Genomic DNA, 50627 nt, shown 5'->3' on the forward strand with positions numbered 1-50627 from the left:
CTGCATATTAGAACTACATTATAAATAAGACTATTATTAATGGTAAAATTCCACCACCACAATAGTAGTTCAGTAGCTCAAGAGCAATAGCACAATCTAGCGTTAACGATTTATGCATATTTGATATCGTTTATGGTTAACAGAGAGGAAACATGATACGACAAGACGTTTTGAATGGAATCTGCTCTGTTTTTTATGAAAAAACTAGCTAGTTAGTATAGTGAACGGCTTGTTGTCATGTTTATGATTCGAGAGTTTTTTCTGATTATTTTCAGGTGGCCGTTCCTATTACTAGACAGGAGGATCTCCCTAACAGTCTTCACGTAGTGTTGCAAAACGACAATATTGTATAGATGTTACATGGATGAGAACAAGTGTAAAACTGCATGTTAATGAAAAGAACTGCATAGTATAACTCCTATGAATACTTGTACGTTATAATAAGCCAAGGTATACTAGCATAGTCTTCTTTTATTAGACTTAAGCCTACATATTTGCTATATGAAAGTATTATTTTTTTTTAAATTTTTACTTAATAAGGTATAGCTACATAAATATAATGAGAGAGATTTGCGTATTGTAACGAGTTGTCATTGGGATATTTATTTGATACCACATAATTAAAGATTTGATATATAATTCCTTATTTTCCCACTGATTTGGATACGCCACCTGGAGGCCACTTATACTACTGTCTACGCGATACGTAACACATAATGCTTTGTTCAATTGAGATAGTCTACTATTATTTTTTGGTTTGACACCAAACGTTGCTTCATTATGATGCATTATTCTCACTGTATCTAGGTCAAGAAGTAACATTAATAAGGAAATAAACAATCTGTATAGAACCAGCGACCTGTATAAATGTGTAATGTAACCACTTGTCCAATGAACGATACATCTATCGCTGTATGTGACTCAGGAAGTGACGTAAATTAAATATAATAAAAAATCTATGTATAATTAGAGACACATTCTGTCCATCCCACCCTCGTTCTCTGTATTTTGAATTAAAAGTTAATGCAATAATACAAACAATTTCTGAATACTGTTAATTAAAAAATGAAATTTTCTTTTTAAGGTCATAGGATTAAGTTAGCTTTTTGTCTTTTTTTAAATTAAGATTAAGATGAATCGAGAGATGTCTACTAAACCATATCTCGAACCTCAAGGGGTCTTCAGTACACTGCACTCTTTGAAAGCTCATAGAAAGCCTACTGTTGTACCTTTAATTGTATTAGTTGTGTATCTAGTATAATCAAAGTCATTACCCAGATATTGCTTCACCTAGAGGTAAGCAACTTCTGGGTAACGTCTGGTAATATAAGTCCTAGACTCTGTAAAGCCCCTAGGACCGTTTTAGCCTCTAGAACGGCTTATATCTTGATTAACCCCGTATAAAGCAGATCGCTATAGATTATATAATAGGCTCGAATATCTGTATGTGATACAATCAGATCTCTCTAGCTTCCAATCAGACCTCTTAGGGCGTTTCTCTGGCTGGGAGAAGTTGTGACGTATGAAAGCTACCTGTCTCTACAACTTTCGGTCCCTGGGGTGTCCTATCTTTGGACTTATTCGGTATCCAAAGACTTTAATTTTTTAGAGATTTTTATGTATTTTAGCTTCAGACCGTGTTAAATCTCCAACCTCTGTAATAATACACTAACTGTGAAGATCTCAAGAAGTGTTTGGTAACATTGTGCCTTTGAGAATCTTCGGTTGATGGAAACTTACGACTACTAAGAGTTTGAATTTCAAAGCTCCTAGTTTTGGGCTATCCAGTCTCCTAGAGCAAGCTTCAATCTATGGGTGTTCAGTGAGAGCTCCAGGCCTTTTAAAGCGTCTTTAAGTGTAGAAAATTCGACTTCTAGAAATTTCCAAAAGCCTAGGCAAATTATGAAGAAATATTTTTGGTTCTGGAACTCCACCACCCTTGATTCTATACACCTCAAAAATAAATTTGCTTAAATAAAGTCTATGTCTGTGTTCGTTACAATCCGTGTAGGAAAATGCGTAATGATAATGATCATAATCAGATAACTGTATACAGAGACAGTGCCATGCATAGGTTACAAATATTTGTTATTGCAATATTCAAGCAACATATTACTATCTGTTTAATATAGGAGACATATATTCCTATAAATTGTGTAATAAGAAGAGTAATAAATTGCATTTAAATAAAATGTTGTCTATGTTTTATGTTTGAAATTTTTTAAAGACGGAAAACGAACATAAATATTTACAAAAAAAAATACGATCAAAATCTAATTACATCGGTATTAACCAGTACATAACTTCGCATAATAAATGAGTACTAAGTTTATACAGTATGCAAACTATATAATGTAATCAATAAGTTTAAAATAAAAAAAATATACATTTTAATTAAACTTAAAATGGTTATTTATATATTGTATTTAACTCACTAATACGCTTAGTTTGTAAAACTTTATAATGAGCTAATGTTAAGTCATTAATTTTACGACTACGTAGATTTAGAATGTTGTCAATGCATTTAAAATAAAATATAGTCATGGAATATTAATTGTGTTCCATTCCATAAGCCAACATAGTATTAGATTTAATTTATTGGAATTTTCTAGATTAGTAAATTTCATTACGAAATGTTATGAATGTTTTGTGATGTGTAGATGTATTAGCAAGTTATAGATGTATCTTCTACATATATACAAATATTGTATAATTTCATTCAATATTTTTCCATCCTGTATAAAACTATTTGTATGTTTGAAGTTTTCTTTCCTTAAACTTTTAGGTAATTTTTCAATAGATGACGCCATGAATCTGAAACGTATCTACAAACGAAAACTTAATGAACTTTTTTGGCTTATCATTGTCAAACTCAAATCCACATCCAGAATAATTAACTGAATAATTTATGTCTTGCTCGTCATTGTTTGCGATCAAATCAACATTTCCATATTGTTTAGTCAATTATTTTATGTGTACATAAAAGAATTGGTTAAACATACACACACACACACACACACACACACACACACACACACACACACACACACACACACACACACACACACACACACACACACACACACACACACACACACACACACACACACACACACACACACAATTTATATATATATATATATATATATATATATAAAAGGCACTACTAAATACATTTATATATATATATATATATATATATATATATATATATATATATATATATATATATATATATATAAAAGGCACTACTGTATTGAATTATGAAACAAAGCAATAAATGTATTATGATTTATATTGTATTTTTACATCCCTGTGATTATTGTTTATTTTATTATGCAATAGAGTTACTGTCCGACCGTATTTTGGCAGTTTTTACATGATAATTGGTAAATGACGTTGCTGGATTCACAAATTGTCGTACTAGTATATGAAAAAATTGGTAAATTAACAATGAACCAGAATCAATACGCAATTCAATTTTTAATTATAAGACAAACCAATGCGACATATGCACACTGTAACTATCTGAGGATAGAGGACAGCCTATGGATATGCAATGTCATTATCTGGCATATGAATGAGGCCTGTCTGAGCATAAAACTCAACAATGAAGCAAAATACCGGAAATAAATCTTTTCTGACATAACTAATAATACCAAATTATATGCAGTAAATTATTCTGTAGGATCAATGAGACGAGTATCGGCATATCTGACAATTGAAGCGATCAGAAAAGGGTAAAGCTTACCGTACGAAACCAATGACTGGGATAAGTTAGAAACATCATCTGTTCAATCAATATGACATGTCCCTCCATACCTCTGTAAGGAAGGAAAATAAATATGGAAGAGATATTTAATACGTGACCAATGAAAAGAAACGATATGTAATCAAATCATATGTTAGATCAATGAGACGCGTCTCGACATATTTGTTTAATGGGGCGATGCAAAATGGAGGAAAACGTTACATACAGAACCATTGACTGACACAGACTTCCAATCTTAATTTGTTAAATCAACGTGATATTTCCTCTGTATCCGTGTAAGGAAGCGATATAAATGTATACAAACATAGTGTAACACAATTACAACACCAAAACATTAAAAACGAATTGGCTGCAGTTAGAACATAAATCGAGTGAAAGTAATGTCAAACCTTATTCAAGGAGGATAACAGAAACTCTTAAAATGACCAAGAACGACAATAACTTAAAAAAAATATAGCGTGTAGTGGTCAAGCCTGCAACCGGTGATAAAGAAGCCATATTGATCACTGTTGCTTTTATATATATATATATATATATATATATATATATATATATATATATATATATATATTTCTTGTGTGCGTGTGTATGGGGCTGAACTCCTCCTAAATGGGTGGACCGATTTTAATTAAACGTTTTGTGTGTCGTCAGGTGTCTTCATATATATATGCGTGTGCGTGCGTGCGTGCGCGCGCGCGCGCGCGCGTGTGTGTGTAAATAATGCATGTCTTAGGAATTCCTGAATCTAGATTTCAAGGTAGAACAGAACAATACCCGTTAACAGTTATGCATAGAACAATGTGAAATAGATATCAATTGCAAGTCAAGTCAAATCCATAAGGGTTCACAGGCATCAGGCAGGGAAGTATTGTGGAATGCTCAACGAGAGCTGCAAGTGTCAGAAGAGATGAATATCGACACTAAATCCTGTGTTACAGATTTCAATGATGCAGGATACAATTTCAATGATTTAGTAATTTCATAGAAAGGATCCATTAGTTTAATGTTCAATATCAGTGTTTATTTATTCTCCTCTATTTTCCAAATGCGCTAGTCTTCTATAAAACTTATACATCCACTTTATGTCATTAAACCAATCAAATCAGGCTTTATACATAGCTATCTGTTTTAGGATCGGGACTATTAAAAATAAATACTAATTGTAATAAATTTGCACATAATAGCAGTATAATAGGAAATTATCAGACCCGTTCAAAAATGTTTGTCATTATTCTTTTTCTTTATTTTGCTACCATTAGCATAATAGATTATGATTTGCAACAACACTTCTGTTTTGTGGGTTATGCTATGTCATTGAAATTGTACACTGAAATTTTCAGTTTTATTTTGCTAGTATTAATATAAGAGATTATTTTTGTACAGGGTTCATCGAAAAAACGATTTTTGGTATATGGGAGCACAATTTAAACTTGAATATTTTATTTTATTTGTATTACATAATCTCAATATAATAATACTACCAAGTTTAAATATCAACCAGCCTCGTTGTCTCTTGCCACTCCCGAGGTATTAAGATGAAGCAGTCGGTATTTAGCTGAGTTAATGGTTTAAACATTTTCTGGTAAGATAAAGATAAAATAATATATTGATCATCCACGAGGCCTTTAATAGCAGGGCATACGTGGTTGTTTTCAGTGCGCGGCCGGGTTTTAAGAGCGAGGCGAAACCGACGTCGGAAATAAGTGCCTAAAGAGACTTTTGTTCCGTGTGTTGAACAACGGTTTTTTGGTATACGGGAAGCAACATTAAAAGTTTTTGGTGTTATTACATTTTAATAACATCATAGCTCAACATAGCGATACTGCCACGTTTACATACAAAACAGCTTTTTCCAAAAAGTGTTCTTCCATCTAATCCTACTGAAAAATAACAAATTGAATTTTGCGCCATATGGTTTCTTAGATCTCTGTTATACGGCAATAAAAAAAAGCCCTTTCCTACCAAAGTGTGTAAAAACAGCTGCTGTTTTTGCAGTATGATAAAAAGAAGTATTTAGGCCTAATATTATAACCTGATTAAGAGAAACATGATTGTGAATAAAAGAATAAATCCTGGAATATGTTATTTTAAGAATGTGAAATTATTATATATTATATTTTGAAAAATCTAAAAAATGTATATACCATATTCGTAAACCATTTTCTTGATTTATTAAATTATATTGGAAATCAAAAAAGTCATTTCCCTGAGTTGAGAATAATTTTTAAACATGTCATTTCCGACGCCGTTACAAGCCGAAAATCTTAAGCCGTTTAAATTTTGGCCTCTATTCAAACTTACTCTGGTAAATTACCATATTTACCGAGGAGTTACCAAAGCAATTTTTATTTCTTTTTGTCTTTAGGGAAATTATAAAATTGAAACTAAACAATTGACCCAATCAAAAAACTAATTGCGCTTCCTGGGCGAGACTAAACATTTCAGTAAATCTCTTTGACTACAAGAAAGTATTATTGTTTACTTATTAGATTAGCCAGTAAATCAGAATCTTATTTCCTGATCTTCCTTGAGTATTTGAGTCAAAGTCAAAATACGATTTCAGCATATTATTCGGGCTATTATTAGCCTGAGACGTCTCGTAGAATTATGCATAAAACATAAGTAATCTTTATGAATAATAATATATAATACTTAAAAAAATCAATCGTTCACTTATTCATAATATTACAAAATAACAAAAATATAATGGATATAAAGAATATAGATCCTTTAAATGTAATGTAAATATAAAATTCCTAGAATAATGAGATTTATTATTTGTAATTCTAAAAAAAAGGGTTTTCCAAGTGTCTTACGTGTTATTTTAACTATATGCAAAAATCACATTACATTATTTAGTATTGATTTAAAACAATTTTTACATAAAAATACAACAATGTTTTAGATACAAATTTTTAATATTTTCATGGAGTTACAAATATGCCTATACAACGCATGCCTAATTCTTACAATACAATATTATCATGAGAACACCAAAGTGAAAGTTATCTCAAAATAATGAAAAATGTTTGGTCGAATACATTATTTTCTCATTTGTACAAGGGACCAAAAGGTTCTTTCTGTGGAAACGTAAAGACCAAAGCCAGATTCAGAGTGTCACTATAAAAGTTGATCTCTGAAATGTCAAATTTATTACTTTCCACAACGACTGTGACTTTCATTTACAGAAGAGCTTCTTGTAAGACACGACTTTACTCCTACTCATAGTTCTTGAGATTGTAATACATTATTTAATTATTTACAAAAAGTTTAGATTTTACGTTTAATATTAAGAAAACAACTTTTTCTTCTTTTGGGGGTAATTATTTCAGCAGCCCTCTTTGGACTTGCAGAAAGCCTGCTAAAAGGTTAGAAATACTCGTCCGCATCTGTCTGTACCTTAGCTAGAAATAAGAATGTTTCATGGATATAAGCTCAACAAATCAAACTTAATAAAGCTACACCACGTTATTTTTTCAAATATTTATTTATTTAGGAGTATTGTAGGCAATTCAGTTATGGCAATTAGTATAAATCATTAATTACGTTAAACATTAGGTTTTTATACCATAAATAGAGATTCATAAACATTTTACAGTGGAACTCTAAAGGTATATAAACTCAAAATGTTGTGAATATCCATTGCATTTATGCAGTTTATTTAATCACATGACCATACTTTCAGGCTTTCACATAGGTTAAAGAGTAGGGAGGAAGAAATGTCACTTCCCCATTCTTAGTGGCATACGACAAAGCGCTGTAGGTATGTTTGATGTGAAAGAATAAGGTAAAGTTGTTAAGGGAACCGGCTTGCCTTCATCAAATGAAATCCTGTTATTTGGGACATAGTTAGTTAAATTAAAAACTAAAATCATCATGATAAGTTTAATATAGTCAGCTGTGTCTGACAGACGTCACAGAGAGCCGGCTCAGGTGTTTTTATAATTTTGAACTCTGGACTGTGGATGATAATAATGTTTTCATTATGTTATCACCGGCCACACTACTTGAAACAGTGGTCGGTTAATTCCCAAGTATTGTACCTTGTAATATTTGTAGATATTGTTTGGTGGAATAAATCATTTATTCATATATGTACAGTAAAAAAATTTTTATTTAAATAAAACAAAAATATTTAAGTTTAATATATTTACATGGATTTAAAAATTTGTTTTACGTGTGCAAGCCAGTGAAATTATTAAAAAATCAGACAACACAAAGTATAAAGGTAAATATTATATTTATAATTCGTATCATAGAATAGTAAAGCTATCAAGGAAATGAAAAACCTAACATTTAGTTTTTAATGAAAAGACTTTGTTAAATGTATAATCATGAATTATTTTGGTCTTAATCAGGCATTTTTTATAATTAGTCTTTATTTAAATTTATATTAAAATCTTTAGTTTAAGTTTTAAAAATAGTTGCAAGTAATATCATTCCTCTTTACAACGTTACAATGTTAATCAAGTGTAGTTTGAGAGTTGTCTTTTTGATTCTTTTTAATCTCTGTAATCTTCAATTTTCTCCTTTTTCATTCTCTATTACGTATTTAGAGTTTTAAAAACGTGTCATTGTGATAAAATAGGCTTGGTAAGTAAAAGAGTGCTCCACGGTTTGACCAGTACAGCTTCAAAGGAATTACTATTTATTAATTATTACCTGAAGACGTTCGCCCATTTACTTGTTTTTGATATTTCCCCTTTATTTAAACGTAGATACCCTAATGTGATCGAGAAAGTTTAAAATCACAAGTAGCTTCAAAATAGCCTTATTAATCTTTATAAAGTAACCAGTATAATATTAAGTGCTCTTTTATTTTATAATTCTTTTTAATACGGCCACTACTACAAATAACGAACAAAAGGAAAATTGGAAAAGATATGATAATAATAGAAAAGTCAAGGCATTATGAGAGGATGAAGGTGTTCAATAGCGACCTGTTTTAATTTACTCCACTTCTAAACATGGAATAATTAGATGGAAAATCCGATCCTCCTAAGCTTCTTCAACTCTTATTTTTCTACCTTCACAGTTCACATAGCTGCCACAGATAACTCAGATGGTGGCTGCAAAGTATGAGATTTAAATCCTTTTTACTCAGCTCTTTGTCGCGATCAAATTCCGTGCTAAATGATCAAGTGATCGTGAAAGACGAAAAGTGATTCGCTTCTAAACTTATTCGGAACGCCAAAATGTGGTAAGTACCAAGCCCTATGTAAGTACCTTTGTTTTATATCTAGTTTACCGTTGTTATAGTGTGGAAAAGGCCAGTAGCCGCATCTTTAAACGGTTTCACCCATCTTGTTCTAATCATGATCTCTTTGCGCTGAACAGTGCAACAAAGATGGGGCAGAAGAAATGATTTTCAAAGGATTCAGAGGAAAATTATGGTGAAGATACTAGAGAATATTCCCACACACACCATTTTTAGCCCCGACTCGAACTTCTCAGAGAAGGTCTACATGATAGTTGAATCCTCCTCCAGAAGTAGAAATGTGGGAACATGGCAACCCACGCCTAAAGGTGAGCGTGGGAGACCAAATATTGCGTTGTGCCAGACTACAGGCAAAAGACTCTGCATATCAACATCGAGCTTTATATGAACCACAGTTTCTTGGAAAGCTTGAGGATATTTTTACGAAAAAATTGGACCTGTTACTTTTCCATTCTCTGCAAATACGGTAACATCATGAAGTTATGCTAATGTGGTCGGATGAGCTGTCAAGTAAAAGAGAAATTTACAAAATTAACAGGTCGTTTTACAGTAATTTATGAAGTTCTCTTTTTTAACCACTCTAGGGTAACATTCGACCTATTCATTCGGTTCATCTATGTTACAGTAACGTGTAAAGATGTATTTCAATGATATTGGTAAGTGGAAAGAAAAACAATTACACAATATTAATTAAATGCAGTTTGAAAATGCAATCTTCATTAAGTGAACTAGTACTTAACCTCTTACTTCTATATAAAAAACATAATAAAGTGAAATCATAGTTGTAAGCTAGTTTTATTAAATGAGTTTGCTAAGTGGAATGTAGTTTCATAAGGTGTAATTATAGAACATTAATTTTATTTCAATAATAATTTCTCTTGGATAAATTCAATTTCTTACTTCCTTACCGTTTATTGTATAACATGTAGACAAAATAAATGTGATCAAATAATATTTTTATGTGGAAAAGAGATTAATAAGTTAGATACAGCCTCAAAGTGTTCTGTCTGGTTCTCTTCATTAAGTAGTCTTAGTACTTGAAAAGCTTTGTCAATTCAGTAAGTTATTTTCTTCGAATAATTATGCTCTTACCTAATATACCATCAGGTTAGTACAGAGGTGATGTCAGATTTTTAAGCAATGGCAGAGGGACTGTTTATATAGAAATTTGGTAAGTTTATTTGGATTGTACTACCTTGAACTATCATATAATACGAAACATCACTTATAACAACTAATAGGTACCTTTTAGGTAACAATAAACTGAAAAGAATCTTAAAATTTGGTTTCCCTTTACAAACAAAACTATAGAAAAGACGACGCGTTCCTTTTCTTACAGGAATATCATACAGGAGGGTCGTATCAATGTTTATTTCTACCAAAAGAATGAAAGGAATCCTCTGTCAGGCCCAACGAGAGAAAACGACAAAGGCTCCAATCTCTACCATCACCAAATACAGTAATGTTATTGGCCTCGCTTTTATTCCTTTGAATCTCCAGTATTTATTAACTTGTACCCGATTTAAATGAATTCCCACATATTTACCAGTATTAGCTCCTGCTATTATATTCTCGTTGTTGTTTTATATGTATATGTATGTAGTACGTAGTAATATATATATATATATATATATATATATATATATATATATATATATATATATATTACTACGTACTACGGGTAGCACATTCACCCGGCAAGTGAGAGATCCGGGTTCGACTCCCGGCGGAGCAACTACTTTTTGTGATTCAATGTTTATTGAAATTAAATAAGGCTATTGCAATTTATACAGTTTAATGTAAATAAAAGTCGTTTGACAGGTATTTGGTCTTCCGATCATATGTTAGTTTGCTTATTTAAACGCATATGTGACAGGTACGTCCAAATACAAAAATAATTGAATCGGAAAAAGTAAGCGCTCTGTGGTGTAATGGTAGCACATTCACCCGGCAAGTGAGAGATCCGGGTTCGACTCCCGGCGGAGCAACTACTTTTTGTGATTCAATGTTTATTGAAATTAAATAAGGCTATTGCAATTTATACAGTTTAATGTAAATAAAAGTCGTTTGACAGGTATTTGGTCTTCCGATCGTATGTTAGTTTGCTTATTTAAACGCATATGTGACAAGGTACGGCCAAATACAAAAATAATTGAATCGGAAAAAGTAAGCGCTCTGTGGTGTAATGGTAGCACATTTACCCGGCAAGTGAGAGATCCGGGTTCGACTCCCGGCGGAGCAACTACTTTTTGTGATTCAATGTTTATTGAAATTAAATAAGGCTATTGCAATTTATACAGTTTAATGTAAATAAAAGTCGTTTGACAGGTATTTGGTCTTCCGATCATATGTTAGTTTGCTTATTTAAACGCATATGTGACAGGTACTACGGCCAAATACAAAAATAATTGAATCGGAAAAAGTAAGCGCTCTGTGGTGTAATGGTAGCACATTCACCCGGCAAGTGAGAGATCCGGATTCGACTCCCGGCGGAGCAACTACTTTTTGTGATTCAATGTTTATTGAAATTAAATAAGGCTTTTGCAATTTATACAGTTTAATGTAAATAAAAGTCGTTTGACAGGTATTAGGTCTTCCGATCATATGTTAGTTTGCTTATTTTAAACGCATATGTGACAGGTACGGCCAAATACAAAAATAATTGAATCGGAAAAATGAAGCGCTCTGTGGTGTAATGGTAGCACATTCACCCGGCAAGTGAGAGATCCGGGTTCGACTCCCGGCGGAGCAACTACTTTTTGTGATTCAATGTTTATTGAAATTAAATAAGGCTATTGCAATTTATACAGTTTAATGTAAATAAAAGTCGTTTGACAGATATTTGGTCTTCCGATCATATGTTAGTTTGCTTATTTAAACGCATATGTGACAGGTACGGCCAAATACAAAAATAATTGAATCGGAAAAAGTAAGCGCTCTGTGGTGTAATGGTAGCACATTCACCCGGCAAGTGAGAGATCCGGGTTCGACTCCCGGCGGAGCAACTACTTTTTGTGATTCAATGTTTATTGAAATTAAATAAGGCTATTGCAATTTATACAGTTTAATGTAAATAAAAGTCGTTTGACAGGTATATGGTCTTCCGATCATATGTTAGTTTGCTTATTTAAACGCATATGTGACAAGGTACGGGCAAATACAAAAATAATTGAATCGGAAAAAGTAAGCGCTCTGTGGTGTAATGGTAGCACATTCACCCGGCAAGTGAGAGATCCGGGTTCGACTCGATATTAAATACATCAGATTCAATACATTAAGTCTTAATATTTGAAAATTTTGATACATTTATATATCTCAAGAAATGATACATTTACGATTGGAATACGTTTACGCGATTTGGAAAACTCATCAAGATTACCTTTTTAGATTATTGTAATTTGTAGACTGACCTTGAAGTATGCAGTTATTATCATTGTTTCCTATTAGTCTCATTGTAAAAAAGATATTAATACAAACACATAATAATGTCTTTTATTCAGCAAACGTATTCCAATGATAAATGTTTAGCAAACCAATTTACCAAATCAAGAGCCAGTTTTTTTAAACAATTAAAAAACACACACATATACATAAAACAACAATGCATGGATTATTATAGTTCTATATTTCATATTTTGCCAGAATTGGAATCAATTCACGTTCTACAGAGCAGATTCTTCTTATAGTGGATTACCCACAACCCCACGCCTTTACGGTCTACATTTATCTTTACTCTGTTGTCTTACATCACAGTACTCATTCTTCTCAGACACATGCATACATTTACGTTGTATTATACTATATATGTTATAGCTTGCATGTGTTATAATTTGCATATACCCAATAAACTGGTCTACAATTAATTTATAACCCAATTTTATATCGTCGAGTTTTCTCGATATTTGAATATTACAATGGTAGATGATTGTGATTGAATATTGATGATACCATAGATATTATACACATTAGATATTGGTTGCTTATCCCTACTCATTTATGTTGTATTAGACAAAACTGCTTTGGTTCAAAGATAGAATTTCCGAATAGAACGAGAGTATGCATTGAGTTTTTATATGAATATAACTAACATTGTTTGCTTCGTTCAGAACCTATCAAGGAGAGACTGGCACAGGAAGGGTGTAGTTTGGTACACAATTATCAGAAGAGCGGAAGACCAATTGTATCTGACGTTCTGGAAGACATAGAAAATACGTTCCTTAATGATCGCAGATTGGCTTTGGATGAACTTTGTGGGATATTTCCGCAAATATCCGGATCTCTGCTACACGAAACAAGCACAGAAACCCTTGGATATCGAATAACTGTATGCGGCGTGGATTCTAAAACTGCTGAAATACGAACAAGAGTTCAATAGAGTGATGAAGAAACGCTACGAACTCCATGAAGATACATTTCTACGCTCCATCACTTGGAATTGTGAAGTTTTTATCTCAATATAAACCTCAACCCGAGTTTTCCTTTTCAAACGCGCGTATTTTAAACTTGAAAAATCTCCCGGTGGATTGAAATTTTTCAAGATGATAACTGTTGCATCGGCAGTTCTCTGCGTTCTGACCTGGAACCAATCTCATTGCGGAGGAGAGAAACCAGGCTGCATGGTAGTGTAGACATGTAGACAAAAATCCTAATGGCCCTGAAATCCTGAGTACACTTAATTTCTGGATATGCCCTGTATATAGATTGTCGTATCATTAATCGTTTGTGACCTACTAGAAAGTTACTGACAGAGTAGGAATGAGGAATTTGCGACTTAAATCTAAAGGGTAAATTTACTATGTCTGAATTAATATTATAGTCTGTTAATAAATATAGGCTCACTGGAAGAATGGAAACCGCATTTACATAAACATTATACATCCCAATTTATAAATTGCATTGCTATAAAGATAGTATAATCTTAAATGTGAAAGTTAAAGACGATGCAGATAATATAAGAAAAGATTTTTAAAATGCTCACTGAAAAGCTAAATTCCCACAGTGAAATTTACAGAATATAATATTTAAAATTTAAGACTGGAATCCAAAGCCAAAAAGTCATGTAAGGGTGAATAAATGATTCATGTTCCAATACTTTTCTATAAATAACACGTTAAAAAGTGTATAAGTTGAACACATACAAATTAATGAGTAGCCTAAATAGTTGGGCTTTTACTATTATTAATTTAAGTATAAAAGGTTAATCAGTTAGTATTCTTTTGAGTTTGAAACAAATTCAACGGGAAATATTTACACTGATTCTTGAACGAATCTTGAAAAATTCAAGTAATAGAAGAATCGAAGAGTGAAAGAGTTCAATAATCCTGGCATTATGGATGATCACGTGGATCAAATTCCGATATATGTATCAGATTTGTGAGGTAATAATGTGACTGACCATAAATTGGTTTATTGTAAGCAAGAGCAAAGAATAGAAAAGCACAAATGAAAACTATTACACACGGCCTTTTCAAACTTAAATCAGGTGATAGTATTGTTGTGGGATTTGGTTCCGAAATAAAATAAAATATATTGAGATTTATCATGAACAATAGAAAATAAATCACGAGAAATGAATGTCATCTTGGAAATGATGCCGTGGAAGACATAAAACAGCGATGAATGAAAGAGTACAAAGCACTTTGGCGGCGATGATCTGCTTATAGAAATAATAAGGCAGTCGGTTCTTATGTAATCAAGCAATTATCAATCTTGCGAATCCATCTCTGGAAATGGAGTATTCCTTTACAAAAGGAAGACCAGTATTGATTGTCCTCTACCGAATATCACAATTTTGTGGGAATTACATTTCTTTAAAGTTGATAATTTATCAGTGAGTTACAGTGAGGTTATGTTCTCTTTTATTTCTTTATTTTATCAAGGAGTCTTTCACTGAATCGAACTTACAATTTCATAGAAGTCCATAAATTGACGCATACTATTCAAACTTACTTTCACAATTTAACTGATAACGTTTACGATAACTCTATGGTTAAACAAGGCAGCAGTTCACCACAACGGTGTCACGTCACAGGCTTCCCTGAGTTTGTACGCACACTTTCAATTATATAGCGCATTTGATTCTGGAGTTATAGATAGACAGAGAAGTTTTTTGGTGAAAATTCAACCATGCAATTCATTACAATACCTGTAACTGAATATTTCGAGATAGACCTAATAAAAACTGTCAAGAACAATCGCACATTCAACTACTGCACACTTTAAGCATTTAAGGGCACTATTTAAAAATATTTCTTACTTTTGGCGTAGCTACTTTTGAGCTGCGAGTAGCTTTTCAAAAGTAAATAAGTGTAAGACGAACTTATATTTGTAATAGGAACATTGCTGTTTGAATATATAGTAGATAATTGAAAACTTTAAAAATGAAACAAAAGCATTATTTCATATAATCTAAAAAACCTCAGCTCTTCTACATCTCATTATTATACCACCAAGCTCTTGTATTAAGATTATATGCAGAATGTCGTACGAAGATGTTCAAACGTTAGATTTTATATTTCTTGCCCATTTATGCACCGAACATTTTCAAACTCTATACAAGATATATAGTAGATTGAAAAAAAACTCAATCATTTTATACTACTGCACATCACATCTCAGCCCATATATCGTTGTCATGCCACCGAGCTATTGTATTACGAGTATATAGAGGTTGGATAAGATGAAGGTAGTCAGACTCTAGTCTTGATTAAACACTTTACATTCATGTCGGGAATGAGTGAGGGTCGGTTCATCTCTACATTTTATGGTTGGCGTGAGTTGTGCATATATTTGATACACGGAGAGGTTAATTTTTTTAATGAGTTCAGTATCTAATATGGTTAATATGGTGTTAATATGGTACGGTTACAGATTTATATTAACGTTTTCAAGACAATTATCTGTATCTAATAACTACAAAAGATATAAATTATACTTATAACAGTATGTACCTGTTGTAAATACCGTTTAAAAAATTGTAGACGACAACGTGTTTTGGTAATAGCTTTTGCACTATTCACAGGTATTGTAACAAAAATATTCCAATATAAATAATATAACAACCACATTTGCTTATATGTTTCATAATTAGCCTAGTACACTAAAATGACCTGTGTAATCAGAAAACTACAAACACTAAATGGTTAAATTTTTACCCAGGTACATATTCATAAACTTTGTAAAAGTTATCAAGAGCCCAGGAACGATATTAAATTAAAAATGAAATTTCTCTACATCAAAGAAGTTACCATGATCGTCCATGACACTTTCTCAGAATTAACATCATTAGAATTTCGTAAAATCCCTAAAATGGAAAAATAGCTATAAAATTGCATATAGTTTTAAAACAGGTATGATACGATTTGTAATATTTCATTGTATTTTACTTCTAGTTTAAAGTTTTTATGTCATATTAGCGTCTGTGTTATTGTCCTGATAAAGAAAAATACAATAAATAATATTAATGATAATGATCTAAATTTAATGATCCCATAAAAAACGGTGACGAATTAGCTCAACTAAGCACTCCATGTATCAAATAATATACACATAACCCACGCCAGCCGTAAAGTATACAGTTGAACCAACCCCCAGTCATTGCCGTCATGAATGTAAAATGCTTAGTCAACTGAAAACTGTCCTTCATTTTATATACCTTTTATGTAATAAAAAAGATCGGTGAAATAACGGTGAGCAGAAATGTTAAAATATGGCTTTTTAACCTTATATGTTATACACTAAATTTTTATATTCTTCCACATATGTGTCTGTTTTAAACCTCTCCTTGGCTTATTACTTGTACACCTTTCTAATACTATAAATATATTTATGCACCTATACATGTAATACAGTTTATAAGCCAACTTTAAAATAACATAAAACAGTATTTTGAAAGGATAATATATTGTTATGTAGATTTTGTATATTACTTTGAAAGTAAACCTGAAATACATGTTCTGTAGCAATGTAATGCTTGTTTGTTCTGTACTTATTGTTTCTAGCTTGTTTGTGCTAGACTTACCGTTACTTCCTGTTTATTTTAATATGAACGTATATGTACCAATCCATTTATGGAACATGTTTTACACAATATACAGTATTCAAAGAAAAAACAAAACACATAGGGTGTGGAGATTGCATATATTCCAATACTATAGACACAAGTGTATAAATTTGGATGTTTTATCCCCCCCTCCTCTTATGTTTATTGATATATAGAAGAAAATGTTGTAAGTTTATCACATACAACCTGGTCTGCACTGAAATTACTATATCTAAGAAGCCTACTATCTCATCAGGGACAGCAAAACCGATTTAGGTTCCTACGCCACTTCATTCATCCTCTTTAAATTAAGAAGAATAAAAAACCCAATAATACAAAACCCAAGTGTATCATGCACTATAATTCATTTACATAATAATTCGGACCAAGGAAAAGTTAATAAAAAGATAAGCCGTTAAAGAAACACACAATACTCAAATAATTTTTAATTTATATTACAAGGTTTTTCGAAATCCATTACAAATTTGATATTATTGTAGAATTGTGAGGTTTTTTTACAGCATATAGGACTTATAAAAAAATACCACTCTGAATGTCATTGTTGTTGGGACAAAAAAATCTTTGTGTAGTTTACCATCTGGGAGTACACCACATATGGGAGTATCCAATTAGCTTAATGGGCATACAATTTTTAACATAACCGTTTCCAGCAGTGTTTGAAGGAAAGCTAAAATGTTATTTAACCCTGAAATGATCTTATGACCCAAAATCCAAATTCTGCCACTTAAGTGATGCAGGTTTATTTATGAATAATTTATAACTTAACTGAAAAAATAATAACTTAGTTAAAAAAAAAGGTTTGTACTATTTAACTTTATTAGATTTATAACCAGCCATATTTTTTATTCCACGAAGGCAAAATAGGTATTTAAGGACAATAAAGATAACCGCCTTGTACCTGGGTTAAAGGCAGTGGGAGGCGCACATTAGCATTGTCCCAGTGTTGGTTATATTTGCGTAATAGAGTCGTGATTTGCAATTCCTATGCCTTATTTCCATATATTTTACAATAAATCCATTATGAAATACTTCATTGTAAGGAAATAAAATTAACATTGATTAAAGTGTCAATTACCAATAATTTATTATTGATGTAATATCTTCTCAAACTGTTTAACTTTTTATGTGGAAATCAGCAAAACATTTTCAATGTGTTCGTTAGTATCTATTTGTATATAGCGCTTGGTTGCAAAATGTTTTGAAGTTTTTAATAAAACATCCTGAAAGGATAACCAAATTTTAAACGATATCGGTAAGTGTTATAACAACTAAAACAAACTCGTTCGAGGACTTCTTTTGTCCTGTCAACCATTTGTCCCCTTCTTCAGGTGGATTTATGGATACGGTAAGGTTAATCACCCAAAAGACTTAACCGGCAAAAACGACAATGCAATTAGTATACCATTGTCAAAGTTGATAGTAAAGAAAGTCAATAATATAAATCTGTATTAATAGATTTAGCATCAAATTAAGAATAAGCACGGCATAGCACTAATATGCCACTACAACGAATAATGCACGTACATAAGATATTTTTACACTGGAAAGAATGTTCATTAACATTTTTGTCAATATCTCGACAACCCGGCTATGTGGCAGACCTCATACAATGCCTCTATTAAACAATCCAAAAACGTCGATCTTCAATTAAACACTACACGCATTTAAGACATTTTAAATTTGATTCTTTAAAGTTTAACTAAATATGTTATGTTTTAGCTATAATGATAAAAACATTGTGAATATGTCTGTCCACTGCCCAAGAAGATGTGCGGTGATTATTGTATAAATAAATTTAAAAAAGGATGCTTCCCCTTTAATATAACTTCCTGCGAATGCATCAGACAATTTACTATCAAGTAACAAAGATTTTATAGTTTATAGTTAGTCATGTTAGTAGCTGAGAATGTGCCTGTGAGACACCTATAGTTTTAGTTACAGGCGCAAGCTAAGGTTTACACAAATACTGGCAACATTGGAAAATAACATGTAACTGTGATGTTAAGAAGTATTAACATACTAAACATATGAGTAATGGTTAGTATTTTAATAGATATATAGGTTAGTATTGTATTCTAAGTTGCATTAAATGTTTGCCTTTTAAAACAATTCTTTATATTGTTCCATATTTTTAATTAATAGCCAGTTCAAAATCTAATCTCAAAAATGCTGCTCTGCATTTTGAGATTTAAAATCCAGTGATGGAAGCAACCGACTGAAAAAACTGATTTATTTAATAAACGGAAAAATAAATTCAATTAGTTATAGGTTTTTGCATCGGTTGAATTCGTTATCTAGTTGTTTTGCTCAAGTGTCGTAGTTTAAATCGAATCATCTAGTTTTGTCCTCAGTTTTCTCATTCTGTGATTAATGTAGTGAATATAATCTAAATTATGTTGGTGTTTACTAAAACTACTATAGCATTTTCAAGCTATCATATCGCTCCATAAATTCTTTTCATGAAATTAATGATATTTCCTAATATGCTGCCATTTTTCGCACTTTGTATTTTATATAGTTATTGATTAATTATATCAAAGAATGTGAAGACTCGTTATTAAAGATATTTTATATTTATTAGAGTATTTTTTTATTATGATCATATTTAGTTTAGTTATGTGAAAGAAGTTGTTTTATTTAATAATATTCAGTGTTGTATTCATGTAAATTCCATTAAATATTTTAACACTTGTAGCGTTTTTAAAGCTACATTGGTTTATTTTTTTAATTAGAAATGAAATTAAATAAAAATTTTGGGATCGAAATATTGGGATTTAATTTTAGATTAGATTGTGAAAAGTCAGGGTAAAAACGAACATGTAATCCTTTGGCAAGTTAGTACTGGTAGTTTTAAATTGTTAGGAAGGCAGGTTGACTGCCTTGAATTGATTAGAACTTGTCTTGTTGCGAGTATTGTTCTCCTGGTTTGATACAGCTGGACCAATGAGAGAACACCGCGGATGTCCTGCAAAGTTGATTGGAAAGGGAAGTATTTAATCGGCCGCTCATAATTTTCGCCCTTTTTTTGTTTATTTTCGTGATTAAGTTGATTACAGTGCGCCTTAATTCTTAAATTTTTTTCCGCGAGCGATTTTGAGGTAAGCACCAAATTTATTGTACGTTTTATTGAAATAGTCTTCCTTATCTGATATTAAATTAATTTTGTTGTCTTTTTTATAGGAAAAAATTAAATTCATAGAAACTACAGAGCAATCTGAATAACTTATTCTCGAGGAACAATAGAGCATAATAGAATCATACAAGTTACATTTGGTTCATGCTTGCAAGAAAAGTGAATTAAAATTGAACTTCGTTAATAACTTTAATTGAGATTTGGAAAAGTAGTAATTTATTAATATTTAACTGGAACTGTTTTATTGTGAATTATTAATTGGAAATTAATTGAACATTAATAATTGTTTGAGAGAGTTGTAATCTGAATTGCAGAGCCTTAAAAGTTAAGGTTTAACTAGTGTAAAGACAAGTTTAAATTTTTATTTTTTGAATTAATTTTGAGTGAACTTAGAAGTGAACATTTTTATTTTAGTTATTTCCAAGTGGTATTAGATTTTTATTTAAAAAATCTATTATTTTATTTTAGAAGAGAGCTCTGATTTTTAGTTTGATATAGGTATTTGATTAATATTTTTTATTTCTTGCCAAAGGAACTTTTAAATTTACTAAACGGTTTGTCAATTCTTTGTGGAAAATAGAGTCATGAAAATTCTGAAACTTTGAACTTATTAATTTGCCAGTTTAAAATAAATCCATTATTTTTATTTAGAACTGTGATTTTTATTTTAGACAAACCAGATAATATTTAATAGTTAACCAATTTGGTAATAAATTGTATTGAATATTCACTAGGAGCTTACTAATCAAAAAATATTTTATATCGTCTTGGATGTCTCATTGATAATTTAAATATTAACACTCTGGAATATTAATATCAACAATCCAAGTCGTAATAACACTGTTTCATTTTGTAAATTATATTGGGTTGCCGCTTAGTATTGTTGTGTATATAATCAGTATATACGGTATCTGGGAGTAACATACGACATGTAGCAGGTTTTGAATCAGTTGTTTCATTCAAAAAACGATAGGATATAACAAGAACCCATTGAAAAGGCGGATGTAAAAGTCCGATCACTAATAAAACTTCCTATCACTGTAAATATTCCTAGGATGTAGTGTTCTCTAACCGTGCAGTTTACCCTGTACAGAATAGTAAAGTACTGGGTAGTGTTCACATTCAGCACACAAAACACCGGCACCACAATAAAGTGCTCGCTACTCAGACAAGTAATGCGGTTGTTGTAAATCTTGCCCACCACAACACAGAAACTCTCCAGTATGAGTTGTGTACAGCAGCGGCTTCTTGTGTGTTTCTCGTCCATTGTGCATAGTGAGGTTAGGGTTCATGTTGACCGGTTTGATTCACAAAAGTCCGTCTATGATGTGGCTTCAATAAAGGGCTATTAACAACTGATAAAGCGTTTAATCCTTTATCCTAAATCCTACAAGTGTTAAAAACCAACAATAGGCCATTCATACACAAGGAGTAACTAAATTTTAGTACTCGTATTAATGCGTTTTCCTCCAATAACATTTTACATTGTAAAAAGTGTTTTTTAATAAATATACAGTTGAAGAGATTATAACTGTTAACAAACTTCATACATACGTATATAATATTAGCATACCTAAATAATCCAAATTTTAATTATAGTGTTGTACTTAATTTTTAAGCATTCTAGTACGTCAAATAACGATTAACGATTGCACGTTTTGGCATATATTTATGAAGTGAATATACTTTTTTTCATAGTCTAGGATCCAAGACATATTACTATTAATTACTACTTTATTGCTCACAGCCTACGTAGATTTTGGTGAATTCAACAGAACAATTTCCGCAAAGAAGAAATCTACCTTCAGCCATGATAGTTGTGAAGAAATTTGAAATGGGAGTATATCGAAAGGTTAATAATATCAAATAATAATAGTTTCCTAGATAATACTTTAAGGATAGTTACTTAGATGGTACTTAATTCTCACTTTAAACTAAGCGTTAAGTAGAGTAAAACTTTAGACGTAAGTAAAAGTTAAAATCAGTGTCAGACAACCTTATATACAGCCACTATTTATCTAAAAATTACGAATTCTATTCACTTTACTTTATTGGCTGACATTGATAAAGCTACTATTCTATTTGACAGTTGGTTTAAGTGTCAAACTAAAAGTTTTGAGAACAAGCCATCATAAAACTTTTTGGCTGACGATTGAGTTTTTCTTAGGGCATATTCCTTATTCATTTCTAAAAAATTAATGTTCTAAAAAATGCAAGTTTAAACTCAGTTTCTATAACTACCAACCCTATAGTTCCGATCCATAAATATGAACCATACGACACAACAGTACTTTTTGTAATAAATGTATATTTTTCCTTGCTGGGGGAGATCTGACGTTTGTCTTTCATTAAAACATCTCTGTTAGGTCGTGTATAATATTGTAATGAAACACATACATGTATTTACTTGCATACATTATTCAAGATCTTTGTATAACTGTATTTTTGGTTACAGTTTTTATATCATTATTTCGTTCAAAATGACAGAGAATCTTACATGTGACTACGTTTGTAATTGTCTTTTGTTTCCTTGAGAATTCAAAAAAACAGATTTAATAATGTTTATTTTGAGTCTTTCTTTAACATATTATGTTTGTACACTTTAGACTATTAATAACATATTACATTGATATTGCTTCTCAAATGAGATGATACCAGGTAGTAAACTCTATACAAATTATTGTAATATTATATAAAACAAATAAACAGACACATAATAATATAGCTACACATACATAAGCAATTATTTAGATTATCTAGGTGAGTTTTATAGTAGTCCAGAACAAAATATTAGTATTCACCGATCTAATTCAATCAACACAATTAGTGACTAGTAAATACAGGTTATTTACTTGTCAACTAATTGGTTGCCAAGAGTTTCTGCATATTTTTATTTAATAACAAGTGAAATTTGGGCAAAGTGTAAAACGACCGAATAATCAATTAATGCAATTAAGACTACGCTGTAGGACAAAGTTGTTGGTAAAACTTTTAGTTAGTTTATCCGATTAGATAATGTCACGTTTTCTTCCTTCTCATATTATCAGAACTAAATTCATCGTAAGTCAAAGTATCACTGTATTCGAAAATAATTTTAAAAATATTAGTGCATTGTTTGTTAATATCAATAATATTAGTTAACATATATGAAATTACAGAAACGCACTTCACATGGTTACATTTGAATAAAGTTTAAATATATCAGAAGGTACAGTTAAAAGTGAGATGAAATCCCCTATTTAAAGATGAACGGTCACTTGTAAGGGTAACGAGAGTCAGGTTTGCGAGGATGTTCCAGGGGAAGAGAGGTGGCCACTTATAATAATTTTCTTTTATGTTAAAGTTTGATGTTTCGTAGTGTTAAAAAAAATTAAATGATGATCGTTGAAACAAAGGGCTTTTAGTGGTACCTAATGCATCCCGCACATCATTGAAATACCTTAACTGTTTGTTCTACGTGTTGGAAAACTAAGAAATTATCCAGTTAACATTCGATAGCAGAGAATTTCTAGATGCAACATGTCTCTTGTTATTTCTAAATGGTAAGAAATCACGTAGAATACTTAACCAGCACCAGCATGTCTTCTTCAATGTCTTTTGATACCAGTACCCAGTAATACTATCAAACTATATTTATTTATAATTTTAATTGTCAGCTGATATATACTATTTTCATTCTTTTATTTCATAAACGCACAACAAAGAAAACATTGAATAGTGCTTTGAACTTAAAGGAATTAATAAAGTTCTCCCTTATCATGAAGAAAACTTAAATATATTAAAATAACAAATTTAGAACAAGCCCATACATTAATTCTTATAACATTGACATTTTTACTTATAAATGCTAAACTTGTAACGTTTGCACAGGGTTTTAATTTATTTCTAGCAGTTCTGAATATTAATAATAAAGTAACAAAGAGGAAAAAGCTTAATGGGATTTTATTAGTTTTCCACCGTTACATTTCCTTTATTATAAGATCGGTGTCGTAACCATCATCTATCTTTATCATCATCTCGTTCATACAATGCCGAAATTTTGCTTACACAGTTAAATTCTTGGAATATTTGTCTTCGCCATCGGCTTTCATTTGAGAGATGTTAAAACGAGGCAGATTCGATCTAACAATTCTAATGACTTATGGTAGGGCTCCAGAGCTAAGCCAAAGTATCTGAAGAATATATTGAGCAAGTAATGTTTCGACATGGTGTGAAACGGACAAATAGTACCAGGTAGTATCTCTGATACCTTACCCTGAGTATTCTCCAGTAGAGCGCTGCATGAATAACATTCTTTTGGGACGTATTAAAAAAATATTTCTCTCTTCATTTCGTAACAATATTTAGTGTAAATAGATTTTTTGATGTAGATTTTACGAAAGGTTGAGGTAGTTACAGCCTACCATCAATTGTAAACACACGTTGCTTATATTTACTTAGATAAGGTGGTACATCTCGTTACAGTCTGATTTATTTTATCAGTAAAGTTTGTAGGCAATCTCGTATTAGTAACATTCAGTTGAAAGAGTAAACAGTGATGCAATATTTTGTTCGTGCAGGAACTATAACTTCAATTTGCTTCAGGACAGTACAGAATATGCAGTGGAATATACGAATAAGCCAAAAACAATGGTACATGGTGCAGCTAAATGCAAAAAACGTCAAAAAGCAGTTACTTTAAACATTTCAAATCCTTATCTTGAGAAGTTTCCTGTTTGGCCTGATTTTAAAATGGTCAAAAATTGCTCCTTAAAATATTTAACCCTTATGAGTAACCATCAAATGATTATTGTTCCTTTTTCGTTTTCAGGAAAGTGACTTTGAAGGATTTGACTATAAAAGTAAAAAAATACCCAACCAAAAATTAGTAGCACCACCTTGAACAAATAGACGAAAGAATTCTTCAGCTCCAAACGCTACATTTTAGGATCAATAATAATAGGTGTGAAATAGAATTGTAATACGCTAGATATGAAAAAAACGAAGATGATTAGTTATTGTGATTCAAGCCATTATCCTTAGGATAGCTTGACTTTCCTTGTTCTCTTTTAATACTGAAATTACTGATCTTTCATCTTCTATCAGCATAGTGAGAGAACTGGTTAAGCGAAATTCTCATTTTTGTACTTCGCTACCATATATACTAGCATGGCTGTAAGTGCTGCACAAAAAACAATTATATAGAAGTGCGAGAGTTTATCTTTCTATAAAGAAAATAATTTTGCTTTTCCAATAGCAAAAGGTACTTCTAAATATAAGCATTTAATGGTTGAAACCTGGTTTGGATATTTTATTGCTATACTCCTTAGCTATTAATAGCTATAAGTATAGTTGTTTTAAATCCATACCACTAAATTGTCTTATAAACTGTAATAATTTAACTATAGGTGTTAAGTGCATTTTGAACAAAAGCTTTAGCACTAAAACTCGTTCTGTGTTTTTATACAACAACTTTTCTATGCGATATATCTTCTGTGAACAATAAAAAGTTTGACTTCGACTGTGACTGCCTGTTCTCACTCATACCAGAGTTGTATTTATTCTCTACTCTGACTCAGAAAACAAGGTAAAGATTTAAAACATTCGCCCGCAAGTATTAAAGCCTCTACTTCACAGCCCAGGTCTCAAAGCAACTCCAACAAAGGGTTGGCTTACCTTACTCTAAGGATCAAACGATAATCCATGATATCTCCCTTACTACCTAAATACTGCCTAACTCACCCTATATATGTTCACTCTCAAATCCGCGCAGTACTGTTAATTAACACAGCAGTTGCTCTCACTTTTTTCGAAAAGAGTGATTTAGCCAAATAAATTAACCTGAGCTATGTAACAGAAAAGACTATTTATTTATACTGAAAAAATGTTTACACGGTCATAATGAGACCTGTATTGCTAATTTTTCACTAAAATAGTAAACAGAAGAAACTTTATTCATATTTAAGTGTAAAAATCACAAGTTTAGTTTTCTAAAAGTGCAGTGCCAAATAAAAGTAAAATTAAAGTAAAAAGTAAATATATTTTAAAGTTAGGGCTAAAAGGCCCTGTCTAACAATTAACTTGGGACCAACGGCTCCCCATGACAAAAATGTTTGGGAATGTCCACCACTTGGTAGTATTTTAGCAAGCCAGACATTTTAATTCTACTGTTATTACTTCGGTACACTGACAACTGACCCAAGGAGTTCACCCGAACGTCAGAATTCAGTGTTACAGTGCTTTAGCTTAAAATATCAGGAAACCGAGCTTTGCTTGGTATGTTTTTCTGGTAAATCGTGTTTTGCGATTCATTGTATGACATACTTGTCCGAAACGATAAAACTATAAATGCTATGGCTATTTATTGTTCTGTCATCTTCTGCAATAAAGTGTGCTAGAGCATGATGCGTTTATGTTTCTTATTTTTGCATGAACTCTTCCGAATATGCGTGACGGTCTAAAAAGTACTAAGTAATTAATTTGAAATTTTTTGTTCCTCTATTAAAATTCGTCCATGCAAAAACAGCCACCAAAAGAATTTCTATTTATGCAATCAGAAACCCATTTCTCAGGGAAATGCATTGCACAGTAATGGTTACACAAAATTTCAAATGGTCCTAAGGCATAATATTGCACAGCTGCAGTAACGTCACATTTATATTTCGGTAAATAATTATTAAGTTCTAAAGCCCTAGGAAGTCTTTCGTTTCGACGTCGTTCTCCTTATCGGTATTCTCGTTTCTCGTCATTTTCGGTAGCTACACGTTGAGCCGCACGCTGCCACAAATCCAGTCGATACGTCTAAATTGTGAGACATTTCTGCTCGTATAATGTGTGTGTGTGTGTGTGTGTGTGTGTGTGTGTGTGTGTGTGTGTGTGTGTGTGTGTGTGTGTGTGTGTGTGTGTACATACAAGAATTGCTCCTTTAAAGGTATTATATTTATGAAGCAAAGACGTTGAAAATATTTCTAGCGGCATGATTAGAATTGTGGTAGGTTGACTTCGTTTGCCCAGTGGGAGGCGAAAGATCTTCTCTTGGGTTCGTGGCGAGGAAGGTTGTATAAACTTTCAAAATAAAACAACGGAGTCGAACCAATAAATGATTTATTAAAATTTAGCACACTCTTTGGATTAGATTAATAAAATAATTAGGTTTGATTAACACATAATTACAAATTTAGAATTTGGCTTCCGAAAAGTTAAAATATGGATAGAGAGAGAGAGAGGGGGAGAGGGCCTAAGTTAACGTCTGTCGCGTTCCGCACAAGTTAGCCGACTCTCCAAGCATCACCTCAGCATCGCCCGATCTTCCCGCCGCCAAGGCTCCGGACCAATCAGAGGGCGTTTCGTCTTAGGATGGTACTCTGAGAGGTGCTGCCGCCTAGGCGATTCATTTAGTAATTAACAAAAGTACATGGTGCTTTTAGACTGCTCAAGGCCTGCGTACAACACAACTATTGCTGATTTCAGCGCATTCCGTACACGTGGCTGCGACAACACCGGCGTTGTCGCATCACCGCGGCTTCAATTTAATGCATATACAGGGTGTGGCAGAACTCCTGTCCCTTTCTTCTGAAGTGGCCTTAAGGCCTATATGTTTCTATATTAATCCGGATGGCACTTGATGTGTACGGCAGCATTGTTACATATTGTGGAGGTCTTACCAGTATAAAGGTGGTTAAGATAATCACTAAAGTAACAATAAGACATTCTCGTAGTATTAGGTTAAACTAATTTATTCGTTAAAATTTTGGGGCGTTAACACCGAGGTGTCACACTCCCCCCACCTTTAGATCATGCTGCCCTCAGCATTGAGTACTTGTAAAGTACCGAAGAGTTCTTATTGTGCCTCCCATCCTAGCCAAACGTACAACTGCCACCCAGTTTACATCTGATCCCTTCCCCTTTTTTTTTTTTAATTGGTATGCCACAGGTAGATGCATTGAATTGATAGTGGAAAAGAAAATATGAAAAAGCTTCAACATTACTATTAATACTGGGGACGGATTTTTGACTCGAAAATTAAATTCAGACACCTATTCGCGACTTAGGCCTTCTCTCTTTACAACATTTACATAATATTCTCTTACTCACTATCACAACGGTCTCTCTCTTTATACTATTACCGAACTACATACATACATATATATGGCTTAAAACCAAAACACACCCAAGTTAAAATATCAAAACACACAATTACAAAAGAAAAACTTAGGATCTCTACAAGAAGAAATAAAAACATGTCATGAATAACAGAAAATGAAAGAAACTTAACACTATAGACTACCTAGTTCTTACTAAGGTCAAAGGACCAGTCTCCCTTAGGCTAACAAATTCTTAAGATCTAAGATTACTAGACATTCAAACGTCTACAACCATTATGGACATCCCATTACGACATTACAACAAATACATTGGCATCGCAATAGCGACAATACAATATGTGATTGAAATTAAGCTAACAGGGTGACTGTCGAAAATGTTATTTTTTTTTTTTTTTTTTTTTTTTTTTTTTTTTTGTTTTGTTTTGCCACTCTGGGTTAGTGCACTTCATGTACCCTTAAAAGAAAACCAATTATAACAAAGTAATTGTTCCAGGCACATGTATCATAATTTGGAACGCTACTCCCTCATTCTTGGATAAGCCTCATGAGATTTCACTTGGGGCCGGTTGCCTCGGTCACCCCTAATTTTGAAAGTCACCCGGACTGGTCCCTTGTAAAAGATACAGTAAAATAGGAAATTCAGTAATTGTAAACTTAACACTAAATGGAGCTGCTCATCAGGCTTACATAGAATTTCTATCAAGCTGCTAAGGCACCAACCAACAATTACTGAAACTCTATTCCTTAAGGGCCCTGTGAAAAGACTTAAAACTAGTGGCTGGATAGCCGTTACACTGTAAATGCGTGGGGGGACTCTGGAAGGCGGTTCACAAACCATCATTTAGTTTTATAGGCATAACGTTGACGTTCTTCCGAACAAACAACGACAGGAGGACACTGTCCCCATACTCCTCAAATCCTCTCAAACTCACAAAAGAATATCAACACAGAAAAAAAAGAAAAACTACAACTACAATATTCCGCCCCCCACGCTTGGTATTTAAGGGCATTTGTGGACCTGGGGCACCCCATGGTTTTCACCTCGCTTACCCCTGGGAGCGGGGAAGCTCACCGATACCTTCCTCCTACTGGCCTTTACATTCTAATGGTGCCTTAGAGCTTCTAACAAGTCTAACCCCATTTCAACTTACATGTGACACAAAAATTCCTTAAATAACAGTTAAATTTTCAGTGAATACATAAAATATGAATAAACACAGGGGTTAATACCCTGCCTACTATGTTAATACAATTCTGCAGACCTGGTAAAGACATTTTTTCTGTCTTGCTAATGGGGTCCGGAAAATCCCTTAGCAAGACACTCTCAAAGGCGTTATTACTGGAATGCCACTTCATTTTAAATTTAGGAAAGTTATTCGAGCTGTTTCAGTGTATCTATAGTCCGGTTGGGGAGTTGAAAGGAGAGGGTATTTGGGTTTAGGGGTGCCGGCTTTACCTTCCCATAGATACCAGTTTGACTCGAGCATTCTTGATCCTCTTAGGATATGCTATTTACTTTAATAGAATGTTCAAGGAATTATAGTAACTCTGCCATTACCAGTCTGCGTTAACATACATACACAAGTCAAAACCAAGTGGTCAGCATACAGAGAACATCAACAAACATATTAGGGGATCCCCAATCACTCTTCCACCATGTCTCTACGACTAAGAATCCAGAAGCACTCGTTCAGTCTCGACACAGGTTGATCTCCGGTTTTTTTTTTCAAAGTAATACACATACACACATCCCGATGAAGTCGTAAGTTTGCAACTAATTTCACACTTACTTAAAGTGTCCAGGGCCCAACTTTCCACTCCTTGTTAGATTAACGTACGGTCAGTTTGACGTCAGTTGCGGTTCGTGGGGTTGACATACTCCCACTCTGGTCTCGATCAATTTCGCCTTGATCAGCATCCGATCTAGGAACAGTGCGTACAGTCTCCTCGAGGGTCTGGAGAGGCGACTCTGTCTGGGCGGCCTGCGGATGCTGTGTGCTACCTCCCAGGGCGGCGCGGAGCAGGTCGGCAACTCGCACCCTCCATCTTAGCAACAGAACAACAACAATTAACACCACAACAAGAGACGTACCACTAAACGTTGCATACTTGATAACCATCCGTCTGTGATAGTGGGACCTAAGTAATTGTACTGTACCCTCTAGGGAATATTCTTTAACACTTAGGGTGCCCAGCTGATCATCTAGTCCCTGCAGGACTTTCAAAGTTTCATTTACATCATGTACCAGTAAGCTGTATTCTTCACTACTGTACATCCCATCAACTTCTGGGAAAAGAATCTTTCCAAATTCACTCGAATACGAGGAGCTGCCGATAAATCGGGCAGGCACCCTATAGCCATCAGCAATCAGATCACATCTGTCTTGCTTCGGTATTTCACCCTCACCTTTCAGGGTGATCGCACTTACATTCAGGTTTGCATCACGCCCAAAACAATTTAATATAACTCGTGTTTCTTTTGATGTGGCGTAGAGCCAGCGGGTAGGTGTTCTAATTAGAACGGGGGACTGTAAGCCAGATATCAACTTTCTACTACATAACGTTACGTGCTCTTTCATTAATAAATCTACTACACAGTTGGGTCGTTTGTAGACGCTTAATAAGGCGTCTGACAACGGACACACCGTGAGTTTGCCAAATTTACATTCCCTTGCAAAGATTTCTGGTGAATAAACTGAATAAGTCTGCCTGTCTTTACTAATCACAAGTTTTTGATCTGCCACTTCCCATTTCACCCACTTTGCGAGTGAAGGGTCGTAAACGGGATAAACTATCACATTGAAAGTTTCAAACAACTGATTATCATTTTTCAGGGGTAGCTTAATTAATACCCTCAATTGAGAATTCGTTACATATGATTGTATTGTGGCAAATTTGTAGAAATTATGCAAATTCTCTAATTTTACATCTAAAAACAATTTTACTGGAGGTGGTATTACGTTTTCCACGGAAGTCAGGACCTTCAAGAACTGATGGGGAGGCAACAGGTTACTGGTCATTTTTCCGGCAGCTAGATCCTCAATGGCCAGGTGAAGCCTGGCCATCCTCTGGACAGCTAGATTAATAGCATCTTTAACCTCCGAAAGGGCTGAGTTCAGCTTCAAATACTGAAAAAGGGTTCTCAACTGGTTGGCATATATAAGTTCTCTGATATAATTACGGGCCATAGTTATGTGCATCACCTCGTGATATTCTTTTATGGTAGAGATAATTTTGTTTATTGCTCTAGAATGGTTGGAAATTTCCGATTGCATATTACCTAAAACGGTTATTTGGTCTTTAGTGTTATGGGAAAGGTCATCACTTAGATTTTCTATTTCATTTATCCTACTATTGGTTAATTCCAGATCACTATCCGTTGCAGTACCAAACAGAAATTTTAGTACCTGGCCTCCCGCATCGATTAAGCCTCGCTTTTGCCGAGTGCTAGATACTAAGGTAGTCAAGTCACTGGTTTGGCCGACGTAGTCTGCTACCAGCTGCTGCAAACCTACATACTCGTACCTGAATCCTGCTTCTAATCCTCGTACCGGAGAGTGCATGCTTACATTCCCCGCTAAGAGGTCTTGAAAGAACTCATCGTACTGACCTTTTACCTTGAATAGCAATATACTTAGGTTCTGGTTTTCCTCTTCTACTTCCGTGAAGTTGTACTGCATCACTATGGTCCAATGGCTGTCAGTGAGGAGCACATCTCCCTCCTTTTCGAAGACGACACCTCGGTGAAAACCCCAGGCGACTCCAAGCGTAAATAACATGCCGATTAGGCCTATAACAGAGGCAATGGTATTTTATACAGCAAAAATAAAGTTGACATCTCGCCTAATCCCGGGCTACGTAGCGACTAAACTACCGCTTATCTACCAAAGATAGATTCAAGATTCTAACAAAGTCTCCCAACCGCGCAGGTACACGCTTGTTTCTCTTTGGGCGCTGCAACTCATCAGAAGGTCCGGCGACCGCTGCTGGGTCCCTCGGAGCACCTGCTTGAACTTTTACGTCATCAATGTCTGGAGGTGGATCACCATTGACCTCTTCTTCTTCCTCGTCATCGTCGTCACCTAACCTGTCATCCTCCTCTCGAGGCCTAGGGTCGCTTAGATACTCAGCCTGTTGGGGAGGCACGGAAGCTCTTCCCAAGCAGGGCTTGATCCGGTTTACATGGACTGTCACCTCTCTTTTCCGGATTTTTAACACCACATTCAACGGGGACAGTACTTTAACTATTTTGTACGGTCCGTTCCATAATTTCGACAACTTTTTAACCCGATGCCTACCTATACTAGGCACGTGCAACAGGACCATCTGCCCTTCGTTGTAGTTCACTTCGCGAGCCTTCTTGTTGTATTGCTTCTCATAACGGCTGCGAGCTGCGATCTTCCGTTTCTCGGCAATTTCAAACGTTTCTCTGAGCTTACTTCGCAGGGTTTCCACATGATCATTGTAAAGATCATCGCTCTCGGTGATGGTCAGGTCAGCCTCCATGGGCATTTCCATCTTCCGACCAAAAACCATTTCAAACGGGGAAAACCCTGTCGACTCATGACCTTGGGAGTTGTATGCCATCGTGACGTAAGGGAGGTACTCATCCCAATCGGTCTGATGCCGATTTACAAAATGGCTCAACATACGCGCAATAGTCGAGTGCACTCTTTCTAAACGGCCGTTCGACTGAGGGTGGAATCCTGTAGTCTGTATCTTACGAACATGTAAGAACTTACAGAGCTGACTGATTAGATCAGAGGTAAAGTTCGCACCCTGGTCGGTAATAAGGATCTTTGGCACGCCAAACTTGGTTATCACACGCTGTACGAGAGCCCGCGCGACACTTTCTGCCGTTTGATCAGGTAACGGAATAAATTCGCAATATCGCGAGAAATGATCCATTACGCTTAAAATATACACGTTACGAGACTCACTAAGGGGCAACGGTCCCACTATGTCGGCTGCGATTACTTCAAATGGTTCTCGGGGTTCGTTGAAAACTTCTCCTAGGGGTGCTTTGATTTTTCCATAGTTTGTCCGCTGACTACAACTACGACACGTCCTAACGTAATCCAGTACGTCCTTATCCATCTTTCTCCACCAAAATTTCTGTCGTACCCGTTCCAATGTCTTTGCTACCCCGGCGTGTCCGGCGGTAGGCAAGTCATGATTCAACCGAATAACTTCCGGTACTAGGGATGCCGGTACTACGATCTTCTGCTCACCCGAACTCAGACGGTACAGGATCTTCTCCGGACTCATGCGAAAGCTCTTAGCCTGGCGCAAACCTTGCACTACTGGATCTTCTCGTTGTCGCGTCCTTAGTACGTCAAGGTCAACAATGGGGAGCACATCCTTTCTAATCGCTTGTACCGTCCGGCTGAGGCCATCTGCGTTGCTGTGCTTTTTACCGGCTTTGTGTTCTACGGTAAAATCGAATTCTGCTAACCTTAACGACCATCTCATCAGTCTACTGCTAGGGTCTTTAAGTGAAAGCATCCACTTTAGAGCAGCATGATCAGTAATGACTTTAAAAGGGCGGCCCAATAGGTAGCACCTGAAATACTTGGTACTCCAGACCAAGCTAAGCAGCTCACGCTCAGTGGTCGAGTAATTCTTTTCTGCCGGAAACAACGTCCTGGAGCAGTAGGCTACAGGGTGTTCCTCTCCATCTATCTCCTGCGATAGAACAGCTCCCAAGGCAAACATACTCGCATCCGTGGCCAATATAAAAGGTTTATTAAAGTCCGGGTACACTAGCACAGGTGCTGAGATCAATTTTTGTTTCAGCTGATCAAAGGCCTCCTGGCATTCGGGCGTCCATACAAATTCGTGGCCCTGTTTTGTTAATTCAAAAAGTGGTCGACCGATTGTAGCATAGCTGTCGATAAAACGGCGATAGTAACCAGAGAGGCCTAAGAATGACCTGACGTCTGTAACGGTCTTCGGCGCAGGAAAATCGCGCACAGCATTAACTTTGCCCGGATCCGGTCCTACCCCTTTCTTTGTTATAACGTGGCCAAGATAATTTACTTCGTCAACCGCAAAATTACACTTACTCAATTGAACCGTCAAATTTACCCCCTCCAATTTAGAGAATACCTCTCTTATGGCTTCCAGGTGAGAAGGCAGGTCTTTGGAGAATAGAACTATATCATCCAAATAGACAAGGCATTTTTCACCCTTCAACCCCATTAAAAACCGAGTCCATTAATCTTTGAAAGGTAGCGGGGGCGGTGCTTAACCCAAACGGCATGCGTTGGTACTCATAGTGCCCTCCCGGCACATTGAAGGCGGTCTTGGGCCTACTCTCTTCGTCGACTTGGATCTGATGGTACCCTGACCGAAGGTCTAAAGTGGTGAAAACCGTACAGCCACCCAACGAATCTAGGGTCTCCGTGATATTAGGGAGAGGGTACACATCGGGGGTAGTTACGGCGTTCAACCCCCTGTAATCAACGCAGAATCTCATCTTGGGTGTACCGTCCGGGGACTTTTTAGGCACTAGTACTACTGGCGAAGCCCATGGGCTCTGGCTAGGGACAATTATGCCCTTATCCAGCTGGTCTTGGATGAGACTGTCGAGCGTGGCCTTGTGATGGTGTGGTACGCGGTAGGCTTTCTTATAGATGGGCGCAACGTCCCCAGTTCGGATTATATGTTTGACAGCAGACGTACAACCAAGGGGTTGGTTGTCTCTGCAATCTAAAACATGGCCGAACTCTAGGAGGGTGGCTTTCAACTGAGCCCGTTCTTCTAATGAGAGATGGGCCAGCTTTGCATCTATGCACGCCTCCAACTCCGCCTCATCACACCGTTCAACTCTTCCGACTCTTACCTCCGCTACTTTATGGTTCAATATGACCTTATCCTTAATAAGTCGTGCTAAATTTAACTTCCCCTCCTCATTCAAATGCAGTCCGTGCCTCGTATTACCAGCGTCGGTTTAGTTTTCCTTTTAAATCCAAGAAATCAATTTTTCCCTTGCTTTGCTTCGTTAAATTTTGAACGATGGCCTTGAGGAGGCCATTCGCGTCACTCAGTTCAGCCTTAAGATCCGTGTCATAGCGATCAAATATGGAGAGCACGATGACATTGGCTTTCCATCCCGCCGGCAAGGTTACAAAAGCCTGCTGCAAGGTCAACGGATAAGGCATCGACTTATCTACATCATTTGTTCCTCCTATTACAACTACTGAGTCATTGGAAGTCAATTTGTTTAGCAAATTGCCTAATCTTGATGTTACGTGTTTCAATTTACCGTTAGGCAAAAAAAAAAACTTCTACTTCAACGTTTCCGGGCAGTCTCTCTGATAAAATACTCTGCAGGCCCCTACCATGGCTGTCGGCTAAAATTACCAATTTACGCCGATTAGAATGTTCATTCTCCACAGGATCAATATCACTAACAAGGGTCCCTAGTTTTAAATTTTTCACCAACGTGACTTCCTCAGCGCTCACATTCACGGTCTTGATCCAACAACAATTTTGTTTTATTTTTGTTAAAGTCCGGGCTATGTAGACGCCATGCATTATAAACTCACCGGGCTCAATCATCACTTCTGCGCCTTCCAACTCGTTTAGTTTTGTGGTAAGGCGACTAATTTTGACACGAACAACTTTTTCACAACGTGGTGGGATTTTGACCTCGTTGCAACAAAAACACATAACGCTGTGGCTTCGGCTGCTCGCTTCCGGAAGCACTGCGGTTGGGGTCCGGCACGGTTTCCCCTTTTCTTATGCGGTTCAGCCAAATGTCTTTTCCCGATAACCTGAGCACGCCGCGTTCTATACTAATCTCTCCGTTCCCTTGACCTAATATATCACAGCCCAGCACCGCTAAATAGCCTTTTGGCAGATTTCCCACTACAAAATCTCCTGGCACTTGAACTCCCGGTTTTAGGTTCAAGGCTACTCGCTGGCGACCATATGTTTTTAGTACCTTCCCAGAGATTCCTCTTAATACTACATCTGTTTTTAAAAGGTCGGCGGAGGAGGCTCCACGCTTCAATAAGGACACCTGCGCTCCTGTATCGATTAGAACTTTACCCTCCGCATTTTCAATCCGACCAATTGCCACTAACTCGTCAACAAGTTCGCGAACTACAGGCACTACTCTTATATCCTTTTGGGCGGTAACATTTTTTTTTGCGTTGTACCTGATCACTAATCTCGCCTTCGGAAGCTGTCGGTTGACAGCATCCTTTACTTGCGGGGTGTCATGGCGGCGCTCCCACTTACCCCGGCCTCGTTTCCCGAACGAGGGCCGTTTGCGTTCAGCCTAACATGACAATCTCGCTGTAAGTGGCCTACTTTATTACAGCGCCAGCATGCTAGCCTATCAAGGGGCGGCCTTTTCCTATTTTTACATTCTCTCGACATATGCCCTTTTTCGTGACAGTTGTAACAAGTTACGTCAGCCTCCCGAGTTGTTTGGAATATTTTTCTATCTGATTGAGGATGTGCAGCGTCGCTCGTTGGCCTACGCCTTACAGGTGTGTAAGCTAGGTCCGGCTCCATTACGTCGTGGTCCCTGTGCACATTGCGCTGTTCTACTGACCGGTAACGTCCCGCTTCTGCCTTTCGACCTAGTTTCCGTAGCTGCTCGATTGATGTAACATCAAACAAGGCTAACCTATCTTGTAGTTGGGAATTTAGATTGTGATACATTTGCCGCAGCCTGGTTTCTTCGGGCACATTGGTGGCCAGTCGCCCGTACAACCCTTCCATCGCCGCAATGAAGAGATCGATTGACTCGGTCTCCCCTTGCATGCGATTAAAAATCTCCCGCTGCAACCGGATGTCATGGTTGGGCGGCTGGAAGACTACTTCTAAGTCCTGACACAACTCTTCCCAGGTATTTATCCGGCCTATTGTGGATCGATACCACACTAGGGCTGATCCTGAGAACAAATCCACAGCGGACTCAAAAAGTTGGGTAGGAGTCACGCCCCTAGCTCTTCGGAGTTCTTCAACGCGTTGTAAGAATGCCCCCACGCTTTGTGACCTTCCGTCAAACATCAACCCCCATTTATAGACAGGCACGGCTCGGGTGCGTTGATACGAGTCGTGTGGCGCCGGTGGTATAGCGCTTGGACTGACCAGCGGTGCATGTTGGTCAGCCGGGCTTGGTGCTGAGTTTTCCACATTGGCTCGACTCGCCACCACGGGCGCGGTTACACGAGGCGGGTGCATTTGGTCAACTGCCGGCTCACTATCCATCAATTTCCCATCATTTTCACTCCTATTTTCCACCGCGCCCTTTTGCTCGGTAGCCGCATCACAAAAGCGTTTCGTCTCGTTTAATAAGTTTCGCTGGCGTTCCTCTTCCGCCTCGGTTGCTACTGGGATGCGTTGAATCCTGAGGTAGTTGTGCCATAAACGGGCCTGAAGCCGCTGGCCTTCCGTATCAGTATAGTCTCCCTCGTACTCGTCGATGGAGGTGGATAATCGATTCAGCTTGGCCTCGCAGGCCTCTAACTCCTCTTCCACGTCCAGAGATGCCAAAACAGCCGGGTCAACGGGCATGTTGGCTTTGACACATTTAGTCAACCGTTTCCGTAAGTCCTCTGCACTACCGGTCGTAAGTTGACCGCGGATTTTCAACTCGTATTGATTTTCTTCTTTTATCAAAAGGTAGGGATTCATGTTGATGGCCGATACTAGATTCCAAAGCGAAAAAGAACAAAACATCTACCGAACAGGCTAATCAATGTAATTGTTTCCTTCAAATTACAAAACGAGGTATATTCCCTAAGTCCCCATCAATAAAAAAAAATAAAGAAGATGAATTTATAAATCCCAATTAATTATTACTACGTCCGTCGGGGGCTCACACAACAAAGTCCGTACGTTGTCGGGTTTTAAGAGAAAATAATTAAAAATGAAAAAAAAAATTTAAAGTCCAATTAAAAGTTTACTAGGATGCTGTTAAGATTCCCAGCGCGAATTCCCAAAGTCCCATCGCGGCAAAAGTCTAATTAAATCCACATATTTAAATCTCAAAAGATCACAAGCCGTCTGTTAAAGATTTAAGGAAATTCCAACTTTTCTGAAAATTCGGCTAAGTCCTTAGCCCAAAAACACGATTATTTCCGAAAATTGGAATTGCACTATTCTTCCCCGCATACTAGGTGCGTCTACGTTGAATTATTCTAAGTCCAATCAATTTTCGTCGTTATACTAGGATTTATCTTCTTTCAAAAGTTTACAAGTCAAACCAGATACAATTAATTAATTATGGTACTTAATTCCTAAGGAGATCGGAGTTAATTGGGCCCTTTGACCTGATAGCAGAAGTAAGCCGGTGAAAAACTGACCTTTTAGCTACTTACTATTTCTTTTTTTTTCAATATTTACTTGCAATATTAAATTACATTAATTTTAAATCAATTTAATCAAGTTTTCACAATATAAGATCAATCTATAGTTATTATTTTTTTTTTTCCAATTGATTCCAATCAATGGCTTACTTCCACTAACGCCCAGGCGTTATCCAAGTCACTCATAGACCTCCTCCTTAATTTATGTGTATCGTTAATTCCACATGCAATTAAGACTAGGTTAATTTAAAAGCTTTTTATTTATTAGGTTAATGTGTTAATATATTCTACAAACACTTATTTTTCAATAAACTTATATTTTCAAACAACTGTCCCATTATTCATCACAATCACCATTACAATGTATAGCTTAAGATCGGTAGCCCCCTTCTATCTACAAGTAGTGCCGTCGCTGGCCGTATTTTTACAGCGTCAACAATGAAACGTATCTCATGCGCAGTTACACAGCCACCTCGAGCGTCACTTTCGCTCAACAACCACGGCCATCTCGATGCGTAGTCTAATTCTGTTATTAGCTATTACAGTTGAAATTAAAATAATGTAACTCACAAATTAATACTCCCCCGGTCTCCAGCAATAATTATAAGTTCATATACCGTTATAATTTTTTCCTCTCTCTCTCTAAAAAAAAACTCTTATGGTAAATAATTTTACACTACCTATTCCGCAATGTTCATTCACAAATCACGCCATTATGACGCGCACTTTACTCTAACAATGCGGAGAGGGGGGGGGGTCAGAACTTCTAACGTGGTTAATGACCGCCAGTAATTTCTATTACAATTATTCTAATTATTCCAAAACTTTCTAATAAATTGAAAAACTAGCTCTTTTCTCTACGGGACACAAAAATGTTTGTAAGATGAAATTGCAGTTAATTAGAGTGAAATATTTTCTTCAAAAGTGTTAGATTTGAATTTCGGAAAAATTTAATTAAGAAGATTAATGCTGAATTTATTAATTTAATCACTTACCTCGCATGTTGGTGACGTTCTTGCAGTCTGTACCAACCCCACACCTGACACCAGTTGTGGTAGGTTGACTTCGTTTGCCCAGTGGGAGGCGAAAGATCTTCTCTTGGGTTCGTGGCGAGGAAGGTTGTATAAACTTTCAAAATAAAACAACGGAGTCGAACCAATAAATGATTTATTAAAATTTAGCACACTCTTTGGATTAGATTAATAAAATAATTAGGTTTGATTAACACATAATTACAAATTTAGAATTTGGCTTCCGAAAAGTTAAAATATGGATAGAGAGAGAGAGAGGGGGAGAGGGCCTAAGTTAACGTCTGTCGCGTTCCGCACAAGTTAGCCGACTCTCCAAGCATCACCTCAGCATCGCCCGATCTTCCCGCCGCCAAGGCTCCGGACCAATCAGAGGGCGTTTCGTCTTAGGATGGTACTCTGAGAGGTGCTGCCGCCTAGGCGATTCATTTAGTAATTAACAAAGTACATGGTGCTTTTAGACTGCTCAAGGCCTGCGTACAACACAACTATTGCTGATTTCAGCGCATTCCGTACACGTGGCTGCGACAACACCGGCGTTGTCGCATCACCGCGGCTTCAATTTAATGCATATACAGGGTGTGGCAGAACTCCTGTCCCTTTCTTCTGAAGTGGCCTTAAGGCCTATATGTTTCTATATTAATCCGGATGGCACTTGATGTGTACGGCAGCATTGTTACATATTGTGGAGGTCTTACCAGTATAAAGGTGGTTAAGATAATCACTAAAGTAACAATAAGACATTCTCGTAGTATTAGGTTAAACTAATTTATTCGTTAAAATTTTGGGGCGTTAACACCGAGGTGTCACAGAATTATTCTTTTTAAGTTCAACACAAAAACTGAGCGATGGATGCTCAGATCTAAGCAGGCAAACTTGTAGTTACGTTCCTACCGTATGTTACTGTGAGGTTGCATGTACTTGTATAAGAAGAAAAGACGTGTTTTACAGTGTTTCAAAATTGTCGACTGGTAACACTGTAGTTTTACAGTTTTCATTTAACTTGACAATAATTGGACAAAGCAACCAAACAGTCAACGATAATTACGATTCATTGCTATTGTGATGTAATTTGTATCAATAAATAGGCGCAAAGAAATGTTTCAAGATTGTATCCCAACAATTGTATGTTTAATGATTTTTTATAGTAATGTCTTTTATATAAATTATGTAAGTAACTTGATGTATTTTCTTATGTAATTTTTAATGCTATTCATTTTATTATTACACTTTAAATTTACAATGTAAATAAGATTTTAACTGTTGTAAAGGTCTCTATTACACTGTTTTAATACAAGTTTGATTCGATTGCAAGCTGAATTATTATAGATTACAGAGTTAACTCAAGATTGAAAACGCTGTATTTGAAAAATTGTGAAGCGGAAATTTCTTATAAAGAGGAGCAAAATATTTAAGGAGGTCCATTAAGGAGACCATTTGCATTTTTAAAGCTGCTTCAGTTGTCCAATAAATACTCCCTGGCGCCTACCCTCCCCCTCTACCACCCTATCTATACGATCCCTTCTTATCTTTTCTACACCAATACTTAAAACTCCCTTAGGGGTAGCGAGACACAAGTGATTGCTCAATAATGCAGGAAAAGTATTTATTGGTGCTGGCTTTTAATTTTAGAGAAATTATTACAATGGAATGATTGATTGCGTATTATTTTTAGATTAACATATGATGTTGATATGTACTACCTTAGTCAACCTTTCTAGCACTACAAGACATTATTTCATACTTTATATACAGCAAATAATTAAGTTTTCCCAGTATTGAAATATTTTTAGTACAAGAGGAGTCTAGGAAAATATTTATTTTCGGAAATTACCTATGCCTTTCTTATGTCACTCGTGAGAACACAAATGTATACGTGGTCTTTCACTCACTGAAAGTCATGACGAGATAATAAAATTACTATATTTCTGAAATATGTGTTATTCATTATTCATTTTTCGCATATAAAAGACAACCTTGCCCATTATTTTACTTATTTTTAGAATCAAAGAATGTGTTAAGAGATTTAAATGAGGTGAAGATGATAGTTTTAATGTATATGATTTGGCATCAAAATGCATTAGTAGGATGTAAAAAGTTTAAATTTAAATAGCAATTGTCAACAAATAAAATAATCATACTCTTATAGAGAAATATCTACTTTATATAATTCATATTCATGGCGTATAGTTTCAATAATGCACAATTAAAAAACGAATTAACAAGTTATCTATATCTAAATAAGAAATTTAAAAAGAAAACCAGTGTTTATTTTTCTTGGACATAGAATTTGCTAATTAAAAGAATGATTATATTAAATGTAATTGATTGTTATTGAAAAAATATCCAACTTGCTGAATATTATAGTGAGAATTAGAAATAAGATCAATAATAAATAGTGTAATAAATAAACAGAACTTCATTCATAATATAATGAGCCCAACAACAACAACTATAAAGGTGAAAATTTAAATAAATATGTACAACTAAAAAAGAAAAATACCATTGTTGATATAAAGAACACATAAACAAAATACAAACGTTTTGATTATAATTACTTGAAAGAAACAACATAGCTTATGAATACAGATCAACCCATTTTTATTTGCTATCTTGAAACGCCCACTTATATAGAATACTTCGACTCAACTGGTAGTTTTATACTAAGGCAGATAAGTAGTGTGCTGTTGTTACCAATACTCGGATGAAGAGCAATCCAAAAGTTAAGTTATGATATTTCGGGTTAATACATATTAAGATTGAAAGATATATCAAAATTTTATAGTAGTACTATATCATAATACCAATTTTAGCCATTAGTATAATATAAGATATATTACACACATTTTTTAAAAATTCTCTTGAGATTATATAGAATAGTTTTGATGATCTCTCAATACAAATAGTGATTTTATTCGTATGAGGAGTCTTGAAACTAAGTTTGAAATACATGGTAAAAATTTTAATTGGTTACTTATCATTAATTTTAATATTCAGTATTGCATTCTCACTAAGATATAGCAATTATGTTTAATAACTTATGTCCTTAATTTACAACTGTTTTAACGTTTTTCACTTACGATATCTTTAAACATGTGCAATGGTAAAAAAGTAATAAAATTGTAAAATCAGTAGTAAATGTTTTATCCCATAATTTACTTAAGATCGACGAAAATCAACGTGACACAAAAATTTAAATTCACAACGTGTTTTTTCGCTTCCGACAGGATCAGATTTCAGCGGTAAATCTTGTTCACCAGCGCAGCGTACCTCGTCAAACATTTATCTTTCACAATCTCTCTAGTAACTCCAGGTATAGTTTCTAGAATAAAACATATTTCAGTCATAAAAATTGGTTTGTCTTATCGAAAAATAAAAATAATGTTTTAACAGTTAATTGATTTAATATACTTTATTTAAAATATACAAATGAATACCCTTTGTGGATTTTTACAACAGAAATTTAAGTTTAATTCTAGGTGCACATATAACAATCATTCTACAAAACATGAAATACGCGAGACAAACATAATTAATTCTAATATAGAACTTTCGATTTCCCTAATATGATGGCACCTATTTTTATATTTTAGAACAATGACTATTGTTAATAAATTGGAGCTAGCAAAATAAAAGTGTTGGATGTAGGGAATAACAAGTTGAGCTAACAACTAAGAAGTAGAAAAAATGGATATAGGGACTAACTAGTTCAGCTAACAGCTAAAAAGTAGAAAATATTGGATATAGGAAATAACTAGTTGAGGTAATAGTTATCTAGTGAGAAGGGCTTCAGTGGTCAAAGTGATTGATGGCTTTTTCACCTTCCAAGATTAGCTTTAAATTTTAATTTACTCCAAATTAATAGGGAAATGCCTATTTTATTGCTGAAAGGTAAAAGAATCAGGGTTGCAATTTATCCAAAATTATTGCATTAGACTTTTATTTGATTTGCTCAAATATGATTATATTACCTCTCTTTATATTTGCATATCAATATTAAAATTAATTGATTTGTGAAGCATAAGAATTTTGAATATGTTATAATCCATTCTTCAAAGTGGGTTTCCAAAATATTTTTTCAACGATTTAAAATTAATTTGTAACAATGGAAGCGAAAGATATACCCACAATGGATCGTCTATGCTGCGGATTCCATGTCAAATAACAGCAATATTTAATAAATCCTTCATTGTTACCGCATGCAGAAATTGGAAATTAAATTCCAGATAACATTAAATATTTGGAAAGCCGGGCATGGTTCAATTTAGCTTAGAAAAATCTCTTCTTGAATTGAATGACCGCGGTTGCCGAGACTAATGGTGTGGACATGTGTGTTAAGTGGGCGGAATGAACGATTGAATGAAATTGGTTTTAAAATATATGTTCTTTGTAATTTAATATATGTTATCATAAAAAGTAATATTTACGGATTTAAATTAATAAATCTTTTTACCGAAGTTATTTATTTGTTTTAATAGTTTGATTTTATTGAGGTTAAATGTAAGAAAGGACAATGTGGCCCTAATTTCGCCTCTGTACTCATGTAAACATAAAAAATTTATATTTATTATAGGCATAAATTAGATGAAATGTACATGAATTAGATTTTAGTTAGATACAAGAGTATTGCAGTCTAACTATGAGTATGTCAGATTGTTGGCATGCAATGAATTTAAACACGTGACTTCTTTTTAAACAAACACTTGACAGTATAGAGTGGAATAAAACGCAAATATTGGACTCTGATCTCTCACGTCTCTTATACCTCGTGTCTTGTTTGTGTCAATTTTGCCTGTCTAGTATGCCTTGTCTTTCTTAGAATTGTTCAAGCAACATTTTAGCGTAGCAGAGTTTTGTGTTATAAGTGTTAAACAATTCTGTACAAAAGATCTATTGATATAGTTTCAAAAGTTAAATAAAACGAAAATTAAACATTAATATATAATAAAAATAGCATATTACAGACTTTTGTGAAGCCATTTGGCATATGTAGGATAGGGAAATTGAACATCACAAAATGAAAATCAATTCCATTATGAAAAAATATTACTTTATTACATAAAAATAATCATCATTCCGCTAATTGTTTTTATGGAAATCTATTTTGTTTGTTAAAACAAAAATTAATTGTTATTATACTCATATGAAGTTTGATTCTCTATTCACTCAAAAATATATTGACACTTTATTTTGCAAATCTGATTGCTTTCGAGCCGCCCCTTCAAGTAACAGGATCCTTTAACTATAACCGTACCACTCCTACAATCTTTGATTATAAAAGACTAAAAATTTTTACTTCTTTATTCTGCGGTCTTATGTAGATAAAAAAAAACATGTAAAATTTTATTCTTTAAATATTGGGGATGAGAAATATCAAAATTCCCACAATCAATCACCAACCGCGATGTAGACGAATGTAATCATGTATTTTGCTGTTCTGAAGTCTTGCGGAGATAAACAAACACGTTTTAGTTAATGAAGACATGAGAATGAAAACAGTCAACATTAATGAGAAGCTCGCGCAGGCTGTGTTCCTCGAGGCATACACTAATCGCTGCTCGTGGTGTAGACTCATTCATTAACTTTGTAGTGTATAAATATCATAATAAAAATGTAATTAATCACTTTGTGTTACCTGTATTTATAACAATGTTAAATTTTACGAAAATGGTGTGAAAACTCACATATTTTTGATGGAAAGAAATAAGAGGCTTATATGGGTTGAATGTATTGTTCTACTCTAATAAGATAATATTAATGTTATACAATACATTAGTATAGCGATGCTGGCTGCTGGTGAATTATATAAATAATCTGTCTATTGAAATCATATAACTTTCAAAACATTCCTTTACTCTTTACAGTCCAAACGTATTTGATTAATAAATCATTCATACATAAAAAATATGATTGAATAAAATTTGAAAATTATAGTTTTTAAATTAAAACACGTAATAACAACTTCATTTGTAGATGACGAGATTAAAAATATCAGATATCAAGAAGGATCGAAACCAAATGTATTAAAATCATATTATACATTTATACTATTAATAGTTTGTGAGGCGCTAATAAAAAGTTGTAATACTGTTAAATTTGACTTTTGATTGCATCAAACGTTTTACAAGGAATACAAGTTTTGGGTTTTGAACATAACTAACGATCATATGGACTTGAATGGGCAGCCGTGGGAAATAACTTGAATAAATAACACTAACAACCTTTATTCATATTGAAGGTGTGGGAGTAATAAAATAAAAAAATACCAAAAACCATGCCAATGATAGCCTATGTTGTAAGAATGTCTTAACGAGGAATAATTTTCAGAACTTAGAAAATCAAGATTTTACGATTTCAGCCGATTTATAAAATTTTAAATGGCTATCTAGTTTTCCTGAAATCACTTTACTTATTCTTGATAGAAGCTAATGATACTTATCCTGGGACAACTTTTTTTGGCAAGGTAAATAAATTAAGGTTAACTATTCTACCCATTTTACTTTTTATTTCTTTTACCTAGAGATATTCATCGTGTTTCAATGTGATGTGATACGAGTACGATATTTATGCTCGTATGAACTAACCAAAAATATCTAATAAAACCAAACCATCATCGTAAACTATAGTTCTGTTGTATCTATAAATGACAGTGCAGTCTTAAAAAGGCCCTCCAAACACACCAGGGAAACTACGTTACAGTACATTTGGTTCCTTACAAATGTCCCAACATTACATTGGATGCCGCATTGTATCTTGTGGCTTCCCAGGCTGTAAACCTTTTTCTGTAAGTAAAGTTTCAGTATAGAATAAAGGCTTGATTTTTGTATAAACCAACTAGTAAAGTTTACATACGAACTATAGTATACTATGAGAAACCAAAATTCATATCTATTTTAAAGTGAAATATTTTAACAAATAACGTATCATCTTTACTCGTGAACTATAGCTGTTACTGATACGGTCCCCTGACACTTACCGCACTCTAGCTGACCGGTCCACCGACAGCCGATAGACCCATGTCCCCCGTACTCGTACATAAATATTTCTCTAATTCCCGGAATACTGGAGACCTAATATCATGCACTCCAATAAAACTTAACAACAAATAAATAGAAGCAGTTGAGTATTACGATTTCAGTAATTCCATATATTGGTCTATTTTTAATATGCGTGAAATATAATTTAACAAGCTAAGGGTTGTTTAGTAAAAAAATTATGAATTACTAAAATAACAGCACTGTGTCTTTCACAGCCATAAGATTCCCATCATAGTTCGTAAGAGATAAACGTTGTAATTCCGAGACAACTAACCATATAGCTACATTACAAGTAGCCTATCTAATGTCTTTATTCTTAACCTAATCATATTAGACCAATAAGACCTATAAAACCTAAACTAGTCACTAGAACCACCTGGCTCATAGAAGTTTCCAGCGTTTCTACTCAAAGCAAGGTTTTCGTGATCTCTGTTACTGAGAAGTGTGGCCTCCATTCATTACAGCATCTCTGTCAACCGAGTCGTTGCCTCAAGGAGTCACTGCAGCATTATTACGGCTATACTCCATTCTGTGAGATCACACCAAAGCCCCAGTGCACGGAACTCCTTGGTCTCTGAAAACAACATTTATGACGCTTTGTTCCTTGTGATACCTTAAAAGGTTTTTGCATTATTAATAAACTACTTACAAAAAATACTATTTTAGTAAAATAATCAGCAAACTAAAGATTGTAAAGAATGGAAGTTTAGTCCTCATTATTCTTTGTGGTCTGGACCTGTTGAGTAACATGTGCACAAAACACACGACGTAGATGTTAAAAAAAATTATCTATTCTTGAAGAGTTACATTTTGCATCTTGAGCAGTTTCCAACTTTAGTGGCGGGTATTACATTCTAGGGTTACTTAAACTATTCTGTGGACATAACGGAGCCATAGTGGGAAGGGTTGATTCAATTTGAATGTTTAATTTAGCCAGTTCACCTTCCTTATATTTTAGCGTCTAGTATCTGAATTTATTAACAGGAGTCAAGTTTGCGACCAGCTTCAGGTATCAAAAACGCTACAATAAAAGGAGGTGAACTTGGGATAAATTCAAAATTTAAAACATTCTATGGCATTAAGTGAAATTAAGATTGAGTAACTAAGTATTATATTTCTAAACTGTACATAAAAACTTGCAATATTGACTTACTTTTTGAAAGTTTATATTTTTATGTTTATTAGCATAGCGGTTCCAAAAATATTACATCGTAAATGCTTATGCTGTAGGCTACGCTCTTCAATTTTGAGAATTGCGTGTAAGGCCGGGTGTAACTGCTAATATATATATATATATATATATATATATATATATATATATCTTATATATATAAAATAAAAATCTTGAGTCACGATGTTATGTTGCCAATTAAACTCCAAAACGACTGAACCAATTTCAATCAAATTTTCACATGTATCCGTAATTTAGTCTAAACTTAGAAGATAGGATAGTTATTATCTGAATTATTCGCTTATGTCGTGAATATAAAACGAATAAAATGAACCACAATAAATACCGATGTTTTTTAGTTTTATTTATTGTGTTATAAATTTATTACATAATTTGCTAATTAAAAAAAGTCAGTGAAAACACATTGGTTAGTAGAGTGAAACGCCGCCTACCGCATCAGAATACGACGATCCTGTCAGACAGAAATGGCAGCGCATAATGTACTTCACAATGTTGTACCTAAAACAAACCCGCCATTTCTGATTGGATAAACCTTTTGAGATGCGGTTTGCGGAATTCAAACTCTACTAAGTGAGCTCTTTCAAATGAGGTATCACTCGACCCATGCTTCAATTTAAGATTTCCATGTTTTCCTCTGTGGGCCGTCCCCCCATGGTTGGCATGTCATGGTAATAGCAAGGGGAAAATTAGTTTTACATAGCCATACGACACTGTGCAAAGTTTTATAGATGTTATCTCCTATGGTTTTTAAAATATTAAGCCGTACCCATACTTTTCAAACACCCGTTTATATATATATAAGCAAATATAAGTATATACTTATATACGTGATATTATGTAGGCTTATCCCAATGAAAATTTATGCTATTGCCACTTGTAAATGTAATGAATATATAAGATATATAATATATTTGTGTGTGTGTGTGTGTGTGTGTGTGTGTGTGTGTATTCGTATAGCTCTATTAAAATCTGTTGTTTAAAGTGTATAGATTATAGATGTCAAAGCTCGTAAAAGGACGATGTAGACTACAGTTAAGTTCCCACAGTTTCAGTATATACGAGTATTGTGGTAAGGAAGCTCTCAAGTGTATCTCATATGTCATTGTCTCAGGACTTACACGTTTTCTCCATCTAAGATACGTTTTATTTTTCTACTCAGATTAATCTTTTTGTTGTAAATATTTTTATTCATAAGCTTCAAATCAACTTTCAATTCAAAACTAAATCGTCAATAATTCTACAAAAAATGGATACTAGGCTACATTTCTTCATTGTACTTCTTTTGGAAAATTATAAAAAAAATTCACAACCTGAAAAGTCTTATCAAAGAATATAAGGTTTCCAAATTCTGCAATAAATAATTCATGATTCTTCTTAACATATATTTTCCGTTTTATTTTTATTTTATTTTTTATTTTAGTAGTTAGGACAAACTTTGTTGGCCACAAAAGTTTTTCAAACGCCGCGAAACGAGATCATATCATACGTTTATCGCTATTTTGGTGGAATAAAATTATAATAGTGGTACCAATTATGTAAATAATGATTGCATTTCAAAGCAAGTTTCAAATCTGTTGAGTGCTGTATTTGTGACATCAAACTTTTCTACACCATTGTGCTCTCAGAACGATAGAAAAATTATGTTTTAGTTTCCTTTCTAGTAAAATAAAGTAAGTCCAAATAATAATATTCTAAACAAAACTACTGGTTTATAAAACATCCTGACGAACATTTCTCTCACAATATTAAAACTTTATGTTTGACGCCATGTATTAAAAATGCCATTATTATCTAAATACTGTGAATTTGAGTTATTTTAGGTTTATCTATTAACCACTGGGGATTAACCACACTAATCTCTGTAAAATATTTTGTTCCTTTCTAATAAGTACTTGGCTTAAAAGAATTGTCTTATGTTATTATATTCAAACCACGAATACTTTGAATAGAAAGGTAATGATTAAAAGCTCGGTATTATCCAATTCACCCGTGGCAGTGTAATTATAATTGAAGAATAGAATATAACATTTTTGTAGCTTACATATATCCGGACCACGATGATGGGGAAGTTTTCAGAGGTGGATTTTGGCCAGGGAAGAGCCATTTGACGACATAGTTAATTTAATAAGAGACAATAACGAGAACTAGGAAACCCTTACTTTTCCCTTATACCAAACAATCCAAGCTAAATTAGTCCCATAGCACAGCCTGTTTTACATCCTCCTGTAACATACCGAAATAACTGTTCACACAAACCTGCAAATGATGATAACAGTTATTATAAAAATTAACAGCAATTTTCCGCTGATAATCACCATAATGAGACGTTGGATTTATACAGCATTCAGAAATCAAACATATTTTTAATAAGTCTTTACAAAGACAAAGGAGCTGTTGTTTGCTTACTTTTTGGTGTATACCAATTTTTTGCTATTATAAATGACACAGATGTTAGTACCAAATGTTTTGCGTATCCATGGACGGAATAGTAACAAACTTGGATGTATTGAAAAAAGTGAAAAAAAAAAAAACTGTAGATCTTAATCGAATATATTTGACCAATCAGATACAAAAGTATTGCTTTGGTTACATTATGTATGGGATATTAATACGATTAGTAAGTAATTTACCTTAATAATTCAGCATGAACATGAGCAGGAGTGCAGAGAGTTTAAGTAGTATCTTGAGAGTAGTCCCTAAGGATCTCACTCTAAACGCTTCTATTGTGTGGTAAGTCCGCCTTTGTCTTCACATCCTTAGTTAACAAGCCCAC

General features: G+C 34.5%; 1 protein-coding gene across 1 annotated transcript; it reads right to left on the bottom strand.

Moving 5' to 3' along the window:
• Nucleotides 1-29009: 29009 nt before the first annotated feature.
• On the bottom strand, nt 29010-39750 carry LOC124372650. Its single transcript, XM_046831053.1, has 2 exons — nt 39593-39750; nt 29010-32059 (listed from the first exon to the last, which is right to left on the bottom strand). Exons 1-2 carry the CDS (start codon nt 39597-39599, stop codon nt 30099-30101), a joined length of 1968 nt encoding a protein of 655 aa, XP_046687009.1. The 5' UTR covers nt 39600-39750; the 3' UTR covers nt 29010-30098.
• Between the last annotated feature and the right edge of the window lie 10877 nt (nt 39751-50627).

Source organism: Homalodisca vitripennis, unplaced genomic scaffold (genome assembly GCF_021130785.1).
Source record: "Homalodisca vitripennis isolate AUS2020 unplaced genomic scaffold, UT_GWSS_2.1 ScUCBcl_3725;HRSCAF=9439, whole genome shotgun sequence".
Classification (NCBI taxonomy): Eukaryota; Metazoa; Arthropoda; class Insecta; order Hemiptera; family Cicadellidae; genus Homalodisca; species Homalodisca vitripennis.